Source organism: Megalops cyprinoides, chromosome 8, assembly GCF_013368585.1.
Source record: "Megalops cyprinoides isolate fMegCyp1 chromosome 8, fMegCyp1.pri, whole genome shotgun sequence".
Lineage (NCBI taxonomy): Eukaryota > Metazoa > Chordata > Actinopteri > Elopiformes > Megalopidae > Megalops > Megalops cyprinoides.
The window spans coordinates 17,853,627-17,925,715 of record NC_050590.1 but is presented as its reverse complement, the minus strand read 5'-3'; the positions used below and the strand labels follow the sequence as shown (position 1 = coordinate 17,925,715).

General features: G+C 42.6%; 1 protein-coding gene across 2 annotated transcripts; it reads left to right on the top strand.

Moving 5' to 3' along the window:
• The first annotated feature begins 40,191 nt into the window (after positions 1-40,191).
• acsf3 (acyl-CoA synthetase family member 3) lies at positions 40,192-66,351 on the top strand. Of its 2 annotated transcripts, XM_036534720.1 has the most exons (10): positions 40,192-40,221; positions 41,102-41,872; positions 42,283-42,438; positions 47,281-47,435; positions 47,929-48,074; positions 52,365-52,453; positions 52,627-52,753; positions 64,068-64,202; positions 64,437-64,548; positions 66,004-66,351. In XM_036534720.1, the coding sequence occupies exons 2-10, from the start codon at positions 41,150-41,152 to the stop codon at positions 66,119-66,121; spliced, it is 1,761 nt and encodes a 586-aa protein (XP_036390613.1). In that variant the 5' UTR covers positions 40,192-40,221; positions 41,102-41,149; the 3' UTR covers positions 66,122-66,351. The 2 variants fall into 2 exon arrangements, with proteins under 2 accessions (XP_036390613.1, XP_036390612.1); XM_036534719.1 differs by lacking the exon at positions 40,192-40,221 and having other exon boundaries at positions 40,555-41,872.
• The last annotated feature ends 5,738 nt before the right edge of the window (positions 66,352-72,089 follow it).

The following is a 72,089-nucleotide window of genomic DNA, read 5'->3' as shown; positions in this document are numbered from 1 at the left end:
TGCGAGTGGGAAATATGTGATGAAAATAACGAGTACAGAGAGTTTCACAATCTCTCTTTTTCCATCCATCACTCCACCTCTGCATGTTTAGGGCTCATGTATGGACTCTTGCATGAAATTTAAAAGCTGATTAAAACTGAAAAATCCAGACCAGTGTGGGAGTTAGACAAGCAAAAGCACTTTCAATAGGATGGGCAAAAGATGCTTCGTTGATTTAGGAAACAGGTGGCATGGAGGATGATGCAACTTTCGCATTCCTGTGACCTCGAGTTTCCAAAAATCCTGCTTCTGTCTGTTTTACCAACTATTATGCCATACCACAGGTTCAGAATAAAACAGCCAGACTAGCGCATTAAGGGCATCCTCAGACCAGTGCATCAGTATGACTGCAGCTGGGGACAGACCAGCCCTACATCCAAATGCAAAGAGGAAAGGCAAAGAGGGAGGAAAACATGGAGCGAAAGAGAGAGACAGACAGAGAGAATAAGAGAGACCGACAGAGAGAGTAAGACAGAGAGAGAGAGAGAGAGAGAGAGAGAAATGGAGAAATAGGAGGATATTTTCCAATTCAGCAGATGTGAGTCATTTCATCTTGTGATTCAAATGAGTTCTGTGTTGTGTGAACAGATGTCCCTGCCCCGCCTCCTTTATCAACATTAGCTGATTGGGTTTTAGCATGCAGCTCCCGGTATCTCTTCCTCTCAGGTAAGCCACAGTAATCTCTATCCCAGCAGCTGTGTGGGGGTGAGACACTCGTCTCAGCTCTCCATCAACACAGGCCCCAAGGACACTCATGGCATGTTTTCCTGGAATTCTTTCAAAATTTCACCTTCATGCATAACCCCATGAAGGGGTTATCATGACCTCTGACCCCCAACTTACTCCCTGACACACATACACACACACACACACACACACACATGCATCTACTGGCATAATGTTCCCTGACCTTCCTAACCAGAGATACACACACACATACACACACACCTCTTTGTTTAACACTCCCAACTCTGTTGTTATGTGAGAGCAATAGAGACAGCACATATGTTTTGTGTGTTTGTTTATGTTTTGTCATATGAGTGCATGAACACTGGCTGTCATGCTGTTTGTGTGAGCAGAATATGAGCTCTGTCCCACACAGTCTCTGTGTGGGGTTTGCGTGCACAGTTTGTGGGCGGTGAATCACCCCTCTCTTTCTGTGTCTGATCATTCTTCACAAGGCCCAGCGGAGGCTCAGTCCCCAATAAGTCAAACTGGGAACACCTGCAGCAGAAGGAGTGTGACGCAGTGGGCCTTGTGCTTTACTGCTCTCTGTGGGTTCAGTGTGGGACGTCTCCCATTGTGTGAGGCTGACACAATGCTTACATATTTGCATATGCCGCGGCTTCAACAAGGCGCTGTGCTAGCCGGTTCAGAGATGGCAGCCAGGGCCACCGCGCTGTGGAGTCCAAGAAAACAATGCAGTCTGCCTTTACTAACCTCAATTTGTCAGAAAGATGACAATACCCAGCCCCGGGCCAGCTCTAGTTGTTTATGCACGCATTCGCATCACAGCGGGGCCCTTTCTGCTGCCGCACCTGTTCACAGCCCCTGAGATCATTTGCACAAAGAAACAAAGGCCACCTCTGGCCCTCGAAGTGGAGAGGAGCTGCAAGGAGAGGGTGAGAGAGACAGAGGGAGAGCAGGACTGGGGGGAAAGAGCCACACTCACCGGTCCTTCCTCCATGGCCTACCCACTCCCTTCCCGAGAGTTTATCGGATGCGCTCAGCTTCGGAGCTCATTAAAACGCACCCATTATCCCGACATTTGCACGCATCACATGCAAAACTAATTTACTTGTAAGAAATTAAAAGTTCATTTTAATTGAGCTCGCGCTGCAGTATGCAAATGAGGAGTACATAATGTACATTGATGCGGAGACAACACTTGAAAGCAGGCTTAACCCTTTCCTGGCCCGAAGGAAACCTGACAAATGAGCATTGTGTAAAAAATAGATTTGTCAGGTATCTGACTTCATTGTTTATATTGCTTTCTGTTTGAGATGCTTTGCATAATTTGGCTACTTCCTCAGTGCTAAATAACACTGAGAATACAGTTGTGATTTGAGTTCCTTTTATTGTGGTGAGTGTTTAATTCGTTCCTTTGGAAAGAATGATGATAACAAAAAATAATAATGCAGGGCCTGGCTAGAGGCATAGCATCACACACAGAATTAATCCTCACCACTCTGGTGCTTTCAATCCAACACCTTCAAATACTATCATTGTGTGCAAAAAGGAAAAGCACTGAGAGTTTGCCATTCATCTTCAAAGCAAAGGGGGGAGGGTATGACAAGTGAGGTGAATCAAGCAATGCCTGCTTTTGGCTGAAAAACCTCTTGCATGATTTTGTAGTATAATAGAATTGTATCACTGTATTTATGAAAGATTCAATGAAGACAAAACATTTTACCCATGACTGTACCAAATGTTTGTAGTCTAGAAGCTATATAAAAGAACTGTATTTTGTAGGCCTCCTGTGGCTTTCTTGTAGTTTTCTGTGTCTGATTGATGATATTTGGAAAATGAATTATATACTTTATATACTCAAATGATTTACAAAGATTCAGAACTGCATAATGGAATCAGGGCCAAATATTGTATCACAGCTCATGAGGTGCATGTGCATTCTTTTCACCTTTTTCTATTATTTTTGTACAAAAAATTGCTCAGTAATTAAAGTAATACTGATCCTTTACAAATTTTTAACTGGAGACCTTAATGTCAGCCCCATGTGTGGCACTGGAAAAGCTCAATGATGTAAAATGCGACACATTTTCCTTTGAGCTCAGAAGATATATAGCCTTTAGACAGGTATATGTCAAAGGTCAGAGGAAAACATCACAGAGAGCAATAAGTAAGATGGAACTGAGTTTTTTCCTCCTTTTGAAACTAACAGATCCCCAGAGGTTTTTCTTTATAAAGGGCTGAGGGGCTGACCCCGTGACCCCGATGACCTATCAATACTCAATAATCCAGTCTAATAGCATGTAAGTCACCTGAAGCGTGCCAGACAGGCATAGGTTGCATTGTCCTCTCTCCCTCGGGGGAGTTTAGTAACTATGCTTTCGAGAAAGCTTAAGACGCAGGTGTAACCATTTTAGCTAATTGCTCCATTGATGATTAACCGATCAGACTAATGATGCTTTTCTCACCACAGTGAATGGCTCTGGGAATTAGCCATCAATGAAGAAGCCATCTCAGATGTTTAGAGGTGGGTTTGGTGCTTTCCTAAGATATTCTTCTCCATCACTAGATCACAGTATCATTAATTTACCTCAGGTACACATCACATGTGAGGTCACCTTGTTAATCATATAGCTGGTTCTGTGTGTCACACCTGTAGTCACTTTTTACATCTCTTTTGAACTGTAGATGGCTCTTGACTGACAGAACCACATCTGCTTCTCCTTCTGGGAAGTATTCTCAGTTTTACAGAGCAGAGCATTTCCACCATGCAATCTTGTGTTGGTTTACACACTGTTCTGAACAGATGATCTTATTCTTCTGTTTACCACCAACTCCACCCCAGGAATAATGGGGTCTGATGGTCAAGTATAATTTTACAATGTTGTAGTTTCATCCTGGATCTCAGGGGAGAAAAATTGTTGTAGGAAAGTTCATCCCAAAGAGAAAGTGTTCTACTAATACAGCCATTAAGTATTCCCAGCTGTCTGCACTGGCCTTGGAATGGGGCTGTGTTGTTGTTATTTAGACATGGCCCTCATTAACAGCCATGTGCTTTGGGTAAAGACCATAAGTTGCAAAGTTAATAATGCATTGGTTGTGTCCCATATCCCATGAGAGACATGGGTTGAAGTGGTTGTGTGGCACGTGTCTTGTCTGCGAACCCGGGTCAAAGTTGGATCTGAACGGCACAAGTGCTCAGCTGGCACAGTTTTGCAAAGGAACTGCCTTGAGCGGACGCGCACGGGTCCTTAATGAGGAAAGTGTCGATTTGGCACAAGCCCTAATAGGATCAAAGTGTCCATTTGGCTCACAGCTGACAGACAGTGGTGCTTTGCTGGCGGGCGACCAGTGAGGGCGGTGCAGGGTTGGCACACAGATGGCTGGGAGAGTGGTGAGATCCTGGCAGGCACATGAGAGAGTGAGAGAGGCTGGCTTCCACCAGTGTTTAGATTAGTGCACTGTGTATGACACAGAGCTGTCCTCTGGGAGCGGCAGGGTACCTGTGTGTGTTTGTGTGTGCATGGAGAGTAGTGGATATATCAGTGTGAGTTTGTGTACTGACTCATGTGTGTCTTAATGTGCAGTAGCAGAGCTTTCACTGTGTGTCTGTGAGGTGGGTGGGTATTTCAGCGTGCTTGTCTTTTAGATGGTAACATATTTTAGTTTGTGTCTGTGGAGTGATAGGATATCTCAGTGTTCTGTATAAAGTATGTCAAAGTATTTGAAACATTCAGGTATTTTGATGTGCCTCTGGAATAGTAGGGTAGCTCAATATGTCTATACATTAGAAAATTTCTTCTTGTCTGTGGAGTCGTGGATATCCCAGTGTGTTACACAATGTTTACATTACCTTACATTACATTCATTGACTCTGTTATCCAGAGTTACTTCCAGCACAAGAGAACAAAAGTGTATCCAAGTGTGGTAGTATATTCAGTGCGTCTGTAGTGTATAAGGCAACTCAGTGCTTCTCATGAATAGTTGCGTACTTCAGTGTCTTTGAGAAGTAATCTGGTTTGTTATGGAGTCAACACTGATGGTAATACTGAGTCATAACCTCAAAAGCAGCTGTGTGATTTATTTTCTGCAGATTGATTTGTTTCTGCAATCACACTGGAAGCAGAAAACAGGGAAGAATTGAAGACAGTTGCCACACCTTAAAACAGTTAACCCCCAGAAGAAACAGAGAGAGACAGACAGAGAGACTACTTGCTGAAAATATTTTGTCTGCTCGGCTAAATTCAAATGCAAATGTATTTCTTCTCCCCCTCTTCCTCTCTCTCCCCCTCTCCATTCCTTTTGTCTCAAAATTAGCAAAGCAGAGTGCTCGGGCGGCTAATTATGTATTCAAATGAAAGAGGCTCGTTAATGTTGCACAGGGGAGAGTGGAGATGATTGGGAGAGGGTGATGGAATTGAAATGAGAGCTCCGGTGTTGGCGGCTGTACATCTGGAATCATTGGAGCGCGTTCCGGCAGATGTCACCTCCCGGAGGGTGGGAAGGGGGGTTAGATCAGGGAGGGGGCAAGCAGGCTGGTGCGGGGGTGGGGGTGGGTGGGCAGTATTGAGGGTGCTGGTGAGGTTACCGGACAGTAGATCCTCATGACCTTTTTTGACAGAGGTCTGAAATTTAATGCATTGTTTCAGCAGAGGACACAAATAACATGCTGTGCTCAACAAAGCAGGGAAAAATTCCTAATGAACACAGAAAAAGGTGCTTTTCTTCACACACCAAATCAATGAGAGCTCTGCTCAGCTGTGACCTGCTGTGTTTATGCTTGTAACCATTGAGGTGATTACATTGGAGTTATCCACCAGTCGTCACCAGTGGCAGATCACATACAGGAAAACAAAACCAGACTGTTTTTGGAAATGTCTTTATACATCACCCTGGACAGTAAACATTAAATCTTGAATGTCTATAATATCTCAACACCTTGATCAGATAAGAGTGTTATATTGAGACACAAAATATGTATGACTTACACCAGCTCACCATGCTTTTCGATACTCTTAATGTATTTTATTAATATGTGGGAGTTCTCACTGATTTGGATGCTGTGTTGAATCAGATTTCACTGTTCCAGGAAAACATGTCAAAATAAGTTGTCAGTGTCAAGAGAAAAATACTGATTTTCCATCAGGGTGTCATACTTTTAAATTCACAAAGGTCTTGGTTCACAAGTGCTGAACAGGAAGCAGCCATGAAGTTTTGGACTCCATGATATATCTGGTACTTTCACTGGGGCTGAGTTGGTGAAAAGTGTACTTAGTAATACATTTATTTTAAGGATGTCACCTACAATTGGCTATTGGCAATTTTGTAAATAGAAATAACTACACAAAAAAAACAAACCTTGCATTTATGCTAAACCCCATATCTGTTTCTGTACCTCTGTTCACAGATGAAATATGTCTGAAATATGAAAGTTCATGCCCTACTTCTAAATTTTTTTCTCAGCTTTCTGCTCTTTAACATAACAGCTGATGTTTACTTTTCAGAAGGCTAAGATGTGCATACACAGGATATTTTCCATTTCTCTGTGCAAGACTCTGGTAATCTTCACATGAAGTGCAAAAGCAGCTTCCAAATGCTCCATGCTGTCTGTAGAATGGAGACACACATAAAGCTAAGCAAGGTGACTTTTCTGGGTTCCCACCAAGGCACATAAATGGAGAAAGAGCAGGACAGGACACTTCCTCTAATGTTAGCCTGGAGCCTGGAGCTGTGCAAATACTCCAAGGCATGTGCAGGAATAGTCTCCTCAAACCCTTCTATCATCGTTTTTATTCTTCCCTCCACACATACACTCCTCTGATCCCTCTCTTCTCCCTGATGCCCTTCTTCTGCTCCCCCTTTTCCCTATTCCCTCTCTTCTCTGACAGCCTCTCACTCTCCTGCTTTCATCCTTTGGAGAGTGACATACAGAAATCATGTGTTTCCAAATGAGCAAGCCTTAGGCCGACACACTTCTGTCTCACAGGTCCCTGCTGCAGTGACATATCGTTACACACACACACACACACACCTACACACACACACACACATTATTTCTCCCCCTCTCTTGCACATTTGCACAGACACACATACACACACACACACACGGGCACTCACATATTCTCAGAAACAGGTGCACAAACACAACCATGTACACATACACACACACTGTAGTTATTCAGGTGAAGCACGTTTCTGCCTCTCTCTCTCTCTCCCCTTTCTAATCCTATATTCATCGGGTGTGTGCTGCTAGCTCTATGGCCTCAGGCCCCTAACCTTCTGCCCTGCAGGTATCATTAGAGTGGGCCTGTAAAGTCATTATTGATCCTTGGGCTGCTAATGGAATGTATGGCATTCCCAACGGGGCGGCGCTCTGAGGCTGCTGCCCCTGCAACTCCACACTGACGCTGCTCCATCAGAGCATCGCCACTCCCAGCGGGCTCCTACACACCAGCACAACTGACATGACACCAACCACTTTCTGTCTAGGCTGGAGAGGAGAGCATATTTTTTTATCTCTGGTATGGCGAGGAAGCAGGGTGATTATAGGATGACTGAAGTTGCACATTTAGTTGTGGGAATTTGTTCAAAATACAGCACACTGTCACTGGCAGAAGTCTAGTGTCAGAGTCTGGTCAAATGTGCCTATCAGAGCAAAAATAGTGCAGATCTCACTTTTCATGAAAATGGTAGCCTTGGATTGCACTGTAATTCAGGCAATTGTTTCAGTCAAGACACATTATGGTGACACAATGTTTACAGCTCTATTGGTGGCTAATGTCATGAAAAAGCAATGTTGCTGTACTGGGTCAGCCAATTTTTTCTGGTCTCTGGTTCCAGCTTGACAGTAGAAAAATAGATTTCAGCCACTTGACTCTCTTGGCCTCTGGGACAGAGGGGGAGTTTCCAGCACCAGTGTCTTTATTACAGTTACAAAGAATTGGAAAATAAACTGTGCATAGTACTGGCTGACACTGCATTTGTTATATGAAGTATTACAGTAGCTGCTGAAAACTTGCCTACATTAGTACTGCTATGAAATCATTTACATATGCTATTCTTTGTTAAGGATAGATATGTGGCATGGGCATTATCTCACTACAGATCAGGAAATGACAGAAGCAGAATGGTCCCTGCCAAGAGCAACATTTGCCATGGGAAGATTCAAAGAAACATAATTGCTGATAATGGCTCCACCTTATAATGATATAATGAAAATGGTTTGCAGCACATCCAGACATCAACATGACATCCCTTCTGCGATACTTTTCATTTTATAGCCCTATAGAGAAGTTCTTTTAAGCCTAGAGGTGGGAGGAGTATGGTTACCACTCTTACAACTCTCATCTCAGCCATGTATGAAACATATAAAGGTATCACATAACAGCTGTGCTGGAGATTTTTCCCATGGTGACAGTGAGGATATAAGATGTGATGTGAATAAAGGTCTGGTCAGATGCCAAAGAGTGACATCATAACTGATGAAATCTTGCAGAGCATTACAAAACTTTCATTTTGTTAATTGGATCAATGGATCACCTTTCCTTTAGATTTAAAAAGATGCATAGATACTTTGTTTTTATTTCTATTATGCTTCAATGGTTAAATTTTCTAGGAACACCTATACATGATGTTGCTAGCATATGAGACTCAAAGGCATTCATCTTGCAGTGTTTATAGGATTTTGATCCTGAGGTTAATAATTTTGTCTGTTCTGTGAAGAGTCTTGCACTTTGGAGAAATGACAAATGGGAGCAAAGCAATTGTAACAATACATAAAATAGAGAGGATACCACAGCATTAACTCCCACACACAACCTCTTTCTCATCTGTATTTATTCATTTATGCATTTCACTTTTCTTCAAAATTACATCATATATATATATATATATATATATATATATATATATATATATATATATATATAGAGAGAGAGAGAGAGAGAGAGGACATAGTTTCCTGGGCAAAATATCTTACATAGAAAAATAACTTGCTTATGAAAAATTGTGTATCTTTCTAACAAGAATTAATGTGGTAAATTCATGTTCAAGGTAAATAACAATAAGGTGAATAATGATAATGATTTTCTTAACAGAAAACTGTTTCCTGCAAAACACCCCCACCTCTCATCACACACAGGGTCTTGAATCTAGCCCAAGGGCTAAACGTGCATTGTTTATTTCAGAGAAGCAAAAAGAGCAGCCAGTGATTCTGGGCTCTAGTATCCTTGCTCTGTCTTCCTCTATGTCTCCTTCTTTCTCATTCTCTCATTTTTCATCCCGCTTACCCCTTTTTTTTTGTTCTGACGGAGATGCATGGTGGTTCTAATTTGGCATGCAGACATTAATTCCAGCACAGCTGCTGTTTCCTCTCTCTCCCCGAAGGCTTCTCTCTAATGTGTAGCTTCAGAGACGTGCTGCAAATTAACACCATTTGTTCTGCAGAGCATGCCTTATTCTCAACACTACACGCACATCTTAGTGCTTGATGTTTGTCTGAATTTTTTTAAGGGAAAAAATTGCCCTACGGAAAATTTAAGATGCTAACTTGGTTGTCACACCCTCAAAAGATCTGACTACCTATTTAAATTTGCTTTAGTAGGACCTTGTGACTGAAATGCTGCAACCACATTATCCTTGTCTTTTCAAGGTCTTCTATGTGAAGAATCTAATTTCTCTGCTATTGCATGAACACCAAATTCAGACATGCACCTGACAAAAAAATCCTGTATACCTATATTAGCTGACTGCAAGTGCAATAAAGGTTTTAATTATTTATTAAAGACAGCAAGGTACTTATGAGTTGTTAATTATGACAGTAAATCATGTCAATAAATTTCCCTCCCTACTGGATTTCCAAAAAAAGTTTTTTTGTTTATTCATACTAAATCAGCTTGTAAATAAGAGGTGACTTGGTTCATACTTCTACTCAGCACACAATGGCCTATGTAATATAAAATATTTCTCAGAAGAAACAGTAGGATATCCAGGAGGCATAGTATACACACTTCTAACATACAAAGAACTAAATTGAACTAAAGTGAATTCCCATTTCTAGAATAATATTTATAACATTAACATTATTTATAATGATTTATAATATTTATATCATATAATATGAATATCATATCTTACCATATTATACCACCTATTGTATCTCTCCCTTATAACCCCCTAACCCAGTGTTCACAGGATATGCCTGTGTTGGGTGAGTGAGGAGAGAAGAGGCAGAGGAAAGGGGAAAGAGGACTCAAAAGTTGGTTTTTACATCACCTCTCACAGTGATCCACTGTCTCTCTGCAGGGCTCTGCATTAGCTGTTTCAGGCTTTTAGTCGAGTGGAATATTAAACACTGTGACACCTCTGTGTCTTTATGTGATTGGGAATGAGAACTTAGAGCTAGCTGACAGCTATATCACCACAGGGTGTCCATTCCCACACCTGGCTCAGATGCTGCACTGTCTACAGGAGCTTTCTGTGAAAGCAAAGCTCAACACAACTTATGGTTGTGGTAACTGATGCATTTATAGTCTTTAACAACAGCCACAAAGAGACAGAGACAGCTCTCTCTCTGATCATCTAATTCTAGGAAACCATTGATGCTGATCAACTATAAGGAATAATGTACTCCAATAAAACTATACAGCATAGGGGGAGAGTGTGTGCGCAGAGTGAGGGGTTATACACAAAAACACATAAATGTGTGTATGCACATATAATGCACATGTAAACACACACACACACACACACACACACACAGAGCCCTGTGCATGCCCATATAATTGCACACATGCAAAGAAAACTCCACTTTCAATTGCAGGCAGAACACAGCTACCTTCTATTCTACACTGCATTCTCCTGGTGCATTGAGCAACTGAGCCCACAATTCCCCATACATTTGGATAACAGTTTATTAATTAGTAATTAGCCTGTAATTGAAGTAAATGTGATTACTGAGTGGATGTGGACAAAGGTAATCAGGTGCTATTCAGGTGCAATTTGTTTCTCGCAGCTTTCCTGAACGAGTCAGAGTAATAACGTACAGATGGAGGAAGAAGAGCGAGTTCCGGGGGTGACGTGGGGGAGGATAATAATTACTATTGTATCACACAGTCACATCACTGCCTCCGCTCCTCCATACTGACTTTATGATGTCACTGCTACTGCTTCTTTGTGCTGACCAGGGTCATGACACTGTGTTGGCTGTCTGGTCCTCCACACTTGCAGTGTGATTTCAGTCAGTCAGCTTTGTCTCTTCTCAGTTGCCATCTAATTGTAATTGGGTTGTCAACTCCTCTCCAGTCAGCACAAGCATGTTTGACTTATATAGAGGATGATTACATGATTTCATTCTGATAAAGCTCTTGACCCAGTAGCCTCTAGTGCCACAATACTTGCTAGAAATGTAACCTTTTACCTTTCTTTTTCTGTTTCTTTTGTCACAATAATTCTTTTTCCCCTAAGCTCCTCAGGTTCAGGCCAATGTTGAGCCACACAGACTCTGCAATCCCAGAATCTGTGGGGAGAAAAATCGCTTGTCTCGTTGCTGCTCATTGCTTGGTGGGAAGTGTGGTCTGACTCAACCATATGAACAGGTGACCTTCAGCAATGACAATCAATCAATCAACCAACCAATAAATCAATCAATATAATTTCTCTTAGTTACACTCAATAATTTATGTTAACAAAAATAGGTAGGAACACCATTTACCATTTAAACAACGTATTGTGTAAATAAATTTCGCAATGTTTTCAGATAAATAAACATCCAAGTTATAAATCTTAAATCCAAAATTTTCTCATGAGTCAATCTCAGTTCCCCCTGCAGCTTCCTCATGGTCTGATCAGTTTCAGATCAGTCTGATTTTCCAGAATGAAATGCAAAATGGAATAGGTTGGCAAAATTACCACTACCTGTTTTGAAGTGACAGAAAGAAAGCTTTGAATGTAACAAAATATTAATCATTCTAATGTTTCCACTAAACATACAGCACATAAAGGATACCTGCCAAGCAACCCACTCCCAAAGACAGGTAAAGTTCTCAGCCTCCTCTGCCTATTCAATTGCTGATGATTAGGTCTTATACTAGTCCTGTAGAGAAAGAGAAGAGGGAGACATAATGCTTTGGAAGGAGACAATTGGCTCATTGGTTCAGGTGATTTCTGGGACTCTTCACTTAAAATTCTTGATGAAGGGGCATCTTTATTGTCAGGGATTGACCTTCCTGATAGATCTGGTAGTCACCACAGGTCCACACATAACCTACACTACAAAGAGAAGAAGAGTGACTATTGTGGTATCACACTATAATGACAACCTACAACACAGATGGGAGAGAGAAGATTAGTTAGGTTACTATGAATGAATTTGAAAATGCCCTATTGCACTGTCTGAAGCCTTTCCTGCACAGAAGAGGAGCAGCGTTACACTGTCTGGAGCTTTTGCTCTGTGGTTTAAGAGTTTTTTGGGAGTTTATGTAATGCAGACACAAAATACTGGCAAATACTTCAGATTCAGCAAATCTGCTACATAGGGAGACTAAAAAGCCAAGTGTTTCTTCATTCTCCCTTACTTTGTAAAACACACTGGCTCTTTATGATTGACCGAACCTCATATTTCAAGGCACAATAAGTTCTGTAACAATTTACATTGTCTATTTACATAAAGTGTTCATAAAACATTTATAAGCACTACATAAACATGACATGACAGCCACATAGAGAATTATTAAAACTTGAAGTAGCATTTTATAGCTCTGTTATGACACACGCTTTGTGACACACAAATGCATTTAATACACATTCACAACAACCATATGTTTCCGTAAATTCTACAAATGACTGAGGACAGATTATTCAGAAACAGTTTATTCAGATAGTGATATGTAGGGGGGATCCCACTGAAGGGAAAGTACAGCTGGGCATGTTTATCAATCTATTTAAAAGCATTTTCCGTCCCTTTCTGTACAAAAATAGAACACACTCTTGAAAATAGTAAATATTCAAATATCAGTGTTTCTTGTTGAAGAATGTGGAAGGCACTGATATGCATCAACAGCAACAGAAACAGGACAGACAGGATAACCTCACTGCCCTCTAAAAAATTACTCCACTGGGAAATCAATATTGTGCCATTTTAAGCAATTGTCCATGATTTTGAAATAGCAGAGGCTACTGACTGAAATGACACCAATCCCTCAAAAATATGAATGTGATGTAGCTAATCAAACTACTATGACAGATTTACTGTGATTCAAAACTAGCAGTTTGAATGATGTATTGCCACTAAAAATACCACCACTATATTCTCCCAGTAGGCCTATGGTTGCCCCATTCTGTGTCACCTCATCCTGATGGGACATTGTCGTTCAATGTTTCCTCTTGTCTTTTTCTATTTGCATATAATAGGTCTGGCGCAGAGAAAACCAGAGACAGATAAAGAGAGGAGGAGAGACAGAAAGAGAGAAACAGAGAGAGGTAGAAATGCTTGGCTTGTTGTGCAGGATGATGAAATAAATAAATAAGCACTCTGCTGCCCATGAATATTGCATTAGTAGGCGAGGGAAAGCGTGCTGCCGGAACATCTGGCCCCGTCCACAGGGACCCTTGTGGCGAGAAAGCTGCAACTTCGGGAAAAAAACTGGTAATAAAAAAAGAAAAAAAAAACAAGACCAGGGCTTCACATCATATGGCTGATTTGTTTTGCTAATTTGATTTTAACACCAGTAGCCACATGCACCAATAAGGCATGAAAGGCAACCAAGGGTATTTTCAACTATCAAGGGGGAAATGCTTTACATTCATCATACCTTTATTATATCCTTTAAGTGCACATCTTGCTTTTGTGATTGTTGTACTCTATTGTACTAAGCTAATGTTGTGAGAGCTAATATTGTGGACATTTGAGTAGGAGCATTGAGCTTGCAGAAGTCCATATTGAATAGTTTATTGTTCACTTCCAATGGTGTGTGGGGGTGAAACAGTGAGGAAGGAGGAAGGAGACAGAGCCTTGGCTGCTGTGTGAAAAGCTGCATTGGAGGAAAAGTATGCATGATATGCATAATTGTTAGAGGAATTCACCCTGTGCTCTCAGGTGGTGCATATTTTTTACTCTTTAAAACTGTTTAATGCACAATTACAAGCAGTTTGAATTCAATTGAATTTACAAGCTGTTAAAACTATGCATCGACAATGTTACATTTTTCAGCTGCAAGTCTATAAAGGGAAGCTACTCAAAACTGCAGCAGCCTGACAAAATAGAGCCTGACAAAAAATAAATAAATAAATAAATAAATAAATACTCAATAAATAAATAATAAATAAATAAAGCACGGAAATGACATAATTTTCCAAAAATCGAAAGCTGTCTTTCAGTTTTACAAAGCCAGATAGTTAAGAGCTGCACTTTAGTCCAGTAGTTTTAGTATATGTTGGTTTGATTGATTTTGCAGTTGAGTGTTCATTATTTTCAGACACAGCTAGAAAACCTGGCAAGCATGCCATCAATGTTTGTGTTTACATTTTCCTCTGGATGATAGCAGGATGTCTCAGCATTCTACACTGGAAGTGAGAACCACTTCACCTAAGAGACTTAGAATCTCATAACCAATACCTCCTGCTTTGTGTGTACAAACAGAACAGTGACTACACAGAAAATCAGAATGACATGTTATAAAATGTGTCTCTATTTTCACTTCCCTTAAAGTACAGATAATCAGTTTCATGGACCGTTATATCTGACAAATGTATCTGTTTTTAGAAGCTATGCAGTATCCCATGACCACCTTGTTTCTTTCAGGAAACAAACCACCAGTCCCAGTTTATTTTTACGTAATATAATTTATGCAGCTGCACATGAATAGACTCTTATTGACCATTGACGGAGGCATTGCTTTCTTTCTTCTTCCCTCCTGATTACCCTGCAGAACCCACTTCTCCCTGTGGTGGTGGTCCCTGTCTTACTGGCCATCTACCTGGGAGGGCAGAGCAATGTCACAACAACGACTACACAACCATGGTGCAATCACAACAAACTACTCCACAACACACAACACTGGCATAACAAGAATGTCCTCACGCAGGAGATGAAGAAGGTGGGCTCATCAGCATACTCAACAGACCTCAACCCCAGCTGACTCAATACTCAGCAGACCTCACCCTTTTGGATGCACTTATACACTTTGCTGACATCTGGAACATAAATTAGCCTGTATTTTCTTCAGTTGTGGCATAAATTCTTGATTGTAGATTGAAGGCCATAACAGCAGCTGAAGTCAATGGAAAATTCTGTCTGGAAAGCAATTTCTTTCTGGGAAGGCCCAGAGCATGTGGGGGTATAAGTTCAACAACTCCGTTTTGTTGGTCAGATTGTCAATTGGATAAATCAGATTGCAGTTTGGATAAGTTTGTCTTTTTCCGTATCATTTTATTGCTCTTTTTATTTGGATATTTGTGATTGCTGAATGGTTGATGTAATCTCATTCTTGATTTTAAGACTCCCACAACCAGTCAAGCAAATGATCTTGAAACCAAAACCCCACAAAGTTCCTTTTTTTGAAATGTTAGAGCCAACACAGCTTGGCTAGAGACCGTCCAGCACTGAATAGCTTTGTGATGCTGTGACTTAGAAAAATGAGTTCAGTGTGGGCTCTGCTTTGCTTGAAAAGGATCAAGACTGAGTTGCAGTCACTCAGTATTTCAACAGGGTGAGCTATACACCATTAAGGAGCTGAAATGGTCAGTGTCTCCCTGCTTGATGGACTGTGGTGCAGGGCAAGAGTGAGTGATGCAGCGAGTCTGGGTGGGGGAGTGTCTTCAACTATTAGGAAGGGGAAGGCTCCACTGTGCACTGGGCTGTGCTGTTGTGATCAGGGTTCTCACATTTGGGCTACAGCAGGCTGTGCTGCTCCGCTTTTGGACTTACCAACAGCATTCCAGTGCTTGGCTTCCACCAAGTACTGGACTAGAGAGCAGTGTTCAGCTGCAGTATTGTTCACTGCAACATGGAATGCTTTTCAGACTGGACTGTGCAGCAGCAGTGAAGATGCTTGTAATCATAGACAGACTGAAACAGAGTCAAATGAAATCAAGGAAGGGGGAGCAGAGCAGAGCAATGAAGTACTGGGAGTCCTCGAGGCAAGTGTGACATTTGGACCTGTGTGTCAGTGGTGATTCATTTCTCAGCCCTAGAACTCCTATTCCAGCAGCTTCTGATTTCAAAAACCCCTGGATGGTAAGGTTGCACCAGTTTTCAAAATTTTGCATTGAGGATCTGAGGATCAGACCCTGCAGGATTTGCTTGTGCAATTGCCAAGACTCCCATCAATACAAGGACAACCGTGCAGATGATTGCATGGAAATGAAGGTGGCTGCAGTGACTGGTGCTGCTGCCCACAAGGAATATATTCATGACCAGCATTCATTGCTAAAACAGCAGACCTACACCTTGCTCTGAATACAAAGCCCAGACATGAGGGGACAGACAATGTGCCCTGAATATGTACATATTTTTGTCTGATGTTTCATTCTGACATTGAACTGAGATATTGCATGCATCTGAAACTATGGTGACATTACCTTCAATCTCTTTACACCTACATACGCAACAGTTACATCAATCTACGCTCTCATTCAGGTGGAAAATATCAGTGTTTGATAAAAAATATGAAAATACAGAGTGCTATTGTGAGAACAGCCAAGGCCTTGCCTGTGTAACTTTTGCAGCCTACCAAGTACATAGTCCACTTATGAATGCTATGCATTTCAATGTGATGTCCTTCATACACACTGTGCATTTTAATCTTGGCTGATCCCTGTTTCTTCTCTTTCTTTCACTCTCTCTCAGTCCTCCCTTTCCTCCCTGGCTCTCCCTCTCTTGGGGCCAGTAGTACCACAGGTGTGGAGAGCTTGATACCGACATGCAGACATGAATCAAGTAAAGTGGCTCCCTGGTCACCTCTTAATCATATTGCGCGTCACAGGCAGCGGACCTTCTGTTGTCAAGAGCCGGGGGACAAGAATCAAACAGCTGCCCGCCTGGTGTGCAGTGTCCCTGCTCTCTCTTGCTCATCCTCCTTTCCTTCTCAGATGGATGATAGAGTTGTTTTATGAGTGTGTCTGTCCTTATGAAAAACTCATGACTGCTAGAGCATGATAAACAAAATATCAGCAATATATTTGTAACATATGCTAAAATACACACCAGAAAACAAAATGCATCACCAAAGCAAGTGAAATTCTCCATATGTGCTGTATTAAGGAATGATTAGCATTTTCACCATATTTGTGCAACATATGCATAATATTACAAATGCAAGAAATGTATGTATATTTGACACATATTACACATATGTTCCTTATACTGTGTGATTTACTTTAACACGCAATAAAATAAAACATATTTCAAAGTGGAATTGATGTATTCATTTAATTCTTTGTTTATAGCTAATTGTTCCTGCTTCCCTTTGTCTGATTTCTATTTTCAGCATTATCATGCAATGCCCTGCATGCCTAGACCTCAGTTGCTATGAGAAGATTCACACAAACACTAATGAACGTTGAGGTACATTTTCTATTCCACACGTCCTTGATGCACACAGTACACAGTCTTGAATATGAGTTTGTACTTGAAAGATGATATGTTACCTGTAGCATCAGAAACAGTTTAGACTTGGGAGTTTCATTTTGCATAACAATGTTTTCATTCATTAGCACAATGATTTTCATACATTTTTCTGAAATGAGAGAGATCTTGATGAATTCTTTCTTCCTAGAATACAGTAGTTGTTGCAATAATGTATGCAACCATGATTCGACTCCTGTAAAGTCTGTTATATTTATCAATCCACCTGGGGAGCTGGGAAGAGATAACATCTTCATATTATAAAAAGCAGAAATATTACCCAAAAGCATGTGCAATTACTCTGTCATGGTGAAATATTAATTTGAAATCCAGCTCCAATTCAGACATAGATTATTTAATCGTTGCGTTATGTATTTAATTTCTTCAGTTCAAATGCGAGAAATTTTTCAGGGTAGTGCTTTCAAAATCTAAATTTGCCCGTATCATTATGACCCATTCAAGATCCCATTTTTACCTTTCAGCTTTTCAATACTTTTGAGCACACATTTTGTAACTGTAATGTCAGGAATGGAACTTTTGTATTAAGCACTGTTTTGTTGAATGAACTGATTCAAGGCCCGATGCTGCAGTTAAAAACCTTTTTTCTCCTGTTGAACAAAATAAAGTTCTGGCAGGTGAAAACAAAGTTGTGCTAGAGCCTTGTACTTCATTTAATCAGATAAACAATCTTTGGCAAACACTTGCTTATTCTCGTTTGTTATTGCAGTATCTCATCCTAGAATTTACAGCTCATTTCGACTGGCCTATAGTATACCACAGTTCAGATTTTTCAGCACACATTTTTCCACTTCCAGAGTTGCTCACTGACAATGTTTGAAGAGTAAAAGCATAATGATTCTACAAAAAGTATAAATCATTTTTTTCCAAAAGTTTGAAATTAAAATTAAGAATGAGGCCGGGTAATGAGTCTCTTAAATAATGACTTTTGGCATTTTATCACAACGTATAGATGAGTTGAATCAGCTCTACCTGTAGAACATGTCTACCACAGCTGGATAAGGCTGTCCTGGGTAGAGTTGTACCTCACAAAGGGACAGAATGCCCTTCACCTACTCAGAGTGGGGCATGGACATTGCTGAAGGCCAGGGGTTGTGAGTGCTATTATGCTCCGAGGTCAGGGGAGCAGAGCTTGGCTGTGTGCTCAGGGCAGCCCCCTCATTAGGCAGGCCCAGCTGTGTGATCATTAGTTCCCAGTCACAGAACACCTGAGCATCTCTCCCCATTACAGCTGCTCATCTGCTTCACATACAGTGTCACTATAGCAAGCATGGCTCCAAGGGATGTATGCACATATGCTCACCTTGAAAAAGACACACACACACACACACACACCCACCATCCCCATTTACCAATGTTCACTCTAAAAATAAACTTCACAGAAATACAATTTCAGTCAAACATACAGACACTTCACATCATAGATGTTGTATGCATCCACCCCCATACACTCATATTCACACAAATGTACATACCATACATGCATTAAACATTGTATATCCTTTATACGTTTGGCTTCTCTCTGCATTTTCTGCAACTCAAGTGTTCCACTTTTGTGCAAGATCACTGAATGTATGCATGCAGTGACACACTATGTCTAAAATGTAGGTACAGGATGTTACTGTAACAACATTATCATACATGCCAGCAATTTAGCATAAATTTTGTAGTAATATTGCATTTGTAGCACGTTTCCTGTATACTAATATAACCTTAACACAGAGGAACCACTTGAGCCTGTCCCCATTAAAACCAGGACATACCCTCCCACACTGTGTACTGCACAGACCTCTTCAATTATCCAAGACTGTGTGGCCCCTCCCACCTCTTCCACTCCTCACTCACTAATTCAACCTTTCTGCACAATTGCAGTCACGACTCTTCCATGCCCAGAGCTGTTAACAAGAGGAAGCCTGTTTACTTTCTGTGTGTGTCATGACATGGTAGCTTACATAAAATATTATGCATGTAATGTCTTGTTTTTAATGGGAAGAGTAATTTATTGGACAATAAGAATTCAACAGATAACTTCCTGGGTATGATTTTGATATATTTTACTTATACAGGGGCAACTGACTCTGGGAGATTCTGTTGGGGAGGAGGTGGGGAGAAAAGAGAAGAGACTGACACACACCAACATACTTTTTATTAACGCTGTTGACTTTTTTCTCTGAGGTGAAACCTTTTCTGTTTTCTGCTTTGTTGCATTGCTTAAGTAGAAAATGTATAGTATGCAAATGTAGCAAATTTTCAGTGTTAAAGGAACAGTAAAGCACAACTCTGCCTTCCAACCCCTATGTGTAGGAACGTCCATGAGGAATTTTTAAGACCCTCAGCCATATTTTGGAAGCCACACTTTAAATATGTAAGTTTAAAGACAAATGTGGTTATTAAGGTTAATTTGCATATTTGTATGCGTATTGCATAAAAAATGTGTTGGTAGAAGAGGATATGGATATGACTCCCAGCAATGTTACTAATCCTGGGTCAGCTTCTCCTTTTCCCCTCATCTGGGCCAACACGACAGGAATGTGGAACTGCCATTTAGCTAATTAAGGGTCAATTTATGACAGTGAATGTGACATTTAACTGTGGCTGAATGTGGATAAAACTATAATGTTTTCAGATTCAGATGAAAAACCCACATGAATATGTTAGCATCTGTTTACTACCAGTTTTTTCTGATTCTACATCACTGAGAAACCAAGTTCTCTGGACTTTCCTCTGTTCCTTATATTATCCTATCCTATTATCCTATATTTCACTTTCTTCATTTAGTTAGTGTTGAAACCAGATCACATACATTAATGTTCACTTCTTCTTTATTGCTGTTTTTATGAATGGCTTCTGAATACACTTACATTAGACAATCCTTGCTGTAGGGCAAAGTTTTAGTAGCTATGCTGTACACATTGCTGGCTCCTGACAGAGTGCTTTTGCTGTTGTTAGATGCAGTCAGGCCTGTCCTCACTGCTATAGAAGCTGGATATATGCATGAGGACTTGGAATATTGTGCAGTCATTATGCAAAAATCCACAAAACTTTGATGTCTCATTTGACATGGTTCTTGGTGTAACAAATTTAATTTATTATCTGAAGAGATATATAACCTTTTAGGCAATCATAAACATGATGATGCGGATATTTTACTGCTCAGATTTAGCCTGAAACATAATAACATTTTCACATCTCTGCGGGAATTCTCTTAGAGGTTCTGTGTGTGTGTGTGTGTGTGTGCGTGTGTGTGTGTGCATGTCTAAGTGCAAGTGAGTAAACAAGTTTGTGTCTATGGATCAGTGTGTGTGAGTACCAGTGTTTGCACAGCATGTGAGAGTGTTTCAGAAAAGGGGGAGTGAGACAGTTGGAGTGCTGCTCTCCACCAGTGCCTCTCGCTCTACTGATTAAATCAGCAATTCAGATAAATTGTTGGTCTGTTTTTACAGCAGACAAAACGTGTAAATTAAAAGCAGGAGCTGACAGAGAACCATATGGTGCAAGTCACTGCAAGTGAAAAAAGCAAAGATTAATTGATTATAGCCTGCTACATCACAACTTCTAACTGGGGTTTATATATATTATTGGAATTTTAACATTAAAAAGCATACAATAAAAGAGAATGACCAGAGATGTGTAATAAGTTAATGGTGTGCATGTTTCCAATATTCCCCTGCCTGAACGTGACATTAACAGTATGGTCATGATGGATGCTATTGCAAATTCTCCGTGTGTTATGTGCCCCTCAGCTATGTCAAGAGACGTATGCTACTCCAGGCTTTGATGTCAGAGACTAGACTGAAATAAACGCAGAGCTTGTTTTTTGTTCATGCACTGGAAGTTTATGTAGAGTAAATGGTATTGATGTGTATCTGTTCTCATAGGTATTAAATGAAACAGAACAAAGAAACAGGCTGAAATTTGAATAAGCTCGTAAGTCCAATATCATATTGGTAGTGTAGCAATGTGATAAATTGCCTTTACATCTTTTAAAATGAGTCAGTTTTAACAGGAGGAGTGTTGACCACTGGACTGAACTCCCCATTAAAAAAAAACAAATTCTGCATTCCTCATATGTCAGTGGACAGTCGTAGAGGTCTTGTTGCTCTTGGTAAACACAATGTAGATAGTGGGAGAATATGCACTGCAGAGCAGTAAGTGAGTACATTTTCTGACTGTGCTGATTCCGGAGTGGAGGCGGGTAAAAGAGCACAATGTTACAAAGGTATACCCGCTCTTAATTTGTGGTGATGATGAATCGGTGCTGCCGGGACCCCGCGGCGGGTGGAATAAATCTGCGTGCCTGCAAACCCGGAGCGCCAGTGTTAAAGCACCCGCCCCGCCGCGCTCCCGGAGAGAGCCCACTCGGGGGAAATCAGCACTCTCTGCTCATAAACAGATTCATCATTAGGCCTGACAAGCAGCTTGCTGCATAAAGATGAGCCGGGGAGCACGGGGAGGGAACGAGGCGGAAAGGGAGGGAGCAATGCAGATGGACAGGGGCCTTGTACAGGGGCCCAAAAACCTGGTAGGCATACCCCAAAATCCAGCATGCACTCCTGACAGTCAGTGCACCACTGGGCCAAGTGAAGACAGAAGCACGAGGACGCCTGATACAGATGCCCTGTGCATTCTTCACTCTTGGTGAACATGTGGGTGGCTGGTTGTGAAGCAGTAAACATCTGCATTGCAATAGTTCTGATCTACTTTCATATGCTCCATAGAGGTAGAGCAAATTTTTCCACCACTGTTGACTTCTTGCTGTGGTGTAGCTCAGAACCACAACATCGAAAGATCTCTGGAGTTGAGGTGGGTGACAGACAGAACAAGTCTGACCCCAACGGAGAGTGGGAGCAGTAGTGGGTAATGAGGGCAACACCGTCTCCGACATGTCCAACTGAGGCAGAGAGCGGTGCCTGCTTAGTCCCAGCATGGGCCACGCCTGCAGTGGAAGGAGTGACACAGGCCCCCGATTGGCAGAAAGCAGGGGAGCTGTCGGACTGACAGCCTGTAATTACGGCTCATTTTCAGTCATTAAGTGAAGGAGAGGGAATGCTCACTGCCGGGAACAGGGAAAAGAGCCCTGATTAATAATGCAAACCCCCCACATCTCCCCATCTCAAAAAAACAAGCCAAAATTTTTACTTTACAACCAGGCTTTGTAATTAGATTGCAGAGAAACAGACAGAGAGATATATAGAGATAGAGAGATGGAGGGGGGGACAATAGGCGGGAACAGAAAGAGAGAGAAGGAGGAAAGCACTCATGATTGAGCACCCAAACAGTGCAGTGGGTTAATAACACAGTGTAATGTGCCAGAGCAATTTCCATTTCTGGTGCCATTTATTCTTTACCGTTTGGTCCTGGGAGAGAGGCAGAGGACCACAGATGTTGTCAGCACATTTCATTTGGAGACTAGTGGTACTTGGGAGTGGGTCTGCAGGGGTCTGCAGGGTAATATAACTGTAGTGCAATGCTGATGGTGGTTGAGAAAGGGGCTGTAGGGAGGAGTGTAATATATAGTGATACTGATGGTGATAGGAGATAGGACTACTGGGGGCTGTAGGGTATTATATTGGTAGAGTAATTCTGTTGGTGTTGAGGAGTAGGTCTGTAAAGGGATGGATTATGTAGCATTGTGCATGACTGATTTTGTTAGGAGATACAGTTGGAAATATATGGCTGAATAGGGCAGTTAGGTAATGTTGACTTTGCCAGTGGATAAAGTAGGTGGGCATTTATATCAAAAAACTATGGTGCATCACTATTATTAACAAACAGCAAGAACTACGGCAGAGCCTGCTGGTGCCTTGAGCAGAAAGGTGGAGTTATGTCTAGATACATGTAATGTTAAAACACAAAGAGCTCCACTCAGCTGTAATGTTAATGGGTTGTAGTACATATCAACATGAAGCAAATATATGCAATATACTATATCTTTAGTGTATATCAAAATATTACATTAATATCAAACGACATATATGAAAATGAATATGGAAAGAATGTAAGTTACATATATGAATGTATTTAAATTAAAACAGTCAGAAAGCATGCATAAAAATAAGTTCCAGTAAGATCAAATTCTCACATTGTGATCATTGATATGAAATATGTGAAAATATGAAGCACTGAAAATGATGTTCTTGTACAAAGTTTTAATCATACTTAAATCCCTATGTCATCTGTAAGCTGTCAGATAATCTTAGACCCTCAGAGTGTGTATGTGTGTATGTATGTACATACATACATACACAGACACCCACGCACCCACACACACACATACACACACACACATTGCTCTGAGGATCTAAGATGGACCTGTGTGTGTGCATGTATGTGCTTGTGTGTGTGAGCTTATCCTTCTGCTTGTGTGTAACTAAACTATATAAGACATGTTTTTGATTAAAGAGTAGTCAAAATTATGAAACAACATTCCATACATATCACTGTATTGAATATTTTGTTAGATTGCGATGTTTGCACAGAAACTCTAAATCACATAGAGGGTTCTTATCTATCCCTTTTTGATACAATTTTGATATAATCTACAAATTTAAATTAAAATTAAAATAATATAAGCTATGTAATCAAAATGTACAATTCAGTATTTTAACACAAAATGAGACTGTGGCTCATCAGTTGGTTCGTTCTTCACCTTTCAGGGCAGGTGTAGAGACTGAGCTCAAGTTCTGTCAGAATGAAGCTTTTGATGACTGACACCCCCCACCCCCACTTCAACCCTCAGCCTCGCTCCCTGAAATCGTCAGGGGGCTCCATCTCCTTTGATCTCCTTACTGGCATCCTGCAATGAACAGGCCCAGGGCTGCTGTGATAGAATACTGAAAATGTGGCATTAATATTTCCAGCTGATGACTGGCTCAGGCAGGGCATGTGGAAAGAGCACGAATGAGAGGGAGGCAGAGAGAGGTTGAGTCCCAGCTGTGCCATCAGATCTCTGTTTGCTTCCCAGCGGGATCCGCCCAATGTCACTGGTGCTGCCGTGCCTGGTCTCCTTAATACATCTAGACTGCAATTCACACACCACTGGGAGACAATCCATCCTGGTGACAGTGTTTCATTCTTCCTAAAAGAGTGGTTTAGTTTCTTTGTCTGGGCTGAATCACATATATTCTCAAGTTTACCCTCAATATTGGCTTGTCCATGTTGTCCAAAATTGGAAGTGGTACTTGTGTTGTCCCCTTAATAAATGCTCGTTGAAGGAATTTGTTTGGTTTTCCAAATTCTCCTTTCTTTGGCCTCATGGAATTCAACCATCTAGTAGTACAGTTGTGAATGATTACTGGCTTTGACTTAAGTTTGGATTTGGAATGCAACGCTTTCAGATTCACCTTGAGTGAATGTCCCGTCTAGCCCACTCCCCCCAGCCCTCCACTGGACCCCCCCCAAAACCACCCTCCTCATCCCTTTTACCCCTATTCTCCTCTCCCCTTTTCCCCTTTTGATCCCCATAGACTCAGGCGCAGGTGCCCCCTCTTCCCCCTGTTCTCCCCAGTGAGGGGCAGCGTGGTCCCAGCTGGCTCCTCAAACACATTCCAGCGCAGCCTTAATGACAACAGGGACCATGGGCCCGACTGACCCCAGCCCCGCCTGCCCTCCGCGCCCCCCACCCCCCACGAGACCTCTGTCTGACACAGTTGACGAGAGACACTCCAGGTGGCAGAGCTGTTGAGGGAATTCAAAGTCATGAATATATTAAATGATGAGAGTAATGAATTCAAATTAAATTATACGTGCTGAGCAGTAGTGTCGAGTGTGCCTGGATATTTAGGTGGCAAATAATTACACCTTTCAGTTGCAGTGTGAAAAAATTCAGTAAATAAATACTACAACCTCACCTACAGAGCACAAGTTTGCTACAAAATAGAGCAGGAGGGAACACATATGAGACTGAAAGTGTAAGCATCTCTGTGTTTATGTACATTAACTACTGAGTCACATTATCACCTCTGCAGGCTAAGCAAAGCAAAGGGAAGCGTGTGTAAGAGAAGTGAAGGTGAGAGAACATGCAGCTGTCAGACTGGCCAGTGTGGCACAGCCTGGCTCCTAATTGAGCACACTGGGCAGTTCCATGGTGCCCACATTGTACTCCACCCCAATCTTTCCTCCCGGGTGTGGGGGTGGGCAACCAGGGCAAGGATTAAGGATGCCTGCCTCACAGGGAGAAGTATCTGTTGCCATGGGGCCACTGGTCCTCTACAGCCTGAGGCTAAAAGGAGATAATGCCTTCCCCATTGTTGTGCTGATCACATACACAACTGAGACTCTCCAGCCAGCTCAACAGTGCTGAAACATATTAACCAGTCCGCTATGGCTATCCTGCTACAAGACCTTTGCCAAAAACCTTTGCCAGACTTGAATTCTTATTTCCTCAATAAATAAAAAGTTGTCTTCCAATATCTTTTTTCTGTAATTGCATTTGTTGTTTTTATCTTTCCCCTGAGTCTTGCACTGAGCCATTTTATATTTTCTGAAATTGAAAGACAGTCTTGTAAGTAACAGTCTAATCAGAAAGATTAGTACAGAATCATGCTGAATAAATAATATATGAATAAACAGACCACTTTAAAATACTGTTACTTGAGATGACAGCAATGTACGGACAACATCTTGAAGCAGTGTGTTAACGATGCCAAATGCCCATGATCACAGCGCAGTTCAACATCATTCCAGTGCACAATTTATGTCTATTTGGAGAAATAGAAAGATGCAGAGATAGATGGATGAGGTTTTAGAATACAGTCCCCATGGATCTGTCTTGTCCTTGCCTGACCTCCTCTCGTCACCTTTCCTGGAGATTTCTGTCCTGCCATTGCTCTCCTTTCCTTTGCTTTCTTATCCCTCATGCGTCTCTTTCCCCTTTCTCTCTTGGTGTTATCTGCTCAGATAGCTTGTACCTCCTGCCTCTTGCTCTATAGACATGGGGATTTGGACACTCTCCTGGTTGGCCTGTAGAGAGAGAGAGAGAGAGAGAGAGAGAGAGACAGACAGACAGACAGACAGACAGGAAGAGAGAGAGAAAGCAAGTGAGAAAGAGCGATAGAAAGAGGGCACAACCAGGGTCACACAGGGGCTTGGATTAGGCAGCACGGTCACTCAGCCAGCTGGATGGCAGCCCAAGCTTGTCCTCTGCATGTGTACTCTTCCCTCCCCTTTTTGAATCTCTCTTCTCTCTTATTGTTCTCTCCCCTATTTACACACCAGCACATGCCATGTACATAGAACAGATATCAATGTACTATAGCACCAAACAAATGTTATATTATGCTGTTTAAGACATGGGTGAGTTCACATTCATGTTTTATTTTTGAAGATTGCAATATGTGCATGGTGCTTTCCCTATTTTATTTTTTTTTATTATTATTTTGAATGGAAGGTGATAAGTGGAGAAGCTCTCTGAACAGTAAATGTACAGGCTAAGCTTTGAAGATTGTATTTGAGGTTTATTTCCCTCACATTTTGACAGGAGGTGAAAATATACATAAGTATTTTAAATTGAAATTGAAAATGAGGATTGAAATTTTTAAATTCTTCTACTTTCATAGGTGTAAATAATTCTTAAAATGAACTTTTACATATACCTCATGGTATATGTACTGTACAATCACTTCACTGATGTAGCAAAAAGTAGTGTGGTGGGCATTGCGGGTAATGTAGAGAGGAGGCTGCCAGTGGGTTGGGGGGAGGTAGATTAGAAGGTGCGAGACAGCAGATGGGCATGTCTAAAAAAGGCCCACTCCACACTACAGTGGGGGTGATTTTTTTTCTGTTATGGGGAGGTGGGGAGGGGGTGGATTGGGTGAGGTGGGGGGGAGGGGGGTGTCAAAAGAATTGAGTGAAAAAAAAAATCTAACAGATGAAGAAGAAGCTTATTGCCACTGCTAAAATGAATAACCAAATGAAGGAAGGTGTGTTTGAGGACAAGAGAAGTGAGCCTTAAGTCCAATTCTGTCTTTGTCATGGCCCTCCTCCAACTTCACATCAAGAATCCATCTCAGACTAATTCTACAAATCCTCATCACACATTGAGAGGCAGTTGCTCCCCACAATAAAGGGGATGACAGAATGAAATCATGGTCACATCCTCTAAAATGATTAGAAACAAATAAAGTCTCCTTGTGCCTTGTTTTACTGAGATGTTATGATGCTGTGAAATCATTATCATGTAGGTCTGAGCGAGGAAAATGCTGAAAGGAGAAAAGAAAATCCATGATGCATGAACCATATGGCTTTTTTATTGTACTGCTCTGGTGCAGTGGTGGGGTTTAGCAAAGTAATATTAAAGTGGACTTGTTCTAGTGTAAAAGAAAACTGAAAAAAAAGCATATATCATCAAGCAGCGGCTCTCCTCATTAAGTTGGGGGGGGGGGGGGGGGGGTCTTTCCTGACAGAAAGCCTCCAGTCTAAAAACTGACTAATATCATTGTTGCCTAATTATGCCTAATGTTTAGAGAATGGCCAACATTTGATATGACCTACATAGACTGCCCTGTGACCTGGTTTTGACAAGCTCAGACAGTTCATCAAATCACATAACAAGAGGGGCTTATCACATGTGACCCAAAAATAGATGCCCCCCCCCCCCCCAAAAAAATGAAGTGTCTCCCCCAGTTCTATTCTGAAAGGGTGTGTGAAACAGTATGCCACCTTCATGTGATTGTTCTTGACAGTGCTATTTGACAATGTTTGTGGCATGCTACTAATGTAGAGATATTGGTAGGAGCAGCTTATAAGCAGTAGAGCTGTTTTTATGTCAACTGTAGGCTGTATGTATTTTCTTGTACAATTGCATTTGGTTTTACCATTTAATTAAAACCAGTTGCAATTGTTAATTTGTCTCCACTGTCTGTCTGAATCCCAAAATTAAACTCAGTCAAGGCATTCTCTAATTTTTTTTTCTGAAAAATGATTTGCTGGGAGATACCCATCTTGATCTCATTATATTTTTGTTGCACATTTTTCATTGCTCCAGTTTCTGCTGCTATAATTTTACATCTACTCTCACCATCAAACAATTATTATAATACCATATTATACCATATTATATTGACATACAGAAGAATACATGAATATATGATTCATGTTTTCAGATTTGGAGCAGTGTGTGTACTATATTATTATAAAGTGGCTTTCTGTATTTGATTTTTTATGTAAAGCAGCATATGTGATTACTGTAAGAGAAAAATAAGGAGAAAGACAGATGAATATGACAAAAAAGACAGCGAAAATACAGCAAAATGCAACATTAGAGAGGAAGGTGAAACAATGGCTGTTTGTTTCCCTGATTTGTGATGATTGAAAGTGACACTCAGATTGATTCCTTCAAGCCATGTGCCATGCGATGGACTGCCCCCTGTAGGGCAGAAAGCTTTTCCTGACCCTGATCCCTAACCTCCACCCCTCCCCCGGTCAGATGCACTGACACATATTCTCTCCATCATCTCATATTTTTGCTTCATCTGTTCTACCTTCTGGTGAGACACACAGATAATCACACACATCCAAAAACACATACTGTACACATGCTCACAAACACATACTAGCATCAATAAACACACACCTACCCACGCACAAATAAACAGACCCATGTATCTACCTGCACACATGCACAGTTTCTCTCACTCTCTTTTCCTCTCCTTTTCCTCCTCTCATGCACATTGCTGTTCTCTCTCTCCTCAATCTCTTGTATTGTTGATGTAACTACAGTGCTTTTCTGTGGTTTCCACAGTAAGTGTACAATAGGAATAATAGACAGAATATAACACTTTAATATAACCCTCTGCCCTGAGAGAATGTATGGGTGATTCCTGTTCTGTGGAGTCTAAGGCTGCTATGCTATCTCAGTGGTACTACTCTTTATTCCTGTGTTGTTTAATCAAACCTTTGTATAAAGATTCCTGGTATCCCCTTTCCTTCTGTGTAGGTAGCATAAACCTTAATTCTTTTGTTTTGAGACAGATAATGAGAAGACGGTGAGAGCTGCAATCTCCCGTGAGGCTGTGAGGGTGCAGGGTGTCTCTGGGGTGCAGCCATGCAGACGGGGTGTCCCCTGCACAATTATGCCTCAGCCTCCAGATGGCCTCGGTCCAACAGGTGCTCCTAAGGTGGGGGAGGGGTGAGAGGTCTGACATCTGCTGCCCACACACTGTCCACTTCCCCCACTACTGACACATATGTACACACACACACACACACCTTCTTCACACTATGCATACTTTGTTTCCTCCACGCACCCCAAGGGCTAAGAACACTAGCTGTCTGTTTCTTCATGAATTTAGCCTTCAGGAGAAACTAGGAAGCTGTCTGGTGGCAAATGCATGATTATGGCTTAATCAAATAAAAATCACACATTTTGGAGTATTACAAAATATTATTTCTTGATGGTGTAGGTATGGCTACATTATGTCTCCTCTTATACTTCAGTGCTACTGGTTATCCAGTTGTGTTGTTTCTGAATGCTTTCTGTTGTTGACAGATCTCCATTATGTGTTCTGATTTACAGTTTGAGTGCTAGATTGTTTAACTGCCTGTTCAAGTAAGTTTTTCAAGTGCCCTCTTCAATGATTCTTTCATAATCATGGATGAACAGTTTGTAACCTGTCTTTTCAGGGTAAAATGTTATATTCTCCCATACTGTATCCACTTGAATGAGTAATTCCTCTCAGAACTAATTTGTTTGAGCTCAGTAATCTGTTAAATGCATTGGACATCTTAATGAAAGGCTTTTAAATCAATTCCACACATTTTAATTTTTAGAATTACTCAAACAGTTGTTGCACATATCACTCCTACTTAATGATTAAAGCTGAACAAGGTCAAAAATAACATGAAACTGAGGTGAAAGTAAGAGTGACTGAATGCATTTTGTAAAAGGAAATTGTGACAATATGCAAGGGTTGACATAATATCTACTAGTAAGTAATTGTTACAATGCACGGAAGACACTTTATTGATTGTAGCTGTGGCATTGGAATATATTGAGAGTGAATTACTTAGACTTTATTTACTCACTCCTGCAGAGGTACAGGTAATTGATAATGCTCTTGACCAATGCTTGCCATTTGGGGACACCTTTTTCTGCTTTATGCAATATATAAACGTAAGCTCTAACTGTATATAGGACAATTGCACTTTGCTTTCTGATAATGGTATATTAATTGATGACATGATAGATGATACCTGACGTGATGAGGTAGACAATTTAATAGACAAGTATTGTGTTTCATTGTGGTCTGCAGAGTGACCCTTGCATAAGCATTAACAACATTCAGATTTTGGTGAGTGGAACAGATGACACCGCGATCATGTATGTTTTATCCTCATTAGCACCAGTGGCATATGATTAAACTGATGCAACTCCCCTTGTTATGAGATCACACCTGCTCTCCAGCCTGGCACAGGAAGCAGATGTCAGTCAGTAGTATCATCAGAGCTGGGGAGAACAATGGAGGTCTGATAACAGACCCACTCAATGCAGATCCCAGCTCCTTTCCCACTGCTGCCTAAGGACCGCCACTGACCCGCTTCAGAGCGGCTGTACTCTCCCCCTCCAGACCACAAATGGTTAATCCCTTCATTACAGGGTTGTGGAAGGAGAGTGGGGAGGGGAGTCAGAGGGGGGGTGGCAGATGGCATATGTACCGCAGGGGCAGAGAGCGAGGGGGTGCTTTTATATGGACGATACCCACGCGTGGGCAGTTTGACGAGGACTACATGGACCAGATCAATACTGCTGTGGGCAAGAAAAATGAAACAAGAACCAGGGCTTACCATCTTCCCCAACTCTTCCACCATTTTGCTCACCCTGTTTTTTATTTAAAAGGGTGTATAATAGCTGAATAATTTGGACTTGGTTAGTAATGGGTCTCATTACCTCCCCACTAAGTACAAGCCTATAGTGACAGAGTACAAAAGAGGTCAATGGTTCTCCGGGGTTATGGTCTTTTGCTGCTAGTTAATGGATGTCCACTTCATGTCATCACACACCCACTGATGCCAGTATGCCGACCACCTGACCAGCCTGCTTCTGAGCTCCATGACCAGGATCTGATTACAGACAACCCCCTTCCCAACAAGCCTTGCAGCTCTTTTTCCTAAACTTGTTTGACCTGCAGCAAACACTACCTCCAAAGACTCAAGAAATGTCCAACAGTATTACTTTTGAACAGATGCCAATAAACAAACGATTACAAGAGAGAATGACTTATCAGCCTGAATTGCTCCAAAATGCCGAAGCATTTAATTTAGGATTCCGCAGTCTCCAAAAGAGAAGGGATAAGTGGCCAAGCCAAACATGCCTGAACTTTCCCAGGCTCATAATGTAAATGATATTGCCTGCAATGAGGCAGTTAAGATCACTTTGCTTTTCTTATTGTATGCCCATACTAGAGTCACAGCGCAAGCTACATTGTAGTGGGTCCCTGGGTTGGACCTTGTGCAGTGATGGAGGCAAATAGGTTGCCTTTGTTACCAAGCACATGGCAACATTGCTTTCGGCACTGTTCTTAGCAAAGCCAAGGTCCAATAAAATGGGTTCGGGTTCGGGCAAGTTCAGGCCTATAATTGCTTTATAGCATTGGATTGAGGTTGGGTCAGGCCCAGTGTTTCTGGATGTCAGGCTTTGAATGCACTGGGTTGTCTGAGACTTGGGCTTACATCCCATTTTGAATGAATGACATATACATAATGCAAATTGATGTTTTTATAGCTACTGAATATATCAACCTTGGATGGAAGATTAATTTGTTTACTTACTTATTTGGACAATATTTTTTTTTTCTAAATTTTTGCCTACATTTCCTCCCAAAAATGAGTGTTTGTTTTTAAACTGTTTTCTGAACTGTTTTGCATTCATTTGTTAAGCTGCTGAATGTTGCGTAGCATGACATTTATTCTGTTGTATGGACTTTTATTCTCTGAGTGTACTTTGTGAGGGCAGAGGTTTTTCATGTGTAAGCTGCCAAATGCGATTTTTATTTGATTTCATTATTACCCACGTCAGGTGAGGTTCAGACAGGGTCAGGTAATATATAAAGTTATCTTCTTCAGGGCCAGGTTTGATTCAGGTATTCAAACACATGGGTCAGGTTGAGCTTGGGTTTCAGTTTCAGGCCTGTGCAGACCTTTATTGCAAACAACACCCTTCCAGTTGCCAGTAATTTTGTATGCATTACATTATACAGTGCTGCTCATTTTTCGACCTTGATGATAAGGCATTCTTCAGCAACCTGTTCCTGTGCTTGTATCAACAGCAAGGAGGACTATGGGTCTAAGGTAGTTGGGCCAGACGAGGTCATGGTACTGCAGGGACATGACTAGGGTCAGTATTCTTCATGCAACACTTCAAATATTGGAACAAGCAAGCTTGGTGACCTCACAGCTGGATATGTACTGAGTAGTGAAAGTACGTGCTGTGTAGAAAACACCATTGACTAGAATAGAATGTGAATTTTATTTGTGACTGATTAAATTTTTTTGATCCAAGTGAAAATTGCTTGGTGCTGAGAAACTGCTGTTTTATTTCTTCTGTAATAATTCATGCCTCACTCCATTCATAATTACGTTGCATATTTATCATTCTCAGAGATATATAATCATTAAGTACAAGTCACTACAGTTTCAAGGCTCTCACAATGGATTTTTATAGTTACGGTAATTCCCACATTGCAAATGTAGCATAAGTAAACATGATCGACAGACACAGAGAAATGCTCAACCATGTGAATGCCAAAGAGTTATGTAAACTTAATATCCTACATGCAGAAGCTTACATCAGCCCAAAACAATAATGAAATGTATTGTTTCCACTGAATTTGTCTGATTACCCATAGCAATGGAGAGTCTGCGGGTCTGTGATCCAGGAAGGGCCTCTAGGTTGATCTCAGCTTGGTATAATTACACTTAAAATGTACAGTACCTCTCTTCAGCCAGTGACTGGAGCCAGCTGGATTTATGTGCTGCTCCCCTCTGAATCAGTCTTGAACTCTTCCCCTGTAGTCTGAGACACATGTGTCTCCACTGAGTTAGGGATCCAGCATTGCCTTTCTGGGCCTGCTGCCATGCCAGCCCCCCCCCCCCCCCCCCCCACACCCTGGGTGCTCCAGATGTCAGCCAGTCGCCAGCATGCCAGGCTTCAATCAGCTCAGCAAAGCCAGACCCAGTCATTCTCAGGGCACAGTGATAATCCTCTGCTTGCTTTGTCAAAAATGTCTGTGCTTCTGCTCCTCATCTGGAGCACAGACACAGAAACAGATTGTGCAGTTGAAATCAACTCTTCCACAAAGGTCATTTGAGTCTACATTATGAATGACCCAAAATAATTATTATGGAGGATCTTGCTCAGGTACTGATTTAGCCTGGGTTCTACTTCTGCATTAGGGGACTGTGGCATGAAAAGAAGGGTAGGCAGGATTCTGCTGTGGTTTGTTTCCCTCCAGCATGTTCTCTGCACTCTCTTTTGCTTCAACTGCTGTATTGTTTCTTGAAACATAATCTCAATATGTTGATAAAAAGGTACTTATAAATACTTTAAACATTGCAAAGTAAACTGCCTGAGGATAACTCAGACTATGCATCTTTTTGTTTGCTTGACATACTATATCTTCAGTGGGAGTCTTCCTCTGGTAATTAATTGGTGGTTCCTAAAACCAGGGGAATCATCTGGGTCACCCTCCATGTCAGGCCTGCAGTGCTGTCTCCTCCCAGCCCATAGTCTTCCTGTAGACATGGGGACTTCATTGGAGGCAGCTGCCCTGTTTCACTGGAAGTAGGCAATCTGTGGGTTCGAAAACACCATGAAGGAAGTGCAGAGCGGTGATTTTACAATGAAGGCCAGGCAGCTTGCTGCAACCAATCTGCTCTAAGAGGAACCATGTGGTATTCCTGGATACTCACACACACACACGTTTGCGCACACACACACACACACACACACACGGGCATGGGCATGAGCATGAGCAATCTATCTGAAAGGCACAGTGAGTGCTTGAAGATGACTGCAAGGGCAGGCATGTCTGTACCCGCTGCAGATTAAGTGATAGTTGAGATTCATTGCTAAGTTTTGACCTCTAACTCCTGTGTATCTACACTAAACATCTGGTATCCTGTCTGATGTCCCATCTTTTCTCCCCCTTTATAAAGCCAAGGGATCCTAAATTGTACTGAAATTAACTCTGGCCTAATTAATACAGTGAAACTTAAAATCCCACCAAGGCTCTTCTGTGAGGAAACTGAAAGGCAAAGCCCTGCACTGCACCAGAAACAACAGGCAAAACACTCAGGTAGAGTGTTTTGCCTGTTGTTTTGCCTAAAAGTGTCATATTGCACACATACCTGGCCACCACTCATTACACACGGAAATACAACAGAGACATTTTCAATAAATTTCAATGAATTCTTAAGTTCTTCTTGTTATCAACATCATATAACAGACTACAACCATCAACAAAAGAGGCAGGAATAAGAAGTAGCTTGTCACAAAGAGAAAGATATTCGTCATCTGTTCACAAACTTCACGGTTTAAAAACCACAGATAATTAACCACACATGAAAACAGGAATACATTTGAATATTGATTTTCTCCTCCTGCTCCCCAGTGTACTGTGTATGTGTGTATGATTATGAATATTTTAAAAGCACATTTAACACGGTGAAGCCAGGCTGCCTCAGAGAGGGATTTGTGCCCACTCTTAAGCTAATGACCCTGGGCGCTTCCAGCAAGCTTCTTCATATTTTAAAGAAAGTCAATCGCTCACTGGCCCAGTCAGCAGCATTAAGATTCATATAGACGCCATGGGACCTGAAAAAATTAATAACACGCGTGCCTAACAATCCTTCCTGCGATTTAGCTGAGTATTAAACCTCTCTGCTTGAAATGCAAAGTGGAAACGAACACCCGGGGAAGATGAATTCTGAACACGCCTCTCCCCTCCCCCTTGGATGACTTCCCCCTGGGTAAACAGAGAAAACAGTTTAAAAAAGTTCAGAGCATCTTCAAGGATCAAGCTATGTAGGCTCCAAACAATATTGCCTGTTATCATCTGATGGAGTTTCAAGACATCAGATTAATTTCTGATGTATTGACAAGACAGCAATGTAGTGTGAGATCAAAACCATAACTCCCTCAGTGACCATATCTGCTTTCATTGTAAGGACATTGCATTGAACTGAATGTGACAAGGAGGACAAATCCTTTCTGCTTCATTTACAGGATCCCATGTAAAGCACAAATACAGCAGAGATCCCAAGTCTACATTCACACTTATGACTTGCAACCTCTTTCATAGTATGGCAGTATATAGAGAAGGTACCCCAAAATTAGACAGGCTGCTTAGACAAGCAGACCTGATGGAGAGATGGATATTTTGTTCCTCCAAATGCACTCCCACTGAGATGACAATTTCGCAGTCATGCGCCAACACCCTGAAACGGGCATGACGTTCTTGACCAGTCCATCTCTAGCGGGCTGTCTCCTGAACTACTAACACACCCATCCACCATAGGACACCACAGCGCCACAGCAACGCTGAGGCACCTCCTGCTTCTTCCATGGAAGGCTAGACAGCATATGGTGCTGTCTCTGTGTGAACACACTACCGTGGCAGTGTGACAGCCTCACAGTGTGGAGATGGAGATAACACTGGGGGGAGAGTGGGGGATGAGAGAGCAGGAGGGGAGAGGTAGATAGATGCCAAGCTGTGTATAAAAGAGAATTGGGAGGGGCAATGAAAGAGACTCAAATGTAAGAAAGAAGAGGAGGAATGATTTGGTGCTGCAAATGTTGGTTAATATGATGCGAACCAGCAATGTGTTGATACAGTACATTACATGCAATTATTTCATATAAACTCAAGAAATAGGGTTTGTGATGTAACCAAATTATGTAAAGAACTTCAAATATGAGAGAATGTGTAGGTCTAAGTACCATAGTCATTGTTAGCCAATACAAACACAGTAAAAAGCCAAAAAAGCCTAAAATGTTTCAGGCTAATCTTCATCTCGACCTTCAGTAATGTCCTATTTCTAAAAGGCTGTACTGTCTGAAAGTCTGATTGGGAAAGTCTTAATTGTCTGTCTTTTCCAATCGGATTGTTTTTGTTGCCTTGGAGGGAAGTTGAAGGAAAAGAAGGGATCAATAACTCATTAGTGGGAAACCATCAGTAAGCATAGCCTGCCTTGAAACCTTTAATAGCCAATGAAGCAGTGAGGAGAAAGGAGAAGGAGTGAGGAGAAATGAAGGCAGCTCAGCTTCACCGTTATCACCTCGCCTCAATTCATCAAGTCACCTTTAATCTTTCCTTCACTATACTGGGAGCTCAAGCTAACAGCATGTGCCTTCACAATTTCTATTCAGGTTGAGACGAGTCAGGTCAAAACAGTGAAGGTACCTGGTCCAGAAACATGACCGCTGAGAGCCCCAAGCCTCTAGCTGATACACAACAGCATATTCCCTTCTCAATTCATTGACAGCATGGTGTCCATATGCGTTTCAAACACCCAGGTCCCCTGTGCCCTTAGCCCTTTGCACTGACACCATCAACATAACTCCCTGCCAATACAGGGCATTTGCAAATCTGCTACCCTGCCAATTCTATGCTTTTTGGCCAACTATCTCTCCTTGCCAGAGGGCTTCCTCTCCCTGTATTACAGGTCATTCAAGGCAGTGGGTAGGGGCCACTGCTGTCCACAGTCTAATCTTTGGCTGGCAAAGCCACACATACACACACACAAACAAACACCACCCTGTGAAAAAAAAACTGTTTCAGTCACTGGCAAAATAAGAACTGATTCTTGTATCCATTTCCAGTGTGCAAATCCTGGGAGTGACAGTGACATATGCTGATGGAAGAGCGCAGACATGTGATGGGTCCAGTGTCATATCTTCAATGTGTGTTCTGCGGTCCCACATGGTGATGATCGTTTATCCCCCGCCACAGCACATATGTTTGGGATGCAGAACAGTTGGATGTGGCCGTGGGCTAAACTGGGTCAGCCCGCCCACAGATGGAGCAAACTCCCTGTGGGTCACTTTCTACAGAAAAAAAAAAAAAAAAAAACTGCTGTTGAATCTTGCATAGTTTTTTTTTTTTTGGCAAAGTAAGAGCAACAACATGCAATCCTACCTGGGTTACAGTAGCTTGCTACAGGCATATCCCAGGCTCAGAAGTGCAAAGAACGTGAAGGTGATATAAAAACAATACAATGTGCAGTTTAGCCAAATACACTTTCCCCTCGCAGGATTTCAGCCTCATATGCTTGGGTTAATGTGAAACCTGTAAGTACCTTATGCAAAGCATTAAGCTTCAGTTAATTAAAAAGTTCAGTTGCATTTCAGTGACTCAGAGGTTCTTTGTAAGTCATGTTTAATGGACATGACTGATATTATCTTCAGATGGAAAACTGGATCCTTTGAAGTTGATGACGTATGTTGTATTCACCTTGGGAAAAGTATACGCTTAGGCTAAGCAAATTTCAGGCTTTAGGAGGTGACCCAGTAAGGTAACTTTTGGGACTACCGGAGCGAAGCTGTTCAAACCACACTCTTTTGAAGAGACGGAAGTCTTTATGCATTATTGAAATGCCTTTCATACAATATCTCACCAAGGATTTAGGGCAGCACTGATCCTACTACAACACCCAAAGCAGGAACATTTTGACCTCTGTAAGAGCTTTCTTACAGAGTGGACAAGGACAAAAAGTTCACCACTCTTCATTGTTGATATGTCATTACATTTTTCAACATTCAAAACTATTCTGTAGCCTGGAAAAAATAAAACACATTGTTGATTGTCTAGTCTTGAAAGAGTGCTGTTTCATACTAGTACAACAGGTATTGTTCACTGAAACCATTCATTCTTCATATGAATCAACCTTGAATACTTGGTTCATGTTGGAAATTCTGACATGACCAGAGACAGTACTGAGGTTGTCATTGTTCCAGAATTGGTACTTCTCATGCATCCATAGTCCATCCGGTTAGAGCAAATATCCCAGTGAAGAAAGAATTCACCCCAACAGTTGTAGCAATATTTTTTTAAGTACATAAGCAGCATGAGACAGCCTCATGTTTCTGATGCTGTATCTCTTGGAAAGAAGTCAAATTTGCAGCTGTAGCTCAGAATAATTCATCACCCCATCCTCACACGGGACAGCCACAGGTAGTTGATGAAGTAGCGGTGCCAAGTGTCCCAACTGGCAAAGACAAAGCGCAGCTGCTGAGAATCAACGCAGCCAGATGCCATCGACGTGCCATGTGTTCTTAGCGGGGGCAAGGGGGGAGTGGGGCGCTTGCCAAGACATTCTCATCTGCGCCAACCCGACACATGTTCTGGCACGCTGACGATTTCCGCTCTCTGCTTGCTCCTTCTCATGGAAGATGAGGTATATCTCTCCCTTCTGTGATGTTTCCAGGGTAGAACAAGCCAAACGAAGAGATGCTGGCGCCCGCTGCCGGCCACATAGCCTGCCCACTCCATAGCTCCATCAGATTCCACTGGCTGGCAGCCCGGGACTCGAGTGCCAACTGTCTGTTCAGTGGGCTGCCTTCCGCCCAAATGTGCATCCCTGTCTGCATCCTCCATGCAGCTCCATATGTGTTATCGAGCGGCTTAAACACACTATCTTCTTGGGCGTCCTGGTGTGTGAGGACAAAGCCGACTCCATTCGCTGCAAACAAGCTCTTCATCCCAGGATGAAACATTTTTCAAATTCTGTGCTAAAAAAAAACATTTAAAAATTCCTTGAATCTACATTTAGATTGTATTGCGTCATTGTAATAAGCCATTACAATGCCAGTGTTTCTCAGTGAAATCTCAATTGAGATCAAGGCAATATGTGCATGAAGATACCTGCTTGTGCATTGCTTCCTTGCGCATGGAAGGAATGCACTTTGACGATACTACTCTTCAACTGGAGGGGAGTTTCTGAGACAAATCACCTAGTTTACAGGAACATGCCATCCTCATTTGTAGCGTAGGGGTTCAGGGAAGTGAAAACTTTTTGAATGAGTGCCATGTCTGAACAATTCTTTTCTGAGGCCCGCGAGTGCCAGCTGGTGGCTGCGTGTGCCCGTGCTGTGAGCTCATGCCAGAATGAGTTGGCATGCAGGAGTTCCAGCGTGAGTGATCTGACAACAGTCCTCCTCCATCTACTCATCTGAAGCTTTCCATTCTAGAGATTCTGCTGTCCACCATCTCCACTGATGTGACATCTCATTCACAAGGGAAGTGGAGTCTCCCTACAGCCAGCTCAGGCTTGTCAAGAAGTGACAGGCTTTAAATGTTTTTTTTTTTTTTTTTTTGATACTCAAGAGCAGTTTACTGTTCATTCACTCATATATTTATGGAAATTTATAGGACACATGGTATAATCTCAGTGCACTTAAGAATGTATGCATGTATCTCTTCGTGCCTACTGTAAAAAATGCATACACCAGTGTCTGAATTTATGCAATAAAAGAATGAATATTTAAAAGTATTTTTTTCTGATTATATAATAATAATAATAATAATAATAATAATAATAATAATTTGTTATTATTTATTCTGATTTCTCTGTTCAGTGCCAGTGCAGCACATAAATAGGGTCGTGTTTCCTTGGGTTTCGTGGCAATGAGTTGCGGATATGTGCACACACAGAGATGTGTGTTAACCATTAGAATAATAATGAAAAAAAAAAAAAAAAAACAGAAATGGATATAAAGCTAAATATTTTAACAGTAATGTTCAGTTCGCATGGCTTCTCACATTCGGTTTTCCCCGTCAGAACCTTATAGGCTACAGCGCTGTTTCCATCCGGAACATGGTAAGAGCGTACCACAGACTTTGAATGTAAGGACTTTTGGTTTGGTAAGGAGAAATTTGTTGAGAAGCACTTTAGCATTTTTGACGTTTGCGTGCGTTTCTAGCTTTTAAAACTGAATAGTTAACATTGTCGTAATTTATTGTTGTGGTTTTTCAGAATAACGACAGACCGCTGTGGTAACAGTGAACTTGTGGATGTTAGATTTATCTAACTTGTCAGACAGCTCTAGCAAATATGAAATAAGCTAGCCAGCTAGGTATTGGACTCTTGCAAAGTTGTGCTGCATGCTACTTGGCTGTATGCAGTGGGCAATACTGTTTTTACACTGATAGGTAGAGTAGATAGATAGCTAGCTACTTCATCCAGTTTCCCCAGTTATACGTAGCTGCTGTTAGCTAGCTAGCTTGTCTTGCTATCCAGCTACCGTTCCTAATAAGTGCAAAATAGTTTCTTCCTCTTTCCCACAAACTGAACATGTTTCAGCAGAATCCAGGAGGAAGCGACTGTAATGAAAGGAAATGTAACCGTTGAAGTGACTCAGTTGTCCACCCATCCCCGGGTGCCATGTGCTTCATGTGCTAGTCATTTGAACAACTGATAGAGTGTGTTGTTGTTGCCGCCCAGATCTTATACATAGTGGTCAATGTCTGCCATTTCTTAAATGGGAAACCCTCTTTATAACAAGGATGCCAAATTATGGCTTGACACCAGACTGGTCATTAGTGTTTAGTCGGGAAATTTCTTTGAGATATTCAAAGTGCGAATCTGAATGATGCACAGATATGCTGAGAAATGTCTAGGAAAGCAAGCTAAATTGTGATCAAGAAGAAAAAAAAAAAAAACAGCACGATTTTGATTTAGTTTGTCATTAATAGTAACCACACAGTTAACACCTGTTTCAACCAATGTTTACATGTACACCAGGAAGACCAGGAAGGCATTTGATGCTATAGTACTGCAAGATCACCAGCCATGGCCGCAATGCTGTTAGAGGCAGCTCTTCACTCTATGAACAGTACACCCCTCCAAGTTTCTTGTCTGCGATGTGTACACTGTGGAACAGGGATGGGTGTGTTGAAACGGATGCTGGGAAGTGGCTTGAGGAGGTCGTACTTCTCCACTAGTGCCAATCGTCAGCTCATAGGAGGGGCAGTCACCCCTGTGTTCACTAAGTCACTGAAATTTGGGAACAGGCTTGCGATCCTGGATTCTTGCGGGAGCCACAGCTACCAGGACCTGTATGACAGCAGCAGGGCCTTGGCAAAGAAAATCACAGAGCTGCTAGGCTGCAGCACAGGGGACCTACAGGGACAGCGCATCTCCTTCCTGTGTGCCAATGATGCCTCCTATGTAGTGGCACAGTGGGCCTCCTGGATGTGTGGCGGCACAGCTGTGCCCCTCTACAGGAAGCACCCTCCGTCTGAGCTGGAGTACATCATTACCGACTCCCAATCCTCCTTGCTGGTGGCTGGACACTCCTACTCTGAAACTCTGGAGCCTCTGGCACAGAAACTGGGGCTCCCTTGCTTGCAGCTGCCTGCCACCTCCAGCCTGGATTCCTTGAAGCCTGCAGAGATGCACTCTGAGCCAGCTATTGTGGACTGGGCAGACAGGCCAGCCATGATCATCTACACCAGCGGCACTACAGGCAGACCCAAAGGGGTATTAAGCACCCACACCAACCTGCAGGCTATGGTAATCAAAATTGTTAGTTACCATGGCATGTCCTTTAAGCTACGACTATCTCACACCGTCGTATTCACCCAGCCCATCCTACCTCTTGACTTTCTGTGTAGCTCATTGTCTTTATACTACTCTGTAAATAATCACATTATTTCATTGCATTTTTCAAGTTGCCGTGGATTTTAGCAAATCACATGCAAAATTGACCTGCATGTCTAGTGGAGTTAAAAAAAATACGACCTTTTTTTAATTAATGAAGGGCTTCTTTTTGAAATGATAAACCACTAATGGGGTCAGGTACAACAGTTACATCAATCTCATAAAAATCACAAATGAGAGGCCCAAAGTGCCAACTTACAGTTAGTTGTGTTATGTAAAATAAAAAGACTGCTGAAGTTTTGTCTGCATCCCCCTGTCCTTAGATTCAGTGTCTGGTGTCAGAGTGGGGCTGGTCCATGGATGATGTCATTTTGCACACCCTGCCACTGCACCATGTCCATGGCATTGTGAACAAGCTGCTGTGCCCGCTCTGGGTGGGTGCCACCTGCCTGATGCTACCGGAATTCCAGCCACAGAAGGTAACACAATGCACTAGCCAAATTCACCCATTTAGCCACACAGTTCACTTGTCATGCGCCTTTTTTAGCTGTCACAGATGCAAATACAATGCAAAAACAATGCAAATACACACAAATGTGCTCCTGGAATTGTTTTCAAAATTACTTTATCTATTCTATTATCCCTGTCTCTGTTTCAGGGAATAAACCTGTCTTCAGTTTATCAGGAACTTCTCTTGTTTCTTCTTGTCATTATTCTGTCAGAAATACCATCAGTGACAGTATTTGGCAGTGAACTATGCTTGTGTTTTAATTTTTCAGAATTAAAAACACATCCCAGGGCAAGATATCCCTATTGTATTTACTTATCTTTCCATGTGGGTATTTTTGATAATTAGCCTGTCCTTCAGCTGGGCGTGCAGTCTACTCTGTTGCAATGCTTGTGTCCCTCAGATCCTGTGAGGCAGTCTTGGCATCCTTGGCAGTCTGCATGGCTCCAGTGGGGAATACTTTAAAGATTTGAAACAATGAAGTTGTGAAGCAGGCTGGTGTTCAACCTTATCGGTTACTTGTCAGCTGTTTGCACTAATTGCGGCTGCCTTCTAGGGTGCCAGGAAGGCTGGTGTCAACAGAGTGCAGAGAGCTGACAGTCCCGCTTCCCGCTGAAGAGTGGGGACGGGTCAGAAGCAGGGCAGTGGTGCAGGTTAGATCTCTGTGGCTGAGTGCAGAGAGACACCCCTCCCCCCCAGACAAACACACACACACAGTTGCACAAAATGTTTGACTCTCTTTGATGGATTGCCTTTTGTGGCTCTTTCTATCTGACCATGCCAACTTGCTGTAAGGGCTTTAGAATCAAATCAATGGATGGACTGACATTGAGGAATGATGGTCTAGGATTTCGGGGGATGGGGGTCCAGGAGAATTTAAATGGAGTAGGGGCTGGGGGTCAGTCTGTTGATTGACAGTTAAGGGCTGCAAAGGACGTTCAAGAAAAATGGCCATTGCTCTATGACAGAAGTGTAGAGTTTCCCTTTGCTGCAACCTTTGTTCAGAAAGACATGGTTGTATTCCCATTTAGCATAAGAAAAAGTAGCATTCCTTTTTATCATCAAGGATTTAATTGTTCACTTTCATTCATAATGACCAGGATGTGCAAAAAATGTTTCATCACATTTGACCATTTGGGTTTATGTAGAATGGGTTTTTAACTGATTGTAATAGTTCATTCAGATTTATTTTGTTTGAAATTAGAAGGCAAATAGGATAAAAAGGAAGTATTTCACCTGTGTTTATCATTTCCTGACAGTATGCTGATATGTTTGGCTGGTGGAATTCATAGTATGTCTGATGAGATGGGGGTGCAGAGTGCACTGCAGACCAGGTGTAGTATTCAGTCTTTGTTGGGCAGAGATAGCTCATGGGCACTTGGAGTGTTGAACATGTGGATGGGGTCCCTTGAGACGCCCCTACTAGAGAGCTGGGGAAGTCTCAGTGCTGAGCTGAAGGCAGTGAGGACAGGGAGCTGGGGAAGTCTCAGTGCTGAGCTGAAGGCAGTGCTGGGGAAGTCTCAGTGCTGAGCTGAAGGCAGTGAGGACAGGGAGCTGGGGAAGTCTCAGTGCTGAGCTGAAGGCAGTGCTGGGGAAGTCTCAGTGCTGAGCTGAAGGCAGTGAGGACAGGGAGCTGGGGAAGTCTCAGTGCTGAGCTGAAGGCAGTGCTGGGGAAGTCTCAGTGCTGAGCTGAAGGCAGTGAGGACAGGGAGCTGGGGAAGTCTCAGTGCTGAGCTGAAGGCAGTGAGGACAGGGTGCTGGGGAAGTCTCAGTGCTGAGCTGAAGGCAGTGAGGACAGGGAGCTGGGGAAGTCTCAGTGTTGAGCTGAAGGCAGTGAGGACAGAGGGCTGGGGAAGTCTCAGTGCTGAGCTGAAGGCAGTGAGGACAGGGTGCTGGGGAAGTCTCAGTGCTGAGCTGAAGGCAGTTAGGACAGGGAGCTGGGGAAGTCTCAGTGTTGAGCTGAAGGCAGTGAGGACAGGGAGCTGGGGAAGTCTCATTGCTGAGCTGAAGGCAGTGAGGACAGGGTGCTGGGGAAGTCTCAGTGCTGAGCTGAAGGCAATGCTGGGGAAGTCTCAGTGCTGAGCTGAAGGCAGTGCTGGGGAAGTCTCAGTGCTGAACTGAAGGCAGTGCTGGGGAAGTCTCAGGGCTGAGCTGAAGGCAGTGAGGACAGGGAGCTGGGGAAGTCTCAGTGTTGAGCTGAAGGCAGTGAGGACAGGGAGCTGGGGAAGTCTCAGTGCTGAGCTGAAGGAAGTGCTGGGGAAGTCTCAGTGCTGAGCTGAAGGCAGTGAGGACAGGGAGCTGGGGAAGTCTCAGGGCTGAGCTGAAGGCAGTGAGGACAGGGAGCTGGGGAAGTCTCAGTGTTGAGCTGAAGGCAGTGCTGGGGAAGTCTCAGTGCTGAGCTGAAGGAAGTGCTGGGGAAGTCTCAGTGCTGAGCTGAAGGCAGTGAGGACAGGGTGCTGGGGAAGTCTCAGTGCTGAGCTGAAGGCAGTGCTGGGGAAGTCTCAGTGCTGAGCTGAAGGCAGTGAGGACAGGGTGCTGGGGAAGTCTCAGTGCTGAGCTGAAGGCAGTGAGGACAGAGGGCTGGGGAAGTCTCAGTGACTGCTGAGCTGTTTGAGATGCAGGAGGTGGCTGCAGGTCTCGGCACAAGGTGTCCCAGGTGGAGACCGGTTCTTTGAAGGACGTAAATTGCCTTTTGCCTCCTGAGCAGGTCTTCCAGGAAGCGCTTCACTGCATTTGATAGACATGGCAAAGAACACAGAGGGTAAATAACACTGGCCTCAGAACTGTAATTTTGTTTAACTTCTATTTAAGGTGTGTGTGTGTGTGTGTGTGTGTGTGTGTGCCTGTCTGTCTGTCTGTATATGTGTGTGCAGATGGGTGAGTGTCGATTTTGTGCTTGCTTCTGCCTATGTTTGAGACTGTGTGTCTGACTGATTGTGCTTGATTAAAGCTTGATCGTGCTTCATTGATTGAAGCTCACGAGACTGGGCCACGGAGGTATACGTGCTGTCCCATAGTAATTTCTGAGGCTGTTGTTTTGTGGTTTTTAACACATAGTCTGTGAAGTGTCCATCTATTCCTCTCAGTGAGGCTTGACCCGTGACCACTGATGCTCCCCCTGACACATTGTTTCTGTGACTGACAAACTTGCAACTTTGGTACCAACTATTCAATATTTTTCAAAATCTGATAGATCTCTCGTGTTGCTTGTGACAATTTTAAAAACATATTTTATAGCAGAAATGTATTGGTAATTAGTGTTGACATTAATGTGAAACATGTGTAGGCTCCTTTTTAACTGGGATTTAGTAACTTCAAAATATGAGTACTTTTCCATTTAGTGTTTCCGTCATTTTGTCTGTCCCCTGGATATGCTGATGTGTTTTCATTCTCTTAAACTACCAGCTGCATAACCTTCAAATTCTTTTACTGGTTTTCAGTAAAAAAAATTCAGTACCTTCATGCTTGTATATTAAAATACATGATTGTCTATCATTACAGGCTTAATTAAGTATAAATGTGTCTAATATGTATTTTGGTCTATGATGGTGTGAACATATTGTAGTTTGATTTCTAAAATCTGTTTTTATTACTAAATGTCTTCCGAGGACGTTGTTCAGATGACATAATAACAGCATGACTTGATGGACAGACTAGAAAAGAGTGGGTAGTAGTGTTGTCAGTTTGCAGTCTGGTGGAATGAAGACCTGAATGATGCGCGTGGCATGTGATGTAGTGCCACAGAGCTCATTGTTGTCCTTTGCATTGCCTGCACATGCTGGGATAGCTCCCCTGAGACAGAGCGGACGCTGCTCTGAGGCCATGGCCACATGGTGTCTGAGTGCCCTTGGAGTGCACCAGACAGTCAGGTGGGGGCTGGGGACAGGTGTGGAGAGGATGGAACGGGGGGGGGGGGGGGGCTGATGAGAAATGGGTGCCAAATGACGAGACGGGGGGAGGGAGGGGGTTATGGGAAGAGGCAGAGAAAGGGAACGACTGATAAGAAGAGAGAGGCAGTGAGGCAAAAAATAATGAAATGGAGAGTGTGTGTGTGTGTGTATGTGTATGGGGGAGAGCTGAGGGAAGTGTGTGTCTCCCAAGGGGATGGAGCGAAGGAGAGTCTGTTGTTCACCTTCAATTAATTCAAGCTTTTTTCCCACTGCGTGCAGGATGTTCAGCGAGGCATGGAGCGGGTGTGAGAGAGGGAGCTTGCGTGTGGGGGCTTAAATGTCTCTTTATTTATGTGTGTTTGGGCTTCTGTGGCTGTCTGTCACTATGCATGCATGGATCTACCCCTGTGTGTAGGTGTGTGTCAGTGTCCTTGAATATATGCCTGAACTGTTTGTCGCTATTTTTACCTGTGTGTTTGTGTTTGCATGTGTGTGTGTTTTTAGGGGGTGTGTGGGTTTGTGTGCCTGGCTTCATCACTTCCTATTTCTGACTAGAGGGGAGGCAGGCACCACCATCACAAATGCTCATAGAACACATTTGTCAAAGCAGCAAAAAAATCGCGTTGAAATGCTTTGGGATTAAAGCTGTGCTAGTGTTCTAACTGACCTCAATATATTTGTTATTTCTTCTAAGATGCTGTTGTAGAGGATGTCATCCTGACATTTACAGGTTTTGACAAGGTTTTTTTTCTGTAGTTGAACGCTCTGTATTCAAAGTGTCAATCCCAAAATTGCTGCCATGCTATTTGCTTCTCTTCCTGTATGCATTAGATAAATATATATACTAAATAAGATATTGTCCATCACTGAGGTCTAATGTCCAGCCTCTGTTTCTCACTTTCACCCCTCCCTTTCTTTCTTAGGTGTGGGAGTATTTGCTCAGTTCCAAGGCTCCACGAGTTAATGTGTTCATGGCTGTTCCCACCATCTACTCCAAACTGATCCAGTACTATGAGCAGCACTTCACCCAGCCTCACGTCCAAGACTTTGTAAGGGCCATCTGCATGGAAAGAATCAGGTACTGCACCACACTGGATCCTGGGGACCTGTGCAATTGCTGGTTCTGCTGCAGGCCCATCCATGCAGTAGCTCCTGCCAAAGCCTTTTTCAGGCTTCTGTTGTTGTCAGTATGTGTAGTGCTTACTGCACCTCTGCCTCTTACTGCACCTGTGATATCAGGTACATGGAGGTCATGCACACAAGAGTGACTTGGGTTGGATTGGAATCAACCAATGTGTTGGGCTGCTACACCTGGTTTCAGACTTACCAGGAACACCCAGAAATTTGTCAGAACTCAGAAATTTGTCAGACTACAACATATGAAGATGTACAGTATGAAACTATTATACATGAAATTGGGAGAAAAAAATAACCTGTAGAAGAGCAATACTCCTGACTTCCCAGTGTTGCCTGCACTGGGTCTCAGAATAATGTGGCCCCGAAACAGGTCCTGATTCTAGAACAAAATGTGGTCCACACATTCAGCCACCCTCCCCTGTCCCCGTTCCTAGGCTGATGGTGTCAGGCTCAGCTGCCCTGCCCCAGCCCATCCTGACGCGCTGGGAGGAGATCACAGGACACACCCTGCTAGAGCGCTATGGCATGACTGAGATTGGCATGGCACTGTCCAACCCGCTGAAGGGACCACGCATACCAGGTATGGTGCCCTTCCATCTGCCCTGTTTATTACCAACCGTACCTGCTGTTGCAAGTCACTGTACACAAGACTAATATTGTATCTGTCCAATGCTCATCACTATAAGCATGTTGGTTCACACATCTGTCACTGCGTGCAATTGCATAAATAGTTGATGTAGTAGCTGTCAAACACCTGTGACACACAATGCTTTATCTGTTTGCCTCATGCTGTCATTGCTTGGGTACACACAGCATCTTTTTATCTCTTATTCCTCACATACTTTGATAGTTGAGTCCCTAGCAGTGGGGATCCCTCTGTCTCTGTGGTTAAGCAAGCCTTTCATATGCAGTTGATGTGAACCTGTGATTGTGGTAGACATGCAATCCCAATTATAACATGTAATGGAATGAAAACTAAAGATGTGAGTGTTACTGTAGGGGCCCTTCACTAATATGCACTGTCAATCATACTATTTCTTTGTCTGTTTTTGCTTGTTTGAGATGTTTTTGTCTCTAAGTAGCATGTTGTTTACCAGTTGAGGTGTACTATTTTAAGCAATGAGTTTGAGTATGGTGTCTTTTTTTCTTTCGTTTTTTTGAAGAGAAAGCCGTGATCTGAGCGTTTGTACTCCCTGCCGTTAAAAACACAGCTCATTTGCTCTGTTTCATCTTTGTGTGCTGGAAATAAAAAGAGGGTTATCTTAAATGCTCAGGGGTGATTATTAAGACGAGGTTGGAGACATTGCGGTTGTATTGACTTTTCTGCTGCTCTGTATGAGCTGTCTGCCCGTAGAAGCGAGTGTGATGCCGTCTCATATTAAAGTAGGTTAAAACAAATCGATAACTCAGTGTAGCTCTCTGAGAAGAAAGAGTGCTTCAGTTACTGCGCTTCTCCTGTCCAACATCTTCAAAATGCAATTATGAAAACCAGACAGTAAACGTAACTTTTAACAAGAGCTTCATCTGTTTTTCCCATTTCCAGACAAAAATGACATCTCGTCAAAATTTTTTATGGAATACAGTAATGTTGCTTTCACAATGATTTCCCTTATACTGGGGTAAGGAATGAAAAGCCACAAAAACCAGTTGGATTCTTCATGGCAGTGTGAGGAAAAGAGTCCTGCAAAATAGAGCCAACAGATTTGGCCAGCACTGGCGCTTCTTAAGGAGCACATCCTGACCTGGGGTGGACTGGAGCCCCTCTGTCTGCCATTTCTCTCTTGCTCATGCCTCTCCTCAGTGAGTTTCTCTTTCTCCCTTTGTATCCCTCTCTTCGGTCAGTCTCCCTTTGTATCCCTGTCCTCAGCCTCTCTCTCCCTCTGTATCCTTCTCCTTAGTCAGTCTTTCTCTTTATTCCTCCCCTCAATCAACCTATTGCTGTATTCCTCCTGTCAGTCAGTGTCTCTCTGTATCCCTTTCCTCAGTATCTCTCTCCCTCTGTATCCTTCTCAGTCAGTCGTGCTCCCCCTCAGTCATTCTCTGTCTCTTTCTATATCCCTATTTTCAGTCAGTCTGTGTCACTGTCTTCAGTCAGTGTCTCTCTCCCTCTGTATCCCTCTCCTCAGCTAGTCTCTCTCTGTATCCCTCTCATTAGTCTCTCCCTCTCTATATACATGTATGTGTCTACCACTGAGCATGAGGGGCTCATGATCTGTAGCAAGGGACAGCTTACCCCATGTTGCAGGTCTCCAGAAAGACTCCAGGGGACGCTGACAGCTCTAGAACAGCTCTGCTCAGGGGACCCAGCAGTGAGCACAGCGTGAAGGGACATGTATTATTCATGAGGAGCAGGCAGGGTGCTCTGCTCCGCCTGGCTAAGCTCATTTGGAGGCACTGGCATGGCTGCTGCTTTAATTAGAGGTTCAGATGGGCACGCCAATGAAGCCTCATTAATGGTTGTCCATGCAGTCGGGGGACTTATTGTGTCTTTGACAAGACATTTGCCACAGGGACTGCTGCATTCCGCTGCTCTCACACACCCCTCCCTGACATGCACATATGCATGCACACACACATGCTGCTCCTCTGCTTGTCAAAGATAGACAGCCACACACAGCTGTCCGTCTGTCTTTCTCTATCTCTTACAAATTCAAATACACAGCTCTACTGCTCTCTTTCATGTCCACATGGAGTTCCCTTTTTCTGCTGCACTCTTAGACCCACACACTTTTATCCTTCTTCCAGCCTCTGACACACATGCATACTACTCATGCGCACAGATATATTCCCACACCTGGGGAGACACATACATTTCCACACATCTTCCTGAACACTCACATACAACCACTCATTTGCACCATCCATTCATGTACAGACACACACCAAGTATATGGACATATGTAGGCACAAACACAACTGTTCACTCGGGCAAAATATAGATAGTGGCAGGGTTGCCAAAGGCTACCTGTGAAGTATTCTTTAGTTGGTGCTGTTTTCCTTTTCTACAAATGGCCAGTGTAGCAGTAGTAGAAGGTTGTTTAATTTCTGCTGAGAGTTGATGTTGACAGAGTATGATTTCATTAGTTATTTTTAGACTGTCACTCAACAGCCAGCACAATAGCATTTCTACCAGATGATTTCATTTTCCATATGACTTGTGGATGTTTACCTCAACTGTGTGAGAGACTGCACGGCAAAATTAATTTCAGCTAAAGCTTGAATTCAACCAAAGTCTCTCATGTGGCTCACAAGATGAAATACACAGTCATCGGCCCATTGCAATTCTGGCATCCCTGATTCTTTATCATAACACCTCTGCTGCCTTTATTTTCCACCTTTATTCTTTTCTCCCCCACCTCTTTGAATTGTCACTCAGTCTCAATTCCCCTTAACATGGAGTGACTTAAATGTCACAGGCCTTGGAATCTCTCTGCTTTCCCGGAGAGAGATTGTTGCAGCTCAGATATTAGTGGATTTTTGTGAAATTCTGATTTAGGGAAAAACTGATTTTTATCATCACATCATGTGTGCTTTTCTTTGGTTACTGAGGACACATTGACAGAAATCAAAGAACAGTGTTTTCTTGAGGGGGGAAAAGGGTTTGAAAGAAATCTACAGTTGAACAGAAAAAGTAAAATCGCAGGGTCAGTATGTCAGGCAGCAGTAAAGATGAGTCAGATGGTTAATGTTCGGTATGCTCCGTTGTGGCCTTTTGTCCTCACTCTTCCTCTGTAGATCTGAGGGAAATTCATGTGGCAAAAGAATATTATATGAAACTATATGAGTGGGCTCTTTTGTTTGAAGACTTCAATGATAATTCTCAGGTATGATATTTTTATATTGTCCAATAATTGATATGCATTTTTTTTTGTCAGAGGATGTTTTATAACTCTCTCAGTCCTTGAATACATATACAATATGCCTGTTTGACCCTCTGACCAATTTGCCAGAGTGGTCACTGTTGGTTGCTTTTAATCTTCCTCTGGAAATATTTTGTAACCCCATCAACATCTAACGTAAAACATTATGGATGAAGCATAAAATATTTTTAAATATGCAAATATACAATGGAAAAAATGACAAAATGTTCCTTTTTTTGTGATTTAAAAAAGGGTTAATGTGCATGGCTTTGGGGTGTCCTATCCCCAGGGTTTTGAACTGCTGGGGTCAGTGATTACATCATTGGTTTGAATATTACAGTATTGTCCTACATGAGAACAGTTTCCACCCTTTCATAGCACTGCACCCACAGACACGTCAGATTGAAACACATCATCTCATAGGGCAAGGCACAATAATACCTGCTATAGGGGAATGGCACGGATCGCTCTCCATTTTATACTACTAATAGCTGTAGCTATGTTGTCACAATCTCTGCCTGCCTGTATAGTGATGCATTTTAATTAAAGCATATCAGAGGAGAAGAAAAAAAGTTAAATCCATGCTTGGCAGATTTATTCTTAGTAGAATCATTGACTGATGGGCATTTTGGTAAGGTAAATTAGGTCAGTAAGAGAGGGAATTATTTTAAGTCACAAATTGTCAGCCCTGTTCTTATTTGGGTGAGCATTGGCCTGTGAAATGACATACGCTGCAATATCAGAGAAACACAGGGAAAAGTTGTCCTTTTGGTTGTTCTCATTAAGTCTTATCTGTGTGGGTCAGAAACAGACATTGGTTTGTGGTATGTATGTGTGGTTATTTTGTTTGTGTGTATTTGCATAATTTGAATTGTGGTGATTTAATTATATATGTGTGTGTGGAGTGTGTTTGTTCCATGTGCGTGTATGTGTGTGTAACAGTGTGTGGTGTTGGTTTATTTGGGCTTGTGTGTTGATGTGGTTTAACTATGTGTGTGTTCACTGTTTAGGTGCAGTGGGCAATCCTCTTCCTGGAGTGGAGGTGCGAATTGTTATGAACACTACCATTGTTGCCGAGGGCAGCAGCATGGGGACTCAGGTATTGAAGAGAACAAATCTTTTCTATTACTGAGGGCATATCAGAAGTTTAGTCATCAGTTCCCATGGTAGTTATTGCAGGGGAAAAAATAGGGTAACGCATCCTGTAAGCATTCTTACCAGAGGAAGAATCAGTGTAATGTCTGCCATGTGTGTGCTGCTTTGGGGCTCAAGGTTTGGCCAGGACTGGAGGGGAAGGAAGGGGAGCTGATGGTGCGAGGCCCTTCTGTCTTCACTGAGTACTGGAACAAACCACAGGAGACCAAGGACTCCTTCACCACTGATGGCTGGTTCAAAACTGGTACAGCACTGCTGCACATATACTGTACACCTCGCTTTGTACACAATATATAAGGCTATTTATTGAAGACAAGTTGTTTCATGTAATATTGCTACACTATGAGCTCTGGCTAGCTGTAGAATAATGAAAAATGTTGCTTACCTGTATCGAAATTTTGATGTCAGTCTGTGGAAAATTTAGTTTTAATTCTTACAAATTGTGACTCTTGCAGTTTGTATGATCTTTGTATTTATTCTGCTTAACAGCTAAGGAGTGATTGAGAAGTGGACAGTGCCACTGTTTGCAAACCCGATACTCTCAGGCACTACCAGGCTCACAGATGCATTGGTTTTTTAATCCATGGAGTGGTGCAGAAGTACTAAAGATATTGCTGTACAGTTTCGGTACAATATCCTTATTCTCTGAGCTGTTAACTGCTGTTGATAGATTCATGAGCATTTGTATGGATTTGAAAGTAAGTTTGACATCCAGGTTTTTATCAATGTATGTGTCTTTTTTCATTTTTTAATTGGAATGTGTAGCTATATTTAGTGTTATTTGTGCCATAATTACATCTAAGGTAATCACAAACAAGACCCCAGCATGAATATATCATAATTTGGTCACAATATCTATTGGTTGTGTAGTTAGCATAGTTAATTAGTTACAGTATTACATACAGTTGTATTGCACCTTTTTCAGTATCTGCTGCAACAGAGCCTGTCACAATGGAAAAAGGGTCTAGCTTGTTTGATCACTTGGAACTAGTGATCGTTTCAGGATACATGAGGTGGATATTCAGACATCCTTGTCTAGGAACGGAGCAAAAGATCTGCCTTCTTTCTCCTATCCTTCTGTGGCATTCTCTGTTTGTCATCAGAATGTATGGGCTGAAATACGTTGTCAACTGTGATGACAGTATGTGTTGTACCAGTGAGAGTAATCATACATACATCATGTGATAGAAATTTCTACAGAATGATTTACAAAGCTGAAACTGTTTAGCATGCATCACAAATAAGTGGAAAACACATCAGTTCGTCAAAAAGACAAGTTTGTATGGACTCATTAAGCTCACTCATTCACAAAGGAATGTGGAGAGAGAAGAGGAGTATGGAGCAGTAAGAGAGAGTGAAGGAGAGTATGGAGAGAGGGAAGGGGAATGTGAGAGCAGCGGGAGGCAGAGATCAGGAGAAATGGGAGCGTGGGGTAGAATGGGTTTAATTGGCTTTAAGGGTGGAGGGACAGCGTTCCAGCATGCTGCATGGCGCTGTCACACTCCATTAGACACACAGGCTAGATAATGAGAGAGAGCGCAATCAGCTCCCAGCAGACAAGCTCCCCAGGCATGGCCAGGCAGTCAGCCTGCCACTACCCTCCCATCTCCCTCAGCAGCACTTACAGGCTGGCTGCCACGGCCCCTCCATCTACCCCAGCACCCCAGGCAGCCAGTCCTGCTGTCACTGCCCCCAGACTCTGACTAAACTGTGTACTAGACTGTGTTCAAGGATAGAGAAGAACACTGCTCTGCTGGATCATGCTTGATGCACGGTGTTATTTTCCTTTTTAGCAGTATACCAGTCCTAAAAAACATTCCTTTCCAGAATGTGTGTTGCTTTGGATAATTAATCATTGACTGCTGTAGTCAGCCTCTATTGGTCTTTGTTTTAGGATGTGGAAGGCAGGAAAAAGAGCTAAACAGTGTGGGTGGTGTGAGACCCAGAGTACACCCCCTCACCTTTTAGCCACATGTTTCTTTTACTCCTGGCTCTCCTACAGAACCCCCCAACACACACACATACACGCACACACACCCACACAAACCCCTGCACTCTGGAGATATGAGCAGTACTTCGGCAATTGTCTGCAGATCAATACAGGCTCTGCTTGTGCCCATTGGTGGTTTTAATTGCTTAAGTGCTGCCGCGTGGCGTGACTGGCACTTGTATAGATAATCTGTCACCCGCTCTTGAGTGCTCACTTTGCGCAACTCTACACTCATTTGTTACCATTGATTTTCTCTTCTTTCTTTTCTTTCACTTCTCCTTTTCTTCCTCACATTTTAGTAGCTCAGTTTCAGCTATCTGAGCTTAATGATTGCCAAGCTAAAGGACAGAAAGTCAGCCAGTGATACAAAGTCATCTGTGGTTTTTAGAAACTTGCACACCTATTGTCAGATGTTAGTCTTATTTCATCTGCCACCATTTTTTCACAAATTTCTCAGTATCACTTTGGTGTGAATGTAGAATAAATTAAAGTGATGGCATTGTGCTGACAATTACTTTCCATCAATTTTACAGCATTTTTCATGTAACGGTGGTGAATAATGCCACTGCTTATTGTGAGGAGAACCATATGAGAACGGACATTTTTCCATCTTGTGTCTTTATGCATGATGTCTGATGGTCCTGACATATCATAGGCCTGTTAGATTAGCCAATCATGGGACTCCAAGAAAGTTTACAAAGTGAAAATGAATTTTTTCCGTGGTGTGCTACAGTACTTGGCATGATTTTATTATGCTTTAGTCATTATATAGAAATTGGAGCAAACATTTTATCCTGTTGTTGCTTGTTAGCTTCAGTCTTCCTGCATGTTAACTGAGGAGTGCCTGGTGTGTAAAGTGTCCCATCCAGATTACAGCATTGATTATGCCTATCATAGGATAGTGATAGTATTTTACCAGTGTTCATGATTAGAAGCAATGCTTTGCTTATTTAAAGAAGTCTGCCTGATTAAGGCCATTAATGCACACATTCAATGAAAAATGAACACCTTATATTTAAGATTAGCAGTCGTCTATATGGTTATCTTGTATTGGAATGCAAAATTACATAGCACACTGTGCAGAGAAACACTGTCTTGTTGATATTCCACAAGTGAACAGCGATGACAAATATGTTGTCAGACAATGGCTCTCACTGTCCAGTAGCATGATAAATTAATATCATAATCCCACTGATCATTATCATCGACTTTCAGTATCTCTGGGAGCACTTCCTGTCTGTGTATTTTACCATGAAATATCGACTACTTACAGTATCTTAGCTCACCAGTGTTTGTTTGCAAGCGCCGTGGTTATTGCCATTACGTTTCTCATGGTGCCAGTGCAGCCTTTAAACCATAGCCATGTAAACAAGGCTATAATTTTTTATTAGGAGTATACTGGAAAACTAGGAGGTGTGGGGTTCAGCTGTTCTCAATTGTTCCAGCAGGACGGCTCGCTCTTTCCTGGAATGGATTATGCAGTAAAAAGAAAAAAAAAAGCACAAGAAAGCATTAGCAATTTTCCAAATGCTGCATGCACATACTTATGAATAATGGACACATCCTAAAAATTGCCTGTGCTCCTATAAGCATTGTTTTGGGAGTGTGCATTAGCCTCCCTGGCCATAAATAACTGGACTAGTGGATGTTGTGGCTTGGTGGAAGTAGAGGGGAGAATGTTAACTAGGGTGACTAGATTGAGCTCTGGCAGTTCCCTTGCCTTAGCTGGGAGGTCAGAGCTGAGGGCTCCTCTGACAGTGAGCTGTATATAATGAGTCTGTTTGAGAGAGGGGGTATTAGGCTGTGATGAAACTGGAGCTGATGATTAGAGTGTGTGTGTGTGTGTGTGTGTGTGTGTGTGTGTGTGTGTGTGTGTGTGTGTGTGTGTTTCTGTACATCCATGTGTCACTGTAGGTTTTTTGTTGCTGCTGTTCTTGGTCTGTGCTTTTTGTTGCTTTTTGTGTTGATTTGTTTGTCTCACCCCTTACTATTGTTGAGAGATTGGAGTCTGCAGGGTGCACCAGTTTGTTATGGTTTCCATGGCCCAATCAGTTATGATTTAAGCAGAGCTCCATCGCCCACAGCTATGCTCTCCTCCCCGACTGTGCACCAACCCTCCCCCAGTCCAGCGCAGGACTCCACCTCAGGTTACACTGCACTCTCCTTCCAATGTCAAATGCCACCTTGGGTGTTGTCCATGAGCCACCTCAAAGTCAAATTCGGCCCCACGGATCATCATGGTATTATAGCCCATCCACAGATGCAAAGCGAGGCCACACAGCCTGCACTCTGTAATGACAATGAGCTGAAGGACGCACTTGGTGGGAGAAAATGCACTCCACCCCCCATTACCTTCCAGATAGATGTAGATGGAATTCCTTGTGTTCTTTCTGTCTCTCTGCATACTGATTTTCCTCAAAGATTGCACTTCATACCGCACTGTGATATTTATCTTGCTCTCCATGCACAAAGCCCAGGAATTGAAAAAACATATCCAAGCAATCATTGCTATGCAGTGAAGGAAACAAGATACAGTAGTTTGTTTACAGTAGTCTGATCATTTTCTATCTCACAAATGCAAACTTGAAATGAGTGAATTATCAGGAGTGTTCCTCAGGCTCAAGTCCCTGTTTGTGAAGTCAGAGGCCTTTAATCTCTTATGTGAGCTAAGGGAAGGGGACATGTTACAGACATACAAGCATATAATTCTGATGAGGATAGCTTTTGCACCTTGGGAGGAGGTGATACACAGACAGGTTTGCCTAATGATAGCAGTTCCACACAGTTCCTGTGTGTGCATGGGAAAGTGAACACTCAGAAAAGATTACACTCAGTAAGGACACAGTGGCTTATTGTGATGATGCTGCTGCTATGGAAGGACACATTGTCTGGTTTGTGGTTTTGTGTACAGTTACCTCCCCCGCCTACAGTCCAGCTTTCAGCTGTGTGAATTTCTCCTCCCGGCTCCACGCCCAGATGACTCCTCTGTGGACCTCCGGCCGGAGGACGAGAGTGACTCATCCTGACTGTGGTGGATAGCCAAGGCATGGAGGAAGGAAGCCAAGATCTCTGTGACACCAATTTCTCAGCCAAGACCCCTGGCAGACCTTCAGAACGATTGGTGGCCGCGTTGTTTCTGTCTTTTTAGGTTTTAAAATAAAAATACACAAACAGAGGACCAAACAAATCCAAATGGATTTGTTGACTTATTCCATTTTTGTTTGCTCCATTTTTACCTCTTGTTGTAGAAAGAAAGGAGGAATCGTTTCATTTAAAATTGAGCTGTCAAGATTGTGGAGATTCCTTGTGAACAAGAAAAATAATGCTGTTACGAGCCAATGTGTCCCTCAGGCTCTTCTATTGCAGACTAATCCATATGAAGAACAGATCATAAGCTGAATTGTCTGATAGAGGAGTAGGTGCAGTAATGTGGTCTGATACTGGCGTTGGTGTAGTAATGAGGTCTGATACTGGAGTTGGTGTAGTAATGTGGTCTGATACTGGAGTTGGTGTAGTAATGTGGTCTGATAGTAGAGTTGGTGTAGTAATGTGGTCTGATAGTAGAGTCGGTGAAGTAATTTGGTCTGATAGTGGTGTTGGTGTCGTAATGAGGTCTGATACTGGATTTGCTGTAGTGACTTGAAAAGTAACTTTAAGGAGGTTATCAATTGTGAAGTTACCAGAGTCTCTCTTAAATGATGAAAAGCGTAGATAAAATCCTAACACAGTGACACAATGGATTGTAAAAAAATAAAGTACATTTTCCCTTTTAATTGCGTTTACATTAGACAAATTACATAATTCACCCAAGTGCGAAGTGTTTTTATGTATGATATTAATTAGAAAAAGGAGCCATGACAAAAGTTAAGGATGATAAATGGCATCAGAGATGTGGTTTTGTCAGCAATGTCTGTTATTCATCCTCATTAACTGTTCCATTTAACTGTCTGTGTTTTAATGTTGGCATTAATATTCATATATTTGAGTGAGCTGTATGTTTCTTATTATTTTAAACTGTGATCGGTTATTTGCAGACCTCATTAATTGAGCCGAGATGAGTCCTTCTGTTCCATGTGGAATGATGTAAAATATAGAGGAGTCTGGGTATTGTGAACCACATGCAGCAGTGAACACATAAATTAACTCGTTGCTTATGATTTTATATCTACCATCTCTTAGTTAAATGATGTAATATTCAAGGTGGAAAGTTTTCAGAAGATTTAGACAAGTCATGGTGTAACATTTTTCATTCAAATGAAGGAACAGAATGTTGTTTTTGGATTCCCCACACGTGTGCACGCACACATATCCAAAGGCAGGCTCTGTCACAGCACCCTCAGACTTGACTGTCAATCTGCACAGTGTGCAGAGGAATGTGGAACATGGCTTTTGTCACACTGCCCTTTTCAAAGCTGTCATCCCCTCTCGCCTCCCCTGCTCCCGTCAACCCCCCAGCCCACCTCTCCCATCCAACGCTGTGTGTGCTCGGTGTTCATGGAGCCAGCAGGCAGGTTGAGAGAGGTAGAATGTGTGTGTGTGTGTGTGTGTGTGTGTGTGTGTGTGTGTGTGTGTGTGTGTGTGTGTGTGTGTGTGTGAGAGAGAGAGAGAGACAGAGACAGAGACAGAGACAAAGAGAGTATGAGCAAGTGACCATGTAAAGGGGGTGTGATGAGGGCACTGCCAGCTCATTCAGTCACCTCTGTTACAGCCCTCTCCCAGCCAGACTGGAACCCTGATGACACAGGCTCCTGGCCACAGGCAAGGTACACTGTGGAGGGACAGCAAGCAGCCAGAAAACTGACATCAAAATAGACACAGTACATGACTCACCTCCAACAGCATGCTGCAATGATGGGTCTTTTCATTACCTCTCTGAGCTTACTGGCTTTCTGGGGCACAGTGTGTGTCTCACAGTGATACACAGAAAATGAGAAACAAAAACCGTAACCAAACAGTAAGTATTTAATGCATCTTAATAAATGGTGGCAGGTACCTGCAGAAAACACATGATTTCATGTATGAGAGAGAACAAATGCCATTACATGTCTTTGTGTATCAGGTGTTGTGAGTAGCTGTGTATTTTCTTGCTGTTTTAATTGAGACAAATAGCTGTCAGTGTTATTGACGAATGCGGTCAGAGATTTCACACCCTCAGCTTTTTGATTCGGTCTCAGTCTCTTTTAATGGCTACTGTACCTTTCTGATGTAGGAAGACAGACACACAGACATATTGTACTAAACCAAATGCTATATTCTTAAGGGCAAAGATGAAGAGTTCAGTCAGAAACCATTTTTGACTGACTACCTATATATCAGTAACACTGGGGTAGGTGCAATGCAAACCTTGTGGAGTTTCTGTAGTAGTGAAGGGGAGAGGATAGTTTCCCTCTTACTTCTCTTGCATAATCCAGTATTTAAAACTAACGCAATATTTAGCTGACGTACTAAACTCCTGGAAAGAGTCATGTCAGAGCATGTACATATTAATCAGGGACATAGCAAGACATTTCATTTCATTCATTAGTTCACAAGTTGTCTTCATCATCAGTTGACCCACTGTCACTGTTCCCAGGAGTATGATTTGTATAGCGTATGCACACCAGCGTGTCAGCAAAAGAGGCCTTAACTTAGGAAGCCTGGCTACTGTTTGATATTGTCTAAGCCTAAGAGAACAAGATCAGTGTCATTATGTCCAGTAATTTGTTGAATGACTTTCCAGGTCTGTTTGTTGGTCAGAATTAAGCAGTAACATCAGGGTGATAAGTACTTACCACATTAGACTGGCTAGATAGGTGCTGCTAACACTTGCGATTTAGCCAACAAATTTTCTGTCAAAAAAGTAGGTTGCTGCCTAACTCGCAAAGTCATAGTTCCATATAGCTTTGTGGGCACAGTAGTGAAGAGCTGGCTACATGTTACATTTTTGAACATTTATTTAAAATTCAGTTAAAAAAAGAAAAAAAAAACTTTCACCTTCTGTTTACCTTGCTGTTTGTGCTTGCCCTGTCCTCTGAATGACAGTGTTTTCTCTCTATTCTCAGGCAAAAAAAACTGAAGTACAGTGAAATTAGGCAATCATCTTTGCTTTGATTGGAAGATGCTTTCTTCCTTATGTCCTTTTATTGAAATAGAAAGCTTTTGAGATGCAACCTGGTATCTGAAAATTGAAGGGCATCTTAAGATTCTGTATTTTATTGCTTTCCTCAGTTTATTACTGTTAGTGTGCATTTTGAAAACCAGGAGCTGCATTTCATTCACTCTGATGTAAATGAGTGACTTTGTCCCTCTCTTATGCATGAGTGCTGAATGGCTACTTCATTTATAACTCACTTCAACATACAAGTTAATTCCAATCTTCACAGGAATTGCTTTAAGCCTGTAAGTAAAAAAACCAAGGTGCATCTGTGGCACCAAGCTAACCATAAAACCTTGTTTTATGCAAAGGTTAGATCCAAACTTCTAAGTGTACTGCCTTCGTGAATAAAACCTTATTATTTCATTGTTGACAGTATCCACATGAGCCTTCAAACAATGTATTTATGTGTCCAGAAGCATTTCAGTCATTTTTTATGGAAATGGTCCCTTTTGTAGTTTGAAAATTGTACTTGAAACCAAGTGCAGTACATCTAGTCACCTCCAGGTCCCAGAATGCGTTTAGAGGCTGGCCCTGCCACTTCTGCCTACTAGCAAACCAGCTTAGCATACAACGAGTTGACTGCATTTGCAACTTAGCTGTCATTAAAAGTCCTCTTTTTCCCTTACAGTGGGGAAACCACCAGCGCATACACTGTTACTTAGTTTTGCTTAGTCGTGTTTATGAATTTAGTTATTTCTTAAAAGGTTCTTCTTTAATTCCTTAGATTTGATTACTTTTAGTTTCTTAAATTCTGTCAGACTTTGAATGATTGGAATTTTTGATGTTCACATTGTCACAAGCATCCAGTGGAGCCTTTTAGCTCAACTGTGTGAAAGCGCTTTCCTTTACAAGCACTAAAACAAGTTCATGAAGAAAAGATCATAAGAAAGTGTATTGTTTCTTTTACCATGTGTAGACACAGGAGGGAAGGTTGGGAGACTCCTTGCTGCCATGTGTTTAGAACTTGTATAAAAGTACAAGACATAGTTTGTTAATGGCTTCACATTTTCTGCTGTCTACAATTTAATTGCTTGTGCACCATTGTTTTCTTTAATACCTAAAGCAGACCCTACACAATTAGGCTTCTTATTACTTTAATTAAGAAGCCCACTGGTCCTTATCTGCAGTGCAGAGGCTTGAGTGCCATCAGTGCTCTGTCCTGGTGCCACACTTCCCAGTATTTCCATTCATTTATTAGCCAGGCGCCTTTATTGTCTGATGCAATGCACACTTGAGACAAGAAGCATTTTCCCTGTTATTCTACCAGATCCACCCTTTACTCCATGATCCCACTCTGTTCCTGTGCTAATACTTAAGTATCCTCAAAAATATCCCAAATCAAGCCATTGAAATGAGCAGCAATTTGATGTTTCCATTGCAATTCCCACCATTCCCTCTCTGTGAAACACAGTGCATCTTTGTTTAATGCAGGGAGCATGGATGTCACAATCAAGTTCAGAGATGAAAGGAAAACTCTTCAGGACTGGCTGTTTTCTATAGTGTCATGTATAAATATTTCCACAGACCTTTACCCTAGAGCTGTGATTGAATACCAACGAATAACTCATACATATTCCGTACAGCCAGTCCACCTGTGTGCTTATCTAGAGTCATGTAAAACACACTCGTATTCTGTATTAAATTTGCATTAGAGAGAAAGAAAATACATTCAAAAGTACATTGCAGAGAATAGATTATTGTATAGATTTTGGTTTTAAGGAGGTGAAAGCATAAATACACTATTACTGTTGCTAACACCCGTCCAGTTTCTCAGCTCTAATACCCCTAACCCCCCCCCCCCCCCCCCCCCCCCAGCAATTACCCTAGCCCATCAGTGCAGTGCAGTGGTCTGTGAAGAAATTCCCAATATCTAAATTTACACACTGTATCAATCTTGTTTAATAGACTGGAAAGCTTATTGCTCGGCTGCAGAGCTGTGAGAGAGGGCAGTAGTGATAAATTGCGCAGGCCCTGCGACAGCCGCCCGTGATGTATAATGAAATATTTATGATTTATCCCAGCTAATAAACTGAAATGAAGTGCGTGATGTATGGGAGCAGATGGGCCCTCTATTGACGCTGTGCTCCTTGGCAGAGTGAGGGAGGGAGGGAGGCAGACTGGAGAAGGAGAAGGAGAAGGAGTGAGAGTGCAGGTAAAGATGGAGGAAAGGATGGAGAGGCGGCTGTGGGAAAGGAGAGAGTGAGAGGGATGGATGGAGGATAAGAACGATGAAATCGCTGGGAGTATAAGAAATAGGATGGATTATAAGATGCTACATCTATTTTTGGCTGGGTTTGATTTCAAAGGCACTGACTTGATGGGATGAATGTATGGATTACATTCACTGACCATAGGTTTTCTGTTATTGTATTACTATGTTGAGGTTGAACTGCATATTTGTATTTATTTTTCCCCCTCCTGATAATTGAATCATTGATGCATGAGTATATCAGGTTTTTCCTGCATGTTAGTCTGCAGGAGTCTGGTTTCAGTGATTGCAGGTGGCTGGTGGGTTGTCCTTGCTGGTGCATGGTGTGTCCTTAATGATGTCAGCAGGAGAGCAGAGCTGGGTGGGCATGTTAGTGCGGGCCAGCTGCCACACGTCTTTCTCCGGTCACATCAGTCATGATTGGCCACCCCACAGCACGTGCTTAACCTCTCTCGCCCCACACTCAATAACCAGCTCCCACACAGAGCCAGCACTTCCATCAGCCCACATACCCTACGCCCTGAACCCATCTCACCACTTCACCTTGAATCTCACTTTCTGACAGCTGCTCACACATGGGTCTACAGTCCAGTGGTTTTGTGTGTGTGTGTGCGCGTGCGTGCATGCGTGTGTGCGTGTGTGCGTGTGTGTGTGTGTGTGTGTGTGTGTGTGTGTGTGCATGTATGAGGAGCCTGGGTGCTGTATCACTGATCAGTGTGTGAGGAAAGTAATTAAGGGGAACTCCATTTGAGCAGCTCCTAGCAATTTAGCCAGAATATAAAGGCAGGGGAGGTTCTGTACTGGCTATTATTAGAAATGAGAAGAGAATGTAAAACAATCCATGGTGCCAGACACCTTTGTGACTCCAGAAAACCACCTGTATATTGCCATTCATCCACTGAAAGATAAATACTAGGGAGGTCTGTACTGGTTTGATTTTATGAAACTTACTGCCTAGTCAATTTGTTGATTGTGTGGCTTAGTGTCACTGCAAGGCAATGGCAGCTGTTCAATTTTATAGACTTCCATAGGAGACTCAAAAGTCTTAGGGTTGACTGTGACAGAGAAAGAGAGAGAGAGTGTGTGTGTGTGTGTTTATGTGTGAGAGAGTGTGAGAGTGAGAGAGAAAGAGAGTAGTTAATCTAAGTCTTTGACACTATCACTGAAAGTTCTTTACGCCATGTCTGTGCCTGATTTGCTGTCTCTCCAATGTCTTCCTGTAGGAGACACAGCAGTTTACAAGGGTGGGGTGTACTGGATCATGGGGCGCACATCGGTGGACATCATCAAGAGCGGTGGCTACAAGATAAGCGCTCTTGAGGTAGAGAGACATCTGCTGGCCCACCCAGATATTGCAGGTAAATGACTGAGCGCTTGTGTTGTATGAGCAGGTCAACTGATGTGAAATGATGGGAATGTATTTAATGCTCCCATTAGTTTATGAAGTTTTGGTCCCAAGAATTGTTGTTATGGGTGTCCATGAGAATCCACAGAGTTAAAGTGTTCAGGTAACACTTTTCAATGCAGTGTGGTTGGTGGGTTTTCTTCTCTCTTCGTTGTATTCATCCCTTGCTGTTGTGCCCTGCCCTCAGATGTTGCTGTCATTGGTGCTCGTGATGCTGTTTGGGGACAGAAAGTGACTGCTGTGGTGCAGCTAAAGCAAGGGAAGAATCTGACACTGCAGGAGTTGAAGAACTGGGCCAGGTGAGAGTATACCGCCGTGAAAGTGTAATGTTGCCCCCTAGTGACTGGAGTCCAAACAGTGCACAAGTGGATTGATTTCAATATTTAGGTGTCAGCTATACTGGAAAGGGGTGAAGAGGGACAGAAGGGCTATGAAGCAGACCTCCCTACTGTTCCTCAGTCCTCTGAACACAGTAGGCATAACACTGGTGTGCCTGCCTGTGCTGCTCTAGGTTCTGGTTTTAAACATTACTTGTGTTTGTTTTGTCCCATCATTGACGCTAGCAGGAGACACTTGTATCCTTTCAGTGAGATGGCAAGGGCCTCTCTCTCTCTCTCTCTCTCTCTCTCTCTCTCTCTCTCTCTCGCTCTCTCTCTCTCTCTCTCACACACACACACACACACAAACACACACACGTTTTCTCTTGCTCTCTTTTTCCCTAATTTTCATTTTGTTTCATATTCTTTTAATGTTGTTTTTTTCTGTCTCTCTCACACTCCCTCTCTTAAACTTTATTTCTCCCTCTCTCTGCCCCTCTCTCTCCCTCTCTCCCCCTCTCTCTGTCCCTCTCTCTGTCCCTCTCTCTCCCTCTCTCTGCTCCTCTCTCTCTGCCCCTCTCTCTCCCCCCCTCTCTCTGCCCTGTCTCTCTGCCCCTCTCTCTCCCTCTCTCTGCCTCCCTCTCACTCTCTCTTTCTCTGCCCCTGTCCTCCTCCTTCCTGGCTGTTGAGGCTGCTGACTGACAGCAGGTAGCCACGCATGGAGCTCCATATGGCTCCAAGCCTATGGACACTAGTGCTGTGCCCTACTGGTCCCAAATGGTGGATTAAAGTCAGGCAGTCTACCGCCTGACTCTTGGCATAACCCCAGGATGTGGGGTGAGGGAGCAGGGTGAAGGAGAAAGATGAGCAGGCCAATAGATGCTCACTCCTCAGTGCCCTGGCTGCAGCTGTCACTCTGAATCTGTATCAGACAAGACTTGAATGCTTCTCACTGGGGCAGCTGGATGTGCATAGCAAAAGAAACAAAAGTCTGTGTGTGTGTGTGTGTTTGTGCATGTGTGTGTGTGTGTGTACAGATGAAGACAGAAAGGCAAGACTCATAGTCGGTTTTGCGTAAATTGAGAGAGAAGCATACAATTTCGTATGCAGAAGGTCTTTACTGACAACTCTAAAATATTAAAAAGGCTGCAGGCACAAAGACTTACTATAGCAATCATGCGTTCAGTGTTTTAAAATTGAAAACGTTTAATTAACATAGCCTTCTGTTTTTTGTTGTTTTTATTGTGTTGTTGTTTTGTGCTCATCAAATATGAGAAAATGTCTTGAGGCATTTTTGAAATATAATTGAGAGGCACTCCAGAGCCATAGAACAGCTTTTACTTATCTCTGCCCAGCAGCGATATCACAGTTTTGCTTACTTTTGTGGGTGTTTGTGTATCACTGTCGTCACAAAGCTGTGTCTGTCATGTTTTTCAGAGAGCGAATGGCATCGTACTCCATCCCCACTGGCCTGGTCCTGGTGGACGAGATGCCCCGTAACCAGATGGGGAAAGTCAACAAGAAGGACCTGCTGAAACAATTCTTCCCCAGCTAAGGATGCCAACTGTCACCTGTCACTTTCTGGCCACTGCTCTAGGGATTTGTACAAGTGAAGGAAGGAAATGAATTAGGAAAAGCCAATGCTACCCTACAGCAAGACAAAAGGGTGGCAGTGTCTATCACATCCACAGTGCCACAGAAATGACTACATCACAAGACCTGTAGAGATGTGTTGAAAAAAGAAGGTTCCTTAGAGGTTGAAGACGGGTTTAAAACCACCCGACACAGCCCCATTGTCTTTTACTCTCCACTCTACTTTTAAAACCTGATCAAGCTGTTTGCACATTGTCTATGCTATTCAAACAATTGATTTCCATGGGATTTTTATAATTATTATTCAACAGAGTAATATGATGATGATGAGGATGATGATGACGATGATGATGACATTATGACACCTTTGTGTGTACGCTTTCTTCAGTGGTGTTGCTGTAGGTGGTAAAATGGAGAGACTGGTATGATTCATGCTCCTCTTCTCTGGACTGTGTTTGTCCTGGGTTGGAGCCTCAGGTGATCGCAGGCATGTGCTTTTGGAGAAAGCTGGTGCTGTGAGGTGGACAAGGTGTGTCAAGAGGCATAGCCTACAGTGGAGAATGGTCCTCTCCTACCACAGGACCTATTAATTAGAAAGCCACAGAGTCAGTCTTGTTGTAGTAGCAGGGGTCTTTTCTGCCCACCCCTGCTGTATCTCTGTTAGAATGAGACCTCTGTGGCTGTGCGCACCCAGGTTTGAGGCGTCAGGCCTCATGGCAGTAGTTCAGATGCCTGTAAGCATCCGTAAGTGAGTGAGACTGTACCGATCACTAGAACTGTTAGGGGGGAGAGGTAACCAAACCACAGGTTGGAAGAAAGAAACAAGAGGCTAAATGTTGAAATAGGTGGTGCCATGGGAATTGAGCATTCACAGACAACACAGAGATATAGCGCAGCAGGCACCACACACATTGTTGCCAGGGGAAGTGTTCCACCAGCAAGGGTCTAGGGCCACAGCAGACCTCTTTTAGGGGCCACTGCTTCATCTCTCAGGGCTACCTCCCAAACTGGTGACAGGACCTCAATCCAGCATAAAGTGTCAGAAGTGTGCGTCAGCGGAGAGCCATCATTCTATCACCTTGCTAGGCCTGCCATCTTCTATTCGCTCACACATATGGGTCACATTCAGGTCACCTCCTATTGCCTTCTCAGGTTTCTTCCACTTTTGTGTCTGATTTTATTTAGTTTGCCCATTACTTTTGTGTGACGAGATTTCTATTGTCTCCAGGTGTCACAAGGATATAGATTTCTAAACAAAGTCACAAACAGCTGAAAATGGCATTACCTTGATGTAAGGTTATCTTTCAAATCCAGGAACCTGATTATTGACAGGTATACAGTTCATGAAATACAAGCCAAAATTATGACTGATATTCCATTTATAGTACTAGTAGTGCAGTGTTTCATAATGTGTTGTGCAATTTCATTGAAAATTGCGTACCACAAATGTTTCTCAATTAAGCAATAACTACGTTTGATGCATTTTACATTTACTGATTAGAATGATTGTGTATATACACACTCATACACACACACACTCAATACTTCACATGCAAGAACAGGCTCTCTCTTAGAGCTGCTCTCAGTTCTGCCTCCACCAGGCTGGGCTCATTGTAGATAGTAAGTATTATTCTAGTCCATGGATGTGATAAGCCACCCTGTATGAGCTTGAGTGTATATGTCATTTTGACAGTTTGAAAAAACCCCTAGAAGAGAAGGATTACCCACAGCTAGTCCTGTCAAAACACAGGCTTCATTGGTTGGCCTGCGGTCCAGACAGCAGCAGAGTTCTGAAGAGAAGCTGGGCTGCAAAGAGCAGCCGTACCTCCATGAGGGAGGCGGACCCTAGGGTCTGGTGCCAGGGGGCCTGTGGTGGATACGAGCAGGACAGCCTAGCAGGGCCCCTGCAGAACCCAGAGTGAAGGCCCCCTCTCAGGACCAGAAGAGCACTACAAACCCCGTGCCACCATTTGACTAATTAAAATAGAAGAAAACGCAGGTGAGCAATGCTGCCACTGTGTTTGCTGCATTACGAGTTATCCTGTGTAAATTAACTTCTAACACGGCAGTGTTTCACAGCCATAAATCACTGCAATTACTCCCTGCGCCAGCCTGAACTAGCAGTGGGCACGGAGCCAGCGGCGGCACTCAGTGCGACCCGGGACTGAGACTCCCTGAGTCTCCAAACTGGAGCCCTGGCAGTGGAGCCAGCGAAAATAAGAGGAGGGAGACGGATGAAGCCAGAGAGGTAAATAAAGAGGGGGAACGGGTGCAGCGGTGCGAGCAAGAGAGAGAGAGAGCATGTAAGTGCGGGCCCCTCCCTCCTCTGCCCACGACCACAAGAGACCTGATTAAGAGAGCAGGGCTATCGATCTCAGGGCTGGCAGAGCAGGATGGATGTGCAGGGAGGATTGCAGTGGCAGCGGTGGACGGGCGCACCGCTCCGGCCGAGGCAAGGTGGGAAGAGGGGGAGTGAGGTGGGGGGTGTCTCCAGGATGATGGAGTGTGTGCGGCCTCAGCGAGGCACCATGGGACCCTGGCTGGCCGATCACTGGAGTGTGGAGGAGGAGGAGGCCGACTGCGAAGGCTGCTTATTGGGCCCCAGGGGCCCTGGGGGGCCACCGGGGAGAGAGAAGGGAGAAGGGGAGGTGCGCTGTCTTTGGCTGAGCTTGTTTCCATGCCCACTGCAGCTAGCATGCTGTCTTACAGGCAAGAAAAGAAGGAGAGAAGCTGTGAATTCTAATATCAGCTCATTCAACATTGAAGTGAATTAGTGGTGTTGATTTAATAATTTAAATGGCCTGTGCTGAACTGTAAAAATTTCACTGTTTGAAATTGATAAATCCATTGAATACATAGTCCAGAGGTACAGGATGTCTGAGTTTGACGATATTGCACATTCATGATATTTATAAAAATGTCACCCTTAATTGTTTTGGTATAACATTTATATTTTATATTATATAATAACATTTATATGATATAATATCCTGATTTACAAGAGAGATGCTGGGTAGTGGGAATGAATGTGAAAAAAGCAGCAAAGGCTGAGAAGGCAAGAATTTTTTCCCCATCATGTTTTGCTGTCTTTTTGTGTATGTTGATTTCATTAGGTGAACTTGTGAGAGGCAGTTGTAGATTTATTGTATTCTTTGAGTGTGTACACTGTCTTGCATGCCTTTAAATAAAATAAACAGCTACATAAACATCTGTTCAAAGACTGTGACTGTCACTCCAAAACTATCATGCAGTGTGGGTCACAATGCTGAATATTTATACTATACTTCATGTGTAAAGTAACCCCTGCTTGTAATATTCTGTCTATGGGAAAATAAGAATCCTGACAATCCCAATTATTTGTGATGGGATTTCCAGGAGAACTTTCTGTGGTAAAAGTGGGGACCACTCTATAGTACTACCTACTATGCAGGTAGTGTGGTATTCAGTTCAGTGATTTTTTGTTTTACTAAATTATTTAGTCTTTTTCAAAACACATCAGCTGAAAGAGTCCATTATGTAATGTTCAGTAACGGATCAATACCAGGTTCAGGGTCATAAAAAATGGATGTATGGAGTATGGAGTAGATTTTATTCAAAATGCATGTAAATAGTGTAATAGAAGTTCAAGAACTTAATAAATTGATTCCACACAACAATACATATAAGAATAAAAATGACAATCTCTGGCCTGAAAAACTCACTGCACATTTCAGCTGCATTTGTAAAGTAGCACAAGATGGCCACAATTAAATATATAAAAGTACACTGAAGTAAATTATTTAAATGAATGAAATGTTTGTTTGATGTATCTTAATTATTTCTGTATGTGTTTTGTTACTTCATTTCATTTTGTTATTAATTTAGAAGTGGATTTGCTCATTTCAATAGAAGTTTGTTTATTTAAAGATACATTAAATTAATTTCGATTGCCAAGATTCCAAGTGCCATGAAATGCCCAAGGAGCTATGAGTAATTGTTTAATATATGCATTTGTAAACTGTTACACAAAATTGCAGATAATAAACACCATTACATTGTTTCTCAGTTATTCTCCAGCCAAGGGCTCTCTCCTCATACTGTCTGCAGCCTGACTGTATGATTACAAAATTATTATTAACATTAATATTGACTCTGAAAATGTCTCTTCTGTGTAATTTCTGATATAAACTGTTGATGGCTATTCTTTGTCAGAAGAGATGGAATAAAAAAAAACTCTAATTACCAAGAAAAATTGCTGTTGCAAATGACTGTAGATGCTGAAGTTTTGTGGAAAATGTCAGGAATTGTGAGAGCTATGTGAGTTTGAGTAGAATTTGAGTAGAAAGGTGATAATTCTACTTGCTTGACTGGGGAATTCCACTTTTAAAGTGAGAGCAATTGAAGCACGTCTCCAAGGAGACCTGTGTGGATCGGTAGGTGGGAGGGTGGTTGGTAGTTCTTACCTTTAATGGACGGAAGATCAGGCTCGAAACTTTTGAGAAACTGATCAATATTAAATTACCATGTCCCTGCCCTCATAACTCTGAGCACTCAACAATGGGAGAGACAAGGTCATTGGAGAATAAATAGCAGGCAGACTAGCTAATGATCTATCATTCTGGACAAGCGCAGGCACCCTGGAGCTGTGCAGCTGACAACACCATTAATAAAACCTGCTGGAAACGTGATCGATACTTTTGATGGATGATTGGAGCCACTAATACTATAAAACACCTGGCCATCATTCTCAAGAAGGTGGGCTAGGCTAGTTGCTTCAGAACATTTTTATACGTGTGTGTGTGTGTGTGTGTGTATGTATATGTGTATGTATATGTATATGTATGAAATCATCTTCTTAAAGATACCTTTTTACCAGGCAGATTATCATTGAGAAGTCTTTGATAAACACATATATCATTTATTTTTGTAAAGAATCTTTGTGCGACTTCCACTCTGCATGTTTTTTTTTCATCTTATTATAGTATGGCTCAGATTGCCTGCAGGGAGGATCATTGTTCATTGATAAATAGATACAGTTCTAATCTGGTGTTAAATCAGTGAGTCAGCAGGTGCAGTGGCTTTGTGGAGTAATGGAAGGTATTCATTTCCTGACTGGGTGTACAGTCCCTGAGCATCGCTCTCTCTTTGCACTTTTCCTCTTGCTGCTCATCCCTGGCTTACTCAGCAGTTACTCTGGGGTCCTAGTGTCCTTAATGGAGGAGTTGTCTCTCTACATGGATGAATGTATCAATATTCAAATATTGATCTGGACACACTCCCATCCATCCTTGTATTGATTGATGTTTTAAGAAGCTATATGTGCATGGAATATGACAGATGGGCTGTTCTGTGATGTCCCACTCTTTTACCTTGATGAACTTCCATGACCTGTCATGAGGTCCTCAACTAGTTGTTGTGTTTGGGGTATGAACCTCAGAAAGTGCTGGAATGGGGTCCAGAGTGGCTAGCAAAGCATTTGCTTTGAGCACAGGCTGCGCCCTATGGCATTGGTCCAAAACTGGCCATGTCATTTGCCAAGATTGACTGGGATCCTACAGTGACAGAGCAAATTGTCTTAATTCCACTGGGGATTGGGGTGAATAAATAGGCTAAGGCTTCCTTGTCTAACCCCCTCCCAGGTCATTGGGGTAGTGTCTATCGTCCACTGAGCACACCGCTGTAGTGTACTACATGACTAGTGTGAAAAATAGCTTTTGTTTGTGTGTGATTGTATTGGAGGATTGCATTGGTCCCCCTTCAGTGCTCCGACATGACTACAGAGGCTATTGCAAGGAGTCAAGCCCCGTACACAATTGACGATTCCAAAACAGAATTCATAAAGGGTAAACTTGCAGCTGCCTGGTTTGACTTTGAGAGAAGGAATGGATTCTCAAAAGAGGTGTCAAAGCCATGCCTACACTTGCCTGAAGGTTAGTGTGTAAGCTGTGCTT

Excerpts from the sequence above, each read along its gene's own strand:
- acsf3 (XM_036534720.1), top strand. The coding sequence starts at position 41,150 with ATGGCCGCAATGCTGTTAGAGGCAGCTCTTCACTCTATGAACAGTACA. Across the intron at positions 52,754-64,067 it reads TGATGGCTGGTTCAAAACTG|GAGACACAGCAGTTTACAAG; the intron begins GTACAGCACTGC and ends GTCTTCCTGTAG. Across the intron at positions 64,203-64,436 it reads GGCCCACCCAGATATTGCAG|ATGTTGCTGTCATTGGTGCT; the intron begins GTAAATGACTGA and ends CCCTGCCCTCAG.